The sequence below is a fragment of the Phyllobates terribilis genome, unplaced genomic scaffold, assembly GCF_046119375.1.
Source record: "Phyllobates terribilis strain yellow unplaced genomic scaffold, ASM4611937v1 Scaffold_2__4_contigs__length_985480577, whole genome shotgun sequence".
NCBI lineage: Eukaryota > Metazoa > Chordata > Amphibia > Anura > Dendrobatidae > Phyllobates > Phyllobates terribilis.
In genome coordinates, this window is record NW_027362762.1 from 982,721,422 (window position 1) to 982,792,642 (window position 71,221).

At 52.4% G+C, this 71,221-nt stretch overlaps 1 protein-coding gene across 4 annotated transcripts; it reads left to right on the forward strand.

Annotated features, from left to right (window-relative positions):
• Positions 1 to 5,121: 5,121 nt before the first annotated feature.
• AGPAT3 (1-acylglycerol-3-phosphate O-acyltransferase 3) lies at positions 5,122 to 41,209 on the forward strand. Of its 4 annotated transcripts, none has more exons than XM_073668808.1 (9): positions 5,122 to 5,286; positions 31,737 to 31,968; positions 32,042 to 32,211; positions 32,405 to 32,566; positions 32,874 to 33,027; positions 39,443 to 39,545; positions 39,626 to 39,701; positions 39,875 to 40,073; positions 40,142 to 41,209. In XM_073668808.1, exons 2-9 carry the CDS (start codon positions 31,791 to 31,793, stop codon positions 40,228 to 40,230), a joined length of 1,131 nt encoding a protein of 376 aa, XP_073524909.1. In that variant the 5' UTR covers positions 5,122 to 5,286; positions 31,737 to 31,790; the 3' UTR covers positions 40,231 to 41,209. The 4 variants fall into 4 exon arrangements, with proteins under 4 accessions (XP_073524909.1, XP_073524911.1, XP_073524910.1 ...); XM_073668810.1 differs by having other exon boundaries at positions 31,742 to 31,968; XM_073668809.1 differs by lacking the exon at positions 5,122 to 5,286 and adding an exon at positions 9,691 to 9,804.
• The last annotated feature ends 30,012 nt before the right edge of the window (positions 41,210 to 71,221 follow it).

Consider the following 71,221-nt stretch of genomic DNA (forward strand, 5'->3'; position numbering starts at 1 on the left):
CGGATGTATCAGGTATATACCGTATATACGGATCTATCAGGTATATACCGTATATACGGATGTATCGGGCGCCATATACCGTATATACGGATGTATCGGGCGCCATATACCGTATATACGGATGTATCAGGTGTATACCGTATATACGGATGTATCGGGTACCGTATATACGGATGTATCAGGTGTATACCGTATATACGGATGTATCAGGTCTATACCGTATATACGGATGTATCAGACGCTATATATCATATATACGGATGTATCAGACGCTATATACCGTATATACGGATGTATCAGGTGTATACCGTATATACGGATGTATCAGACGCCATATACCGTATATACGGATGTATCGGGCGCTATATACCGTATATACGGATGTATCGGGTATATACCGTATATACGGATGTATCAGACACTATATACAGTATATACAGATGTATCAGGCACTATATACAGTATATACGGATGTATCAGGCGCTATATACCGTATATACGGATGTATCGGGTATATACCGTATATACGGATGTATCAGACACTATATACCGTATATACGGATGTATCAGGCGCTATATACAGTATATACAGATGTATCAGGCAGTATATACCGTATATACGGATGTATCAGGCACTATATACAGTATATACGGATGTATCAGGCAGTATATACCGTATATACGGATGTATCAGGCACTATATACGGATGTATCAGGCGCTATATACAGTATATACGGATGTATCAGGCAGTATATACCGTATATACAGATGTATCAGGCACTATATACCGTATATACGGATGTATCAGGCGCTATATACAGTATATACGGATGTATCAGGCAGTATATACCGTATATACGGATGTATCAGGCAGTATATACCGTATATACGGATGTATCAGACGCTATATACCGTATATACGGATGTATCAGGCAGTATATACCGTATATACGGATGTATCAGGCACTATATACCGTATATACGGATGTATCAGGCACTATATACAGTATATACGGATGTATCAGACACTATATACAGTATATACGGATGTATCAGACGCTATATACAGTATATACGGATGTATCAGGCGCTATATACCGTATATACGGATGTATCAGGCGCTATATACCGTATATACGGATGTATTAGGCGCTATATACCGTATATACGGATGTATCAGGCACTATATACCGTATATACAGATGTATCAGGCACTATATACAGTATATACGGATGTATTATGCGCCATATACCGTATATACGGATGTATTATGCGCTATATACCGTATATACGGATGTATCAGGCAGTATATACCGTATATACGGATGTATCAGGCACTATATACAGTATATACGGATGTATCAGACGCTATATACCGTATATACGGATGTATCAGACGCTATATATCGTATATACGGATGTATCAGGCGCCATATACCGTATATACGGATGTATCAGGCACTATATACCGTATATACGGATGTATCAGGCGCTATATACCGTATATACGGATGTATCAGGCAGTATATACAGTATATACGAATGTATCAGACGCTATATACCATATATATGGATGTATCAGGCACTATATACAGTATATACGGATGTATCAGGCAGTATATACCGTATATACAGATGTATCAGGCGCTATATACCGTATATACGGATGTATCAGGCACTATATACAGTACATACGGATGTATCAGACGCTATATACCGTATATACGGATGTATCAGGCGCTATATACCGTATATACGGATGTATCAGGCACTATATACAGTATATACGGATGTATCAGACGCTATATACCATATATACGGATGTATCAGGCAGTATATACCGTATATACGGATGTATCAGGCGCTATATACAGTATATACGGATGTATCAGACGCTATATACCGTATATACGGATGTATCAGACGCTATATACTGTATATACGGATGTATCAGGCAGTATATACCGTATATACGGATGTATCAGGCACTATATACAGTATATACGGATGTATCCGACGCTATATACCGTATATACGGATGTATCAGGCGCTATATACCGTATATACGGATGTATCAGGCGCTATATACCGTATATACGGATGTATCAGGTGCCATATACCGTATATACGGATGTATCCGGCGCCATATACCGTATATACGGATGTATCCGGCACTATATACCGTATATACGGATGTATCAGGCGCTATATACCGTATATACGGATGTATCAGGCAGTATATACCGTATATTCGGATGTATCAGGCACTATATACCGTATATACGGATGTATCAGGCGCTATATACCGTATATACGGATGTATCAGGCGCTATATACCGTATATACGGATGTATCAGACGCTATATACCATATATACGAATGTATCAGGCACTATATACAGTATATACGGATGTATCAGGCACTATATACCGTATATACGGATGTATCAGGCACTATATACCGTATATACGGATGTATCAGGCACTATATACGGATGTATCAGGCGCTATATACCATATATACGGATGTATCAGGCACTATATACAGTATATACGGATGTATCAGGCGCTATATACCATATATACGCATGTATCAGGCACTATATACCGTATATACGGATGTATCAGGCAGTATATACGGATGTATCAGGCACTATATACAGTATATACGGATGTATCAGACGCTATATACCGTATATACGGATGTATCAGGTGCTATATATCGTATATACGGATGTATCAGACGCTATATACCGTATATACGGATGTATCAGGCACTATGTAACGTATATACGGATGTATCAGGCGCTATATACCGTATATACGGATGTATCGGGCGCTATATACCGTATATACGGATGTATCGGGCGCTATATACCGTATATACGGATGTATCAGACGCTATATACCGTATATACGGATGTATCAGACGCTATATACCGTATATACGGATGTATCGGGCGCCATATACCGTATATACGGATGTATCAGGTATATACCGTATATACGGATGTAACGGGCGCCATATACCGTATATACGGATGTATCAGGCGCTATATACCGTATATACGGATGTATCAGGCGCTATATACCGTATATACGGATGTATCAGGTCTATACCGTATATACGGATGTATCAGACGCCATATACCGTATATACGGATGTATCAGGTCTATACCGTATATACGGATGTATCAGACGCTATATACCGTATATACGGATGTATCAGACGCTATATATCGTATATACGGATGTATCAGACGCTATATACCGTATATACGGATGTATCAGACGCTATATACCGTATATACGGATGTATCAGGTCTATACCGTATATACGGATGTATCAGACGCCATATACCGTATATACGGATGTATCAGGCGCTATATACCGTATATACGGATGTATCAGGTCTATACCGTATATACGGATGTATCAGACGCTATATACCGTATATACGGATGTATCAGGCGCTATATACCGTATATACGGATGTATCAGGTCTATACCGTATATACGGATGTATCAGACGCTATATACCGTATATACGGATGTATCAGGTCTATACCGTATATACGGATGTATCAGACGCTATATACCGTATATACGGATGTATCAGGCGCTATATACCGTATATACGGATGTATCAGGTCTATACCGTATATACGGATGTATCAGACGCCATATACCGTATATACGGATGTATCAGGTCTATACCGTATATACGGATGTATCAGACGCTATATACCGTATATACGGATGTATCAGACGCTATATACCGTATATACGGATGTATCAGATGCTATATACCGTATATACGGATGTATCAGACGCTATATACCGTATATACGGATGTATCAGACGCCATATACCGTATATACGGATGTATCAGGTCTATACCGTATATACGGATGTATCAGACGCTATATACCGTATATACGGATGTATCAGACGCTATATACCGTATATACGGATGTATCAGGTCTATACCGTATATACGGATGTATCAGACGCCATATACCGTATATACGGATGTATCAGACGCTATATATCGTATATACGGATGTATCAGACGCTATATACTGTATATATGGATGTATCAGGTCTATACCGTATATACGGATGTATCAGACGCTATATACCGTATATACGGATGTATCAGGCGCTATATACCGTATATATGGATGTATCAGGTCTATACCGTATATACGGATGTATCAGACGCCATATACCGTATATACGGATGTATCAGACGCTATATACCGTATATACGGATGTATCAGGCGCTATATACCGTATATATGGATGTATCAGGTCTATACCGTATATACGGATGTATCAGACGCTATATATCGTATATACGGATGTATCAGGCGCTATATACCGTATATATGGATGTATCAGGTCTATACCGTATATACGGATGTATCAGACGCTATATACCATATATACGGATGTATCAGGCGCTATATACCGTATATACGGATGTATCAGGCGCTATATACCGTATATATGGATGTATCAGGTCTATACCGTATATACGGATGTATCAGACGCTATATACCGTATATACGAATGTATCAGGCGCTATATACCGTATATACGGATGTATCAGGTCTATACCGTATATACGGATGTATCAGACGCTATATACCGTATATACGGATGTATCAGACGCTATATAACGTATATACGGATGTATCAGGCGCTATATACCGTATATACGGATGTATCAGTTCTATACCGTATATACGGATGTATCAGACGCTATATAACGTATATACGGATGTATCAGGTCTATACCGTATATACGGATGTATCGGGTATATAGACAGCGCACACACATCGCCATCCGCCGCTCACACCACTCTGCTGCTCACAGTCCCGGTCACTCTGACCTCTATATGTTCCTGACTCTACAGTTCCCGGCAGGCATTGCGGCCAGCAGCCAATGAGCACCGGGACAGAGTGACAGCTGGAGATCCCTCCTCGCCGTCATCTGACTAAGGGGGCGTGGTCACTAAAGACGCTCTGCCGGGTGACTGGGCGTGTCCTTTCTACTTTGCACAGCTTGGGGGCGTGGTTGTGTGGAAGGCGGAGCTTATCCCTGGCTGTTGATTGGAGAGTTTTCCACGTGCTCGGTCGCTTCCGGTTCAGGCCGGCATCTGTGGGCGGGTGTTCCGGTGTCAGATGTAACATTTGGAACCGGGACTGGCAGGTGAAAGACGGGAGAACCGGGAGAGGAGGCCGAGGAGACCCGGAACACGCCTGGGGTCCGGCTGTGTGAGTGACCGGGGGGAGTGCGGGGGAAACCCTGTGGGAGGAGGAGACACCTGAGGAGGAGAGGAGAGACCTGAGGAGGAGAGGAGATACAGGAGGAGGAGAGGAGAGACCTGAGGAGGAGAGGAGACACCTGAGGAGGAGAGACCTGAGGAGGAGAGGAGAGACCTGAGGAGGAGAGGAGATACAGGAGGAGGAGAGGAGAGACCTGAAGAGGAGAGGAGATACAGGAGGAGGAGAGGAGACACCTGAGGAGGAGAGACCTGAGGAGGAGAGGAGATACAGGAGGAGGAGAGGAGAGACCTGAGGAGGAGAGGAGAGACCTGAGGAGGAGAGACCTGAGGAGGAGAGGAGAGACCTGAGGAGGAGAGGAGATACAGGAGGAGGAGAGGAGAGACCTGAGGAGGAGAGGAGACACCTGAGGAGGAGAGGAGATACAGGAGGAGGAGAGGAGATACAGGAGGAGGAGAGGAGAGACCTGAGGAGGAGAGGAGATACAGGAGGAGGAGAGGAGAGACCTGAGGAGGAGAGGAGAGACCTGAGGAGGAGAGGAGATACAGGAGGAGGAGAGGAGACACCTGAGGAGGAGAGGAGATACAGGAGGAGGAGAGGAGAGACCTGAGGAGGAGAGGAGAGACCTGAGGAGGAGAGGAGATACAGGAGGAGGAGAGGAGAGACCTGAGGAGGAGAGGAGATACAGGAGGAGGAGAGGAGACACAGGAGGAGGAGAGGAGACACCTGAGGAGGAGAGACCTGAGGAGGAGAGGAGATACAGGAGGAGGAGAGGAGAGACCTGAGGAGGAGAGGAGATACAGGAGGAGGAGAGGAGAGACCTGAGGAGGAGAGGAGATACAGGAGGAGGAGAGGAGACACCTGAGGAGGAGAGGAGATACAGGAGGAGGAGAGGAGAGACCTGAGGAGGAGAGGAGAGACCTGAGGAGGAGAGGAGATACAGGAGGAGGAGAGGAGAGACCTGAGGAGGAGAGGAGATACAGGAGGAGGAGAGGAGACACAGGAGGAGGAGAGGAGACACCTGAGGAGGAGAGACCTGAGGAGGAGAGGAGATACAGGAGGAGGAGAGGAGAGACCTGAGGAGGAGAGGAGAGACCTGAGGAGGAGAGGAGATACAGGAGGAGGAGAGGAGATACAGGAGGAGGAGAGGAGATACAGGAGGAGGAGAGGAGACACAGGAGGAGGAGAGGAGACACCTGAGGAGGAGAGACCTGAGGAGGAGAGGAGATACAGGAGGAGGAGAGGAGAGACCTGAGGAGGAGAGGAGATACAGGAGGAGGAGAGGAGACACAGGAGGAGGAGAGGAGACACCTGAGGAGGAGAGACCTGAGGAGGAGAGGAGATACAGGAGGAGGAGAGGAGAGACCTGAGGAGGAGGAGGAGAGACCTGAGGAGGAGGAGGAGAGACCTGAGGAGGAGAGACCTGAGGAGGAGAGACCTGAGGAGGAGAGACCTGAGGAGGAGAGACCTGAGGAGGAGAGGAGAGACCTGAGGAGGAGAGGAGAGACCTGAGGAGGAGAGGAGAGACCTGAGGAGGAGAGGAGACACAGGAGGAGGAGAGGAGAGACCTGAGGAGGAGAGGAGAGACCTGAGGAGGAGAGGAGAGACCTGAGGAGGAGAGGAGACACAGGAGGAGGAGAGGAGAGACATGAGGAGGAGAGGAGAGACCTGAGGAGGAGAGGAGATACAGGAGGAGAGGAGACACAGGAGGAGGAGAGGAGAGACCTGAGGAGGAGAGGAGAGACCTGAGGAGGAGAGGAGAGACCTGAGGAGGAGAAGAGACACAGGAGGAGGAGAGGAGACACAGGAGGAGGAGACACAGGAGGAGGAGAGGAGACACAGGAGGAGGAGAGGAGAGGAGACACAGGAGGAGGAGAGACCTGAGGAGGAGGAGGAGATACAGGAGGAGGAGGAGGAGAGACCTGAGGAGGAGGAGGAGAGACCTGAGGAGGAGAGGAGACACAGGAGGAGGAGAGGAGACACAGGAGGAGGAGAGGAGACACAGGAGGAGGAGAGGAGACACAAGAGGAGGAGAGACCTGAGGAGGAGAGGAGATACAGGAGGAGGAGGAGGAGAGACCTGAGGAGGAGGAGGAGAGACCTGAGGAGGAGGAGGAGAGACCTGAGGAGGAGAGACCTGAGGAGGAGAGACCTGAGGAGGAGAGACCTGAGGAGGAGAGACCTGAGGAGGAGAGACCTGAGGAGGAGAGACCTGAGGAGGAGAGACCTGAGGAGGAGAGACGATACAGGAGGAGGAGAGGAGAGACCTGAGGAGGAGAGGAGAGACCTGAGGAGGAGAGGAGAGACCTGAGGAGGAGAGGAGACACAGGAGGAGAGGAGAGACCTGAGGAGGAGAGGAGAGACCTGAGGAGGAGAGGAGAGACCTGAGGAGGAGAGGAGAGACCTGAGGAGGAGAGGAGAGACCTGAGGAGGAGAGGAGAGACCTGAGGAGGAGAGGAGAGACCTGAGGAGGAGAGGAGAGACCTGAGGAGGAGAGGAGAGACCTGAGGAGGAGAGGAGATACAGGAGGAGGAGAGGAGATACAGGAGGAGGAGAGGAGATACAGGAGGAGGAGAGGAGAGACCTGAGGAGGAGAGGAGAGACCTGAGGAGGAGGAGGAGAGACCTGAGGAGGAGGAGGAGAGACCTGAGGAGGAGGAGGAGAGACCTGAGGAGGAGGAGGAGGAGAGACCTGAGGAGGAGGAGGAGGAGAGACCTGAGGAGGAGGAGGAGGAGGAGGAGAGACCTGAGGAGGAGGAGGAGGAGAGACCTGAGGAGGAGGAGAGACCTGAGGAGGAGAGGAGAGACCTGAGGAGGAGAGGAGAGACCTGAGGAGGAGAGGAGAGACCTGAGGAGGAGAGGAGAGACCTGAGGAGGAGAGGAGAGACCTGAGGAGGAGAGGAGAGACCTGAGGAGGAGAGGAGAGACCTGAGGAGGAGGAGGAGGAGGAGAGACCTGAGGAGGAGGAGGAGGAGGAGAGACCTGAGGAGGAGGAGGAGGAGGAGAGACCTGAGGAGGAGGAGGAGGAGGAGAGACCTGAGGAGGAGGAGGAGGAGGAGAGACCTGAGGAGGAGGAGGAGGAGAGACCTGAGGAGGAGGAGAGACCTGAGGAGGAGGAGAGACCTGAGGAGGAGAGGAGAGACCTGAGGAGGAGAGGAGAGACCTGAGGAGGAGAGGAGAGACCTGAGGAGGAGAGGAGAGACCTGAGGAGGAGAGGAGAGACCTGAGGAGGAGAGGAGAGACCTGAGGAGGAGAGGAGAGACCTGAGGAGGAGAGGAGAGACCTGGGGAGGAGAGGAGAGACCTGGGGAGGAGAGGAGAGACCTGAGGAGGAGAGACCTGAGGAGGAGAGACCTGAGGAGGAGAGACCTGAGGAGGAGGAGAGACACAGGAGGAGGAGGAGGAGAGACACAGGAGGAGGAGAGGAGAGACACAGGAGGAGGAGAGGAGAGACACAGGAGGAGGAGAGGAGAGACAGGAGGAGGAGAGGAGAGACACAGGAGGAGGAGAGGAGAGACCTGAGGAGGAGGAGAAGGAGGAGAGACCTGAGGAGGAGGAGAAGGAGGAGAGACCTGAGGAGGAGGAGAAGGAGGAGAGACCTGAGGAGGAGGAGAGACCTGAGGAGGAGGAGAGACCTGAGGAGGAGGAGAGACCTGAGGAGGAGGAGAGACCTGAGGAGGAGGAGAGACCTGAGGAGGAGGAGAGACCTGAGGAGGAGGAGAGACCTGAGGAGGAGGAGAGACCTGAGGAGGAGGAGGAGGAGAGACCTGAGGAGGAGGAGGAGGAGAGACCTGAGGAGGAGGAGGAGGAGAGACCTGAGGAGGAGGAGGAGGAGAGACCTGAGAAGGAGGAGGAGGAGAGACCTGAGGAGGAGGAGAGACCTGAGAAGGAGGAGGAGGAGAGACCTGAGGAGGAGGAGAGACCGGAGGAGGAGGAGGAGGAGACACAGGAGGAGGAGAGGAGACACAGGAGGAGGAGAGACCTGAGGAGGAGAGGAGAGACACAGGAGGAGGAGACACAGGAGGAGGAGAGGAGACACAGGAGGAGGAGAGGAGATACAGGAGGAGGAGAGGAGGCCGAGGAGACCCGGAACACGCCTGGGGTCCGGCTGTGTGAGTGACTGGGGGGAGTGCGGGGGAAACCCTGTGGGAGGAGGAGAGGAGAGGAGACACTGGAGGAGGAGAGGAGAGACCTGAGGAGGAGAGGAGAGACCTGAGGAGGAGAGGAGACACAGGAGGAGGAGAGGAGACACAGGAGGAGGAGAGGAGGCCGAGGAGACCCGGAACACGCCTGGGGTCCGGCTGTGTGAGTGACTGGGGGGAGTGCGGAGGAGACACTGGAGGAGGAGACACTGGAGGAGGAGAGGAGAGACCTGAGGAGGAGAAGAGGAGAGACCTGAGGAGGAGGAGAGGAGAGACCTGAGGAGGAGGAGGAGAGGAGAGACCTGAGGAGGAGAGACCTGAGGAGGAGAGGAGGCCGAGGAGACCCGGAACACGCCTGGGGTCCGGCTGTGTGAGTGACCGGGGGGAGTGTGGGGGAAACCCTGTGGGAGGAGGAGAGGAGAGGAGACACTGGAGGAGGAGAGACCTGAGGAGGAGAGGAGAAACAGGAGGAGGAGAGGAGACACAGGAAGAGGAGAGGAGATACAGGAGGCGGAGGAGAGACCTGAGGAGGAGAGGAGACACAGGAGGAGGAGAGACCTGAGGAGGAGAGGAGACACAGGAGGAGGAGAGGGAGACCTGAGGAGGAGAGGAGACACAGGAGGCGGAGAGGAGACACAGGAGGAGGAGAGGAGACACAGGAGGAGGAGAGGAGACAGGAGGAGGAGAGGGAGACACAGGAGGAGGAGAGGGAGACACAGGAGGAGGAGGAGAGGGAGACACAGGAGGAGGAGGAGAGGGAGACACAGGAGGAGGAGAGGGAGACACAGGAGGAGGAGAGGGAGACACAGGAGGAGGAGAGGGAGACACAGGAGGAGGAGAGGGAGACACAGGAGGAGGAGAGGAGACACAGGAGGAGGAGGAGAGGGGAGACCTGAGGAGGAGGAGAGGGGAGACCTGAGGAGGAGAGGGGGGAGACCTGAGGAGGAGTGGGAGAGGGGGGAGACCTGAGGAGGAGTGGGAGAGGGGGGAGACCTGAGGAGGAGTGGGAGAGGGGGGAGACCTGAGGAGGAGTGGGAGAGGGGGGAGACCTGAGGAGGAGTGGGAGAGGGGGGAGACCTGAGGAGGAGTGGGAGAGGGGGGAGACCTGAGGAGGAGTGGGAGAGGGGGGAGACCTGAGGAGGAGTGGGAGAGGAGCGACACCTGAGGAGGAGTGGGAGAGGAGCGACACCTGAGGAGGAGTGGGAGAGGAGCGACACCTGAGGAGGAGTGGGAGAGGAGCGACACCTGAGGAGGAGTGGGAGAGGAGCGACACCTGAGGAGGAGTGGGAGAGGAGCGACACCTGAGGAGGAGTGGGAGAGGAGCGACACCTGAGGAGGAGTGGGAGAGGAGCGACACCTGAGGAGGAGTGGGAGAGGAGCGACACCTGAGGAGGAGTGGGAGAGGAGCGACACCTGAGGAGGAGTGGGAGAGGAGCGACACCTGAGGAGGAGTGGGAGAGGAGCGACACCTGAGGAGGAGTGGGAGAGGAGCGACACCTGAGGAGGAGTGGGAGAGGAGCGACACCTGAGGAGGAGTGGGAGAGGAGCGACACCTGAGGAGGAGTGGGAGAGGAGCGACACCTGAGGAGGAGTGGGAGAGGAGCGACACCTGAGGAGGAGTGGGAGAGGAGCGACACCTGAGGAGGAGGGGGAGAGGAGCGACACCTGAGGAGGAGGAGGAGGAGGAGCGACACCTGAGGAGGAGGAGGAGGAGGAGCGACACCTGAGGAGGAGGAGGAGCGACACCTGAGGAGGAGGAGGAGCGACACCTGAGGAGGAGGAGGAGCGACACCTGAGGAGGAGGAGGAGGAGGAGTGGGAGAGGAGAGACACCTGAGGAGGAGGAGGAGAGGAGAGACACCTGAGGAGGAGTAGGAGAGGAGAGACACCTGAGGAGGAGGAGGAGAGGAGAGACACCTGAGGAGGAGGAGGAGAGGAGAGACACCTGAGGAGGAGTGGGAGAGGAGAGACACCTGAGGAGGAGGAGGAGTGGGAGAGGAGAGACTCCTGAGGAGGAGGAGGAGTGGGAGAGGAGAGACACCTGAGGAGGAGGAGGAGGAGGAGGAGGAGTGGGAGAGGAGAGAGACCTGAGGAGGAGGAGGAGTGGGAGAGGAGAGACACCTGAGGAGGAGGAGGAGTGGGAGAGGAGAGACACCTGAGGAGGAGGAGGAGTGGGAGAGGAGAGACACCTGAGGAGGAGTGGGAGAGGAGAGACACCTGAGGAGGAGTGGGAGAGGAGAGACACCTGAGGAGGAGTGGGAGAGGAGAGACACCTGAGGAGGAGTGGGAGAGGAGAGACACCTGAGGAGGAGTGGGGGAGGAGAGACACCTGAGGAGGAGGAGGAGTGGGAGAGGAGAGACACCTGAGGAGGAGGAGGAGTGGGAGAGGAGAGACACCTGAGGAGGAGGAGGAGTGGGAGAGGAGAGACACCTGAGGAGGAGGAGTGGGAGAGGAGAGACACCTGAGGAGGAGGAGGAGTGGGAGAGGAGAGACACCTGAGGAGGAGGAGGAGTGGGAGAGGAGAGACACCTGAGTGTTATGCACACGCCCGGGCTAAGTGGCGTGTGCGTGTGATTGGTAGTGATTCCACTGGACCGTGCCGGAGAGTGAATGCCTGGAGGGGCGTGACTAAGTATTCACCCGATCCGACCAGGGTCGCACGACGGCATACGACGCCAGTGCACCAAGGAGGAACCGAGCAGAGGGACCAGGTGCTACTCCAGGACAGACCCCGGACACGGCTGTTGACCCACACAGGGGAATACAGGAACAGGCTGGTAGGCTGGCACACAGACTGGTGGGTATAGGCAGGCACGACTGGTATGCAGGCAGGCGGGTATGCAGGCAGGGGGGTAAAGGCAAGCACAGCTAGAGTGCAGACAGGGAGGCACTAGCAGGTAGGAACACAGGCGGGATAGGACCCAGTACACACCGGGACTCAGGAACAATACAGGCAGAGGGTTACAGGCAAGCACGGCTAGAGTGCAGACAAGGCTGAGCAGGGAGGACAGGGCTCTGTTCACACGGAACAGACAGGAAGGGAAAGACAGAGCCAGACACCCACAGGGTACTTGCAGTGAAGTAGCGAGTGGACCACAAACTCACAAACGGGAGTACAGAGACAACTGGCAGGAGTTAGGTACGAGTTCAGACTCTGCAGAAAAAGGAAGGGAACGGACATAGAGGCAAAACAGGTAAAGGATAGGAGAGAGTTCAGACTGGAACTGAGTGTACGGAGGAGACCGACACTGCAGCGGGATACAGGAGCGGGTCTGGGAATACGGCCCCCAGAGAGGCAGGACGAACAGGCAAGGAGCGTGTTCAGACAGGACAGACAAGATACAGGAGCGGGTCTAGGTAATCGGCCCCTAGAAGGCGGGAGGAACAGGCTAGGAGCGAGTTCAGACAGGTCAGACAAGATACAGGAACGGGTCTAGGTAATCGGCCCCTAGAAGGCAGGAGGCATACAGGACTCAGTTCAGACACGGGAGCTGATACCGCAAAGCAGGAGACATACAGGACTCAGTTCAGACACGGGAGCTGATACCGCAAAGCAGGAGACATACAGGACTAAGTTCAGACAGGCCTGGAAATACAGCCTCCAGGAAAGGCAGACAAGGAAACAAAGAACGGGACCTGGCACCTTCAGAGTGAAAGCACACACTGAAGGAAACACTATGCTCAGGCAGGGAAAGAAGGGAGCTGCTGAGCTATATACCAAGTGACAGACAGCAATAGGCTGAGGACGCACAAGGGGTGTGACCCACAGCAGGTACAAAAGGCAGGAAGGAAGTGATCGGGCGCCGCCCTTAAGCAGCAGAAACAGACACAAACAGACAGCATGGAGGGAAGCCAGAGAGACATTCTGGACAGGAGATCAAGTGCGCCCTCTTGCACAGTGGGAGATGGACCACCATGCAAGGACGCCGCCAGGTATGTTACAGTACCTCCCCCCTTACGCCCCCTCTTCTTCAGGCCTGCCAGAATCTTCCGCAGGGAATTCGAGGACCAGTCGTTCACTGGGTTGGAGGGGGACAGAGACTTGAGGGTAATCTCTGCTTCGAGGTACATCTTGTCAAGCTCACAGGAAAAAATAGACGGGTTATCAGGTACATAATGAGGAAAAGTCACTGTCTCTTTGATATCTGGTGGTATCCCGGAGGATTCAAGAAACAACTGGAGGTCCTCCGCCGGGTCAGAAGAGTGCAGAGGCTCAGAGAAAACAACTGCTTCAGAGTACACTAGGTCGGACTCACTGGAGGAAGCAGGCGAGGTATCGGGTACCGAGTATAGGAAAGTCTCTGTCCATTCACCACCAGGTGGCACCCCGAAGGGTTCTGAACACAACTGGAGGTCCTCCGCCTGGTCGGAGGGGTGTAGAGACTCGGGAGTAACCTCTGCTTCGGAGTACACTAGGTCGGACTCACTGGACGAAGCGAGCGAGGTATCAGGTACAGGATATAGGAAAGTCTCTGTCCATTCACCACCAGGTGGCACCCCGAAGGATTCTGAACACAACTGGAGGTCCTCCGCCTGGTCGGAGGGGTGTAGAGACTCACGGGTAACCTCTGCTTCAGAGTACACTAGATCGGACTCACTGGACGAAGCAAGCGAGGTATCAGATCCAGGATATAGGAAAGTCTCTGTCCATTCACCACCAGGTGGCACCCCGAAGGATTCTGAACACAACTGGAGGTCCTCCGCCTGGTCGGAGGGGTGTAGAGACTCAGGAGTAACCTCTGCTTCGGAGTACACTAGGTTGGACTCACTGGACGAAGCGAGCGAGGTATCAGGTACAGAGTATAGGAGAGTCTCTGTCCTTTCGCTACCAGGTAGCACCCCGAAGGGTTCAGGAGACAACTGGAGATCCTCCGCCTGGTCGGAGGGGTGTAGAGACTCGGAGGTAACTACCACTTTGGGGTACCCATTGTCAGGCTCACAGGACGAAGCGGACAAGGTATTGAGTACCGGGTGTAGAGAAGTCTCTCCATTTGTCATCGAGTGGTATCCCGGAGGGTTCAGGAGGCAACAGGGGATCCTCCGCCAGGTAGTAGAGGTGCACAGACTCTGAGGTAACCACAGCTTTGGAGCATCCTTGGACATGCACACCGGTTAAAGAGAGAGAAGCATCTGATGCCGGGTGCAGGAAGTTCTCCTGTGTGGAGTCTGGATGGGCAGAAGTCTCTTCGGCCAGGAGAACTGGTGCACTACCCACGCACATTACCCATTGGGGTTTCTCCGGGATACAGGGAGATGAAGCTTCAGTAGGGACTTCAAGGTTGGGGTCAGGAGGTCTCAGGGAGGACAGACCCTGGCGTGACGGCTTGCCTCTAAGTCTAGCACGTCTGGACTGCCTCTTGAGGTTGAGAGAAGTATTCCGGAAAGCGTAGTCACCCTGTGAGGATTCTGGATGGGCAGTAGTCTCATTGGGCTGGAGGACTATTGCGCTACCCACACACATTACCCGTCGGGGCTGCTCCGGGATATTGGGAAGTGAAGCTTCAGCAGGGGCTTCAGAGTTAGGGTCCTCGAAGACCATACGAAAGGCCACCAGGAAGGCCTGCAGGTCAAGGATGACAGGATCCCATGCTTCCCATAGGGGGGTGACCCATTTCAAGGCATCACCCGCTAGGTAGTCAATCATAAAGGCCACTTTAGCCCAATCGGAAGGAAAATAGAGAGGGTAGGCCTTAAAGTGTAGCATGCATTGCTCCACAAATGCACGACACTGTCTTGGATCCCCATAGTAACGTGGCGGATCCGCAGGAACGAGAGCTGATAGATCCATCTGGACGGGTGCGTAATTCGCCTGGAACTCAGCTAAAGGGGGGGAAAAAATTTATTTATTTATTTTAATGCATGTATTCGCTGGAAAAACTTCTCAAAGAGCGAAGGCCGTGGGGCTCAACGGGAACCATGGCCTGAGCATGCTGTTATGCACACGCCCGGGCTAAGCGGCGTGTGCGTGTGATTGGTAGTGATTCCACTGGACCGTGCCGGAGAGTGAATGCCTGGAGGGGCGTGACTAAGTATTCACCCGATCCGACCAGGGTCGCACGACGGCATACGACGCCAGTGCACCAAGGAGGAACCGAGCAGAGGGACCAGGTGCTACTCCAGGACAGACCCCGGACACGGCTGTTGACCCACACAGGGGAATACAGGAACAGGCTGGTAGGCTGGCACACAGACTGGTGGGTATAGGCAGGCACGACTGGTATGCAGGCAGGCGGGTATGCAGGCAGGGGGGTAAAGGCAAGCACAGCTAGAGTGCAGACAGGGAGGCACTAGCAGGTAGGAACACAGGCGGGATAGGACCCAGTACACACCGGGACTCAGGAACAATACAGGCAGAGGGTTACAGGCAAGCACGGCTAGAGTGCAGACAAGGCTGAGCAGGGAGGACAGGGCTCTGTTCACACGGAACAGACAGGAAGGGAAAGACAGAGCCAGACACCCACAGGGTACTTGCAGTGAAGTAGCAAGTGGACCACAAACTCACAAACGGGAGTACAGAGACAACTGGCAGGAGTTAGGTACGAGTTCAGACTCTGCAGAAAAAGGAAGGGAACGGACATAGAGGCAAAACAGGTAAAGGATAGGAGAGAGTTCAGACTGGAACTGAGTGTACGGAGGAGACCGACACTGCAGCGGGATACAGGAGCGGGTCTGGGAATACGGCCCCCAGAGAGGCAGGACGAACAGGCAAGGAGCGTGTTCAGACAGGACAGACAAGATACAGGAGCGGGTCTAGGTAATCGGCCCCTAGAAGGCGGGAGGAACAGGCTAGGAGCGAGTTCAGACAGGTCAGACAAGATACAGGAACGGGTCTAGGTAATCGGCCCCTAGAAGGCAGGAGGCATACAGGACTCAGTTCAGACACGGGAGCTGATACCGCAAAGCAGGAGACATACAGGACTCAGTTCAGACACGGGAGCTGATACCGCAAAGCAGGAGACATACAGGACTAAGTTCAGACAGGCCTGGAAATACAGCCTCCAGGAAAGGCAGACAAGGAAACAAAGAACGGGACCTGGCACCTTCAGAGTGAAAGCACACACTGAAGGAAACACTATGCTCAGGCAGGGAAAGAAGGGAGCTGCTGAGCTATATACCAAGTGACAGACAGCAATAGGCTGAGGACGCACAAGGGGTGTGACCCACAGCAGGTACAAAAGGCAGGAAGTGATCGGGCGCCGCCCTTAAGCAGCAGAAACAGACACAAACAGACAGCATGGAGGGAAGCCAGAGAGACATTCTGGACAGGAGATCAAGTGCGCCCTCTTGCACAGTGGGAGATGGACCACCATGCAAGGACGCCGCCAGGTATGTTACACTGAGGAGGAGGAGGAGGAGAGGAGAGACACCTGAGGAGGAGGAGGAGTGGGAGAGGAGAGACACCTGAGGAGGAGGAGGAGTGGGAGAGGAGAGACACCTGAGGAGGAGGAGGAGTGGGAGAGGAGAGACACCTGAGGAGGAGGAGGAGTGGGAGAGGAGAGACACCTGAGGAGGAGTGGGAGAGGAGAGACACCTGAGGAGGAGTGGGAGAGGAGAGACACCTGAGGAGGAGTGGGAGAGGAGAGACACCTGAGGAGGAGTGGGAGAGGAGAGACACCTGAGGAGGAGTGGGAGAGGAGAGACACCTGAGGAGGAGTGGGAGAGGAGAGACACCTGAGGAGGAGGAGGAGGAGTGGGAGAGGAGAGACACCTGAGGAGGAGGAGGAGTGGGAGAGGAGAGACACCTGAGGAGGAGTGGGAGAGGAGAGACACCTGAGGAGGAGGAGGAGTGGGAGAGGAGAGACACCTGAGGAGGAGGAGTGGGAGAGGAGAGACACCTGAGGAGTGGGAGAGGAGAGACACCTGAGGAGGAGGAGTGGGAGAGGAGAGACACTTGAGGAGGAGGAGGAGGAGTGGGAGAGGCGAGACACCTGAGGAGGAGGAGGAGGAGTGGGAGAGGCGAGACACCTGAGGAGGAGGAGGAGGAGTGGGAGAGGAGAGACACCTGAGGAGGAGGAGTGGGAGAGGAGAGACACCTGAGGAGGAGGAGGAGGAGTGGGAGAGGAGAGACACCTGAGGAGGAGGAGGAGGAGTGGGAGAGGAGAGACACCTGAGGAGGAGGAGGAGGAGTGGGAGAGGAGAGACACCTGAGGAGGAGGAGGAGGAGGAGTGGGAGAGGAGAGACACCTGAGGAGGAGGAGGAGTGGGAGAGGAGAGACACCTGAGGAGGAGGAGGAGTGGGAGAGGAGAGACACCTGAGGAGGAGGAGGAGTGGGAGAGGAGAGACACCTGAGGAGGAGGAGGAGTGGGAGAGGAGAGACACCTGAGGAGGAGGAGGAGGAATGGGAGAGGAGAGACACCTGAGGAGGAGGAGAGGAGAGACACCTGAGGAGGAGGAGGAGTGGGAGAGGAGAGACACCTGAGGAGGAGGAGGAGTGAGAGAGGAGAGACACCTGAGGAGGAGGAGTGGGAGAGGAGAGACACCTGAGGAGGAGGAGTGGGAGAGGAGAGACACCTGAGGAGGAGGAGTGGGAGAGGAGAGACACCTGAGGAGGAGGAGTGGGAGAGGAGAGACACCTGAGGAGGAGGAGGAGGAGTGGGAGAGGAGAGACACCTGAGGAGGAGGAGGAGGAGTGGGAGAGGAGAGACACCTGAGGAGGAGGAGGAGTGGGAGAGGAGAGACACCTGAGGAGGAGGAGGAGTGGGAGAGGAGAGACACCTGAGGAGGAGGAGGAGTGGGAGAGGAGAGACACCTGAGGAGGAGGAGGAGTGGGAGAGGAGAGACACCTGAGGAGGAGGAGGAGTGGGAGAGGAGAGACACCTGAGGAGGAGGAGGAGTGGGAGAGGAGAGACACCTGAGGAGGAGGAGGAGGAGTGGGAGAGGAGAGACACCTGAGGAGGAGGAGGAGGAGTGGGAGAGGAGAGACACCTGAGGAGGAGGAGGAGGAGTGGGAGAGGAGAGACACCTGAGGAGGAGGAGGAGTGGGAGAGGAGAGACACCTGAGGAGGAGTGGGAGAGGAGAGACACCTGAGGAGGAGTGGGAGAGGAGAGACACCTGAGGAGGAGTGGGAGAGGAGAGACACCTGAGGAGGAGTGGGAGAGGAGAGACACCTGAGGAGGAGTGGGAGAGGAGAGACACCTGAGGAGGAGGAGGAGTGGGAGAGGAGAGACACCAGAGGAGGAGGAGGAGTGGGAGAGGAGAGACACCAGAGGAGGAGGAGGAGTGGGAGAGGAGAGACACCTGAGGAGGAGGAGGAGTGGGAGAGGAGAGACACCTGAGGAGGAGTGGGAGAGGAGAGACACCTGAGGAGGAGTGGGAGAGGAGAGACACCTGAGGAGGAGTGGGAGAGGAGAGACACCTGAGGAGGAGTGGGAGAGGAGAGACACCTGAGGAGGAGTGGGAGAGGAGAGACACCTGAGGAGGAGTGGGAGAGGAGAGACACCTGAGGAGGAGTGGGAGAGGAGAGACACCTGAGGAGGAGTGGGAGAGGAGAGACACCTGAGGAGGAGTGGGAGAGGAGAGACACCTGAGGAGGAGTGGGAGAGGAGAGACACCTGAGGAGGAGTGGGAGAGGAGAGACACCTGAGGAGGAGTGGGAGAGGAGAGACACCTGAGGAGGAGTGGGAGAGGAGAGACACCTGAGGAGGAGTGGGAGAGGAGAGACACCTGAGGAGGAGTGGGAGAGGAGAGACACCTGAGGAGGAGTGGGAGAGGAGAGACACCTGAGGAGGAGGAGTGGGAGAGGAGAGACACCTGAGGAGGAGGAGTGGGAGAGGAGAGACACCTGAGGAGGAGGAGGAGGAGGAGTGGGAGAGGAGAGACACCTGAGGAGGAGGAGGAGGAGTGGGAGAGGAGAGACACCTAAGGAGGAGGAGGAGTGGGAGAGGAGAGACACCTGAGGAGGAGGAGGAGTGGGAGAGGAGAGACATCTGAGGAGGAGGAGGGGGAGAGGAGAGACACCTGAGGAGGAGGAGTGGGAGAGGAGAGACACCTGAGGAGGAGGTGGAGTGGGAGAGGAGAGACACCTGAGGAGGAGGAGGAGTGGGAGAGGAGAGACACCTGAGGAGGAGTGGGAGAGGAGAGACACCTGAGGAGGAGTGGGAGAGGAGAGACACCTGAGGAGGAGTGGGAGAGGAGAGACACCTGAGGAGGAGTGGGAGAGGAGAGACACCTGAGGAGGAGTGGGAGAGGAGAGACACCTGAGGAGGAGTGGGAGAGGAGAGACACCTGAGGAGGAGTGGGAGAGGAGAGACACCTGAGGAGGAGTGGGAGAGGAGAGACACCTGAGGAGGAGTGGGGGAGGAGAGACACCTGAGGAGGAGTGGGGGAGGAGAGACACCTGAGGAGGAGTGGGAGAGGAGAGACACCTGAGGAGGAGTGGGGGAGGAGAGACACCTGAGGAGGAGGAGGAGTGGGAGAGGAGAGACACCTGAGGAGGAGTGGGAGAGGAGAGACACCTGAGGAGGAGTGGGAGAGGAGAGACACCTGAGGAGGAGGAGGAGGAGTGGGAGAGGAGAGACACCTGAGGAGGAGGAGGAGGAGTGGGAGAGGAGAGACACCTGAGGAGGAGGAGGAGGAGTGGGAGAGGAGAGACACCTGAGGAGGAGGAGTGGGAGAGGAGAGACACCTGAGGAGGAGGAGGAGTGGGAGAGGAGAGACACCTGAGGAGGAGGAGGAGGAGTGGGAGAGGAGAGACACCTGAGGAGGAGGAGGAGGAGTGGGAGAGGAGAGACACCTGAGGAGAGACACCTGAGGAGGAGTGGGAGAGGAGAGACACCTGAGGAGGAGGAGGAGTGGGAGAGGAGAGACACCTGAGGAGGAGGAGGAGTGGGAGAGGAGAGACACCTGAGGAGGAGTGGGAGAGGAGAGACACCTGAGGAGGAGGAGGAGTGGGAGAGGAGAGACACCTGAGGAGGAGGAGTGGGAGAGGAGAGACACCTGAGGAGGAGGAGGAGTGGGAGAGGAGAGACACCTGAGGAGGAGGAGGAGTGGGAGAGGAGAGACACCTGAGGAGGAGGAGGAGTGGGAGAGGAGGGACACCTGAGGAGGAGGAGGAGTGGGAGAGGAGGGACACCTGAGGAGGAGGAGGAGTGGGAGAGGAGGGACACCTGAGGAGGAGGAGGAGTGGGAGAGGAGGGACACCTGAGGAGGAGGAGGAGTGGGAGAGGAGGGACACCTGAGGAGGAGGAGGAGTGGGAGAGGAGGGACACCTGAGGAGGAGGAGTGGGAGAGGAGGGACACCTGAGGAGGAGGAGTGGGAGAGGAGGGACACCTGAGGAGGAGGAGTGGGAGAGGAGGGACACCTGAGGAGGAGGAGGAGGAGTGGGAGAGTATGGACACCTGAGGAGGAGGAGGGACACCTGAGGAGGAGGAGTGGGAGAGGAGGGACACCTGAGGAGGAGGGGGAGGAGTGGGAGAGGAGGGACACCTGAGGAGGAGGAGGAAGAGGAGTGGGGGAGGAGAGACACCTGAGGAGGAGGAGGAAGAGGAGTGGGGGAGGAGAGACACCTGAGGAGGAGGAGGAAGAGGAGTGGGGGAGGAGAGACACCTGAGGAGGAGGAGGAAGAGGAGTGGGGGAGGAGAGACACCTGAGGAGGAGGAGGAGGAGGAGTGGGGGAGGAGAGACACCTGAGGAGGAGGAGGAGGAGGAGTGGGGGAGGAGAGACACCTGAGGAGGAGGAGGAGTGGGGGAGGAGAGACACCTGAGGAGGAGGAGGAGTGGGGGAGGAGAGACACCTGAGGAGGAGGAGGAGGAGTGGGAGAGGAGAGACACCTGAGGAGGAGTGGGAGAGGAGAGACACCTGAGGAGGAGGAGGAGTGGGAGAGGAGAGACACCTGAGGAGGAGGAGTGGGAGAGGAGAGACACCTGAGGAGGAGTGGGAGAGGAGAGACACCTGAGGAGGAGGAGGAGTGGGGGAGGAGAGACACCTGAGGAGGAGGAGGAGGAGTGGGGGAGGAGAGACACCTGAGGAGGAGGAGGAGGAGTGGGGGAGGAGAGACACCTGAGGAGGAGGAGGAGGAGTGGGGGAGGAGAGACACCTGAGGAGGAGGAGGAGGAGTGGGGGAGGAGAGACACCTGAGGAGGAGGAGGAGGAGTGGGGGAGGAGAGACACTTGAGGAGGAGGAGGAGGAGTGGGGGAGGAGAGACACCTGAGGAGGAGGAGGAGGAGTGGGGGAGGAGAGACACCTGAGGAGGAGGAGGAGGAGTGGGGGAGGAGAGACACCTGAGGAGGAGGAGTGGGGGAGGAGAGACACCTGAGGAGGAGGAGGAGGAGGAGGAGTGGGGGAGGAGAGACACCTGAGGAGGAGGAGGAGGAGGAGGAGTGGGGGAGGAGAGACACTGGAGGAGGAGGAGGAGGAGTGGGGGAGGAGAGACACTGGAGGAGTGGGGGAGGAGAGACACTGGAGGAGGAGGAGGAGGAGGAGTGGGGGAGGAGAGACACCTGAGGAGGAGGAGGAGGAGTGGGGGAGGAGAGACACCTGAGGAGGAGGAGGAGTGGGGGAGGAGAGACACCTGAGGAGGAGGAGGAGGAGTGGGGGAGGAGAGACACCTGAGGAGGAGGAGGAGTGGGGGAGGAGAGACACCTGAGGAGGAGGAGTGGGGGAGGAGAGACACCTGAGGAGGAGGAGGAGGAGTGCGGGAGGAGAGACACCTGAGGAGGAGGAGGAGTGGGGGAGGAGAGACACCTGAGGAGGAGGAGTGCGGGAGGAGAGACACCTGAGGAGGAGGAGGAGGAGTGGGGGAGGAGAGACACCTGAGGAGGAGGAGTGGGGGAGGAGAGACACCTGAGGAGGAGGAGAGACACCTGAGGAGGAGGAGAGACACCTGAGGAGGAGGAGGAGGAGTGGGGGAGGAGAGACTCCTGAGGAGGAGGTGGAGGAGTGGGAGAGGGGAGACACCTGAGGAGGAGAGGGAGAGGAGACACCTGAGGAGGAGGAGTGGGAGAGCAGAGACACCTGAGGAGGAGGAGGAGAGACGCCTTAGGAGGAGGAGTGCGGGAGGAGAGACACCTGAGGAGGAGGAGGAGGAGTGCGTGAGGAGAGACACCTGGGGAGGAGAGACACCTGAGGAGGGGGAGGAGAGACACCTGAGGAGGAGGAGGGGGAGGAGAGACACCTGAGGAGGAGGAGGAGTGGGGGAGGAGAGACTCCTGAGGAGGAGGAGGAGAGGGGAGACACCTGAGGAGGAGAGGGAGAGGAGACACCTGAGGAGGAGGAGTGGGAGAGCAGACACACCTGAGGTAGAGGAGGAGAGATACACCTGACGGAGATGAGGAGGGGGAGGTTGTGGAGGAGGAGACGCTTGAGGAGAGAGACACATGGGGAAGAAGAGAAGATGGAGAAACACTTGAAGAGCGAAGGGGAGTGGAGCACGTGACACTAGAGGAGGAAACACCTGAGGGAGAAGGTGGTGGTGGTACATCCATGAAGGAGGGCAGCAAGTAATGGGGAAGGTGGTGAGGGGGGCACACCTGTGGAGGGGAATACATCTGATGAGGCTGACTGTGGATGAGGAGGGAAATGGTGACTGTCACATGGTGTGTGATGTGACATGTGTTTGGTTTCTTCCCATTGGTCTTTTAGTGCGCCTGTGGAGGAGGGGGATGGTGCGCCTGTGGAGGAGGGGGATGGTGCGCCTGTGGAGGAGGGGGATGGTGCGCCTGTGGAGGAGGGGGATGGTGCGCCTGTGGAGGCCTCGAATTCTGAGCTGAACCAGCTAGAAGTAGCCAATGCTTGAGTCATATCAGAAGGGGATGAATCTGCTCAGATTAATAATCCTCAGTTTATTATTTCATTATCCTGTGATCAAAATATAGTAGAGACGCGCCATTGGTGGTGATAATCCAGAAAGTTGTGTATAGGAAGAGGAAGAGCTTTGTTGCCTATTGTTTCTTCACTTCTGTCATTCCTGCCTCTCCAGCGTTACCTCGCATGCAACAAACTCAGGCTGAGTTAATTTAGTAATGCTTCTAGTCCCTGCTGATGGCGCTGTACCCTCACCCGGAGGACAGTGCACATGAGCAGTATACTGAGACATGCAGCGGAGGCACTAGGGGGTATGTTGGAGGAGCTGCTGAGGCTGCAATGTACAGGATGCTGAAATGGGTGCAGCAGAAGTGCAGATATGGGGTCTGCACCAAGCAGCATGTGTGAGAAGGTGCGGACCTAGCGTCATGGAGCATAATGAAGCAGGTGTGGAGTCTGCACCAAGGAGCATGTCTGAGCAGGTGCGGAGCTAGCGTCATGGAGCATAATGAAGCAGGTGTGGAGTCTGCACCAAGGAGCGTGTCTGAGCAGGTATGGAGCATAATGAAGCAGGTGTGGAGTCTGCACCAAGGAGCGTGTCTGAGAAGGTGCGGAGCCAGCGTCATGGAGCATAATGAAGCAGGTGGGGAGTCTGCAGCAAGTAGCATGTCTGAGCAGGTGCGGAGCCAGCGTCATGGAGCATAATGAAGCAGGTGTGGAGTCTGCACCAAGGAGCGTGTCTGAGCAGGTGCTGAGCTAGCGTCATGGAGCATAATGAAGCAGGTGTGGAGTCTGCACCAAGGAGCATGTCTGAGAAGGTGCAGAGCTAGCGTCATGGAGCATAATGAAGCAGGTGGGGAGTCTGTACCAAGAAGCATGTCTGAGCAGGTGCGAAGCTAGCGTTATGGAGCTTAATGAAGCCGGTGTGGAGTCTGCACCAAGGAGCGTGTCTGAGAAGGTGTGGAGCTAGCGTCATGGAGCATAATGCAGCAGGTGTGGAGTCTGCAGCAAGTAGCATGTCTGAGCAGGTGCGGAGCCAGCGTCATGGAGCATAATGAAGCAGGTGGGGAGTCTGTACCAAGAAGCATGTCTGAGCAGATCCGGAGCTAGCATCATGGTGCATAATGAAGCAGGTGTGGAGTCTGCACCAAGGAGCATGTCTGAAAAGGTGCGGAGCTAGCGTCATGGAGCATAAAGAAGCAGGTGTGGAGTCTGCACCAAGGAGCGTGTCTGAGAAGGTGTGGAGCTAGCGTCATGGAGCATAATGAAGCAGGTGGGGAGTCTGTACCAAGAAGCGTGTCTGAGAAGGTGCGGAGCTAGCGTCATGGAGCATAATGAAGCAGGTGTGGAGTCTGCTCCAAGAAGCATGTCTGAGCAGGTGCGGAGCTAGCGTCATGAAGCATAATGAAGCAGGTGTGGAGTCTGTACCAAGGAGCGTGTCTGAGCAGGTCCGGAGCTAGCATCATGGTGCATAATGAAGCAGGTGTGGAGTCTCCACCAAGGAGCATGTCTGAGCAGATTCAAAGCTAGCGTTATGGAGCTTAATGAAGCCGGTGTGGAGTCTGCACCAAGGAGCGTGTCTGAGCAGGTGCGGAGCCAGCGTCATGGAGCATAATGAAGCAGGTGTGGAGTCTGCACCAAGGAGCGTGTCTGAGCAGGTGCGGAGCCAGCGTCATGGAGCATAATGAAGCAGGTGTGGAGTCTGCACCAAGGAGCGTGTCTGAGCAGGTGCGGAGCCAGCGTCATGGAGCATAATGAAGCAGGTGTGGAGTCTGCACCAAGGAGCGTGTCTGAGCAGGTGCGGAGCCAGCGTCATGGAGCATAATGAAGCAGGTGTGGAGTCTGCACCAAGGAGCGTGTCTGAGCAGCTGCGGAGCCAGCGTCATGGAGCATAATGCAGCAGGTGTGGAGTCTGTACCAATGAGCGTGTCTGAGCAGGTGCGGAGCCAGCGTCATGGAGCATAATGAAGCAGGTGTGGAGTCTGCACCAAGGAGCGTGTATGAGCAGGTGCGGAGCCAGCGTCATGGAGCATAATGCAGCAGGTGTGGAGTCTGTACCAAGGAGCGTGTCTGAGAAGGTGCGGAGCTAGCGTCATGGAGCATAATGAAGCAGGTGTGGAGTCTGCACCAAGGAGCATGTCTGAGAAGGTGCGGAGCTAGCGTCATGGAGCATAATGAAGCAGGTGTGGAGTCTGTACCAAGGAGCGTGTCTGAGAAGGTGTGGAGCTATCGTCATGGAGCATAATGAAGCAGGTGTGGAGTCTGCACCAATGAGCGTGTCTGAGCAGGTGCGGAGCCAGCGTCATGGAGCATAATGCAGCAGGTGTGGAGTCTGTACCAAGGAGCGTGTCTGAGCAGGTGCGGAGCCAGCGTCATGGAGCATAATGCAGCAGGTGTGGAGTCTGTACCAAGGAGCGTGTCTGAGAAGGTGTGGAGCTAGCGTCATGGAGCATAATGAAGCAGGTGTGGAGTCTGTACCAAGGAGCGTGTCTGAGAAGGTGTGGAGCTAGCGTCATGGAGCATAATGGAGCAGGTGTGGAGTCTGTACCAAGCAGCGTGTCTGAGCAGGTGCGGAGCTAGCGTCATAGAGCATAATGAAGCAGGTGTGGAGTCTGCACCAAGGAGCATGTCTGAGAAGGTGCGGAGCTAGCGTCATGGAGCATAATGAAGCAGGTGTGGAGTCTGTACCAAGGAGCATGTCTGAGAAGGTGCGGAGCTAGCGTCATGGAGCATAATGAAGCAGGTGTGGAGTCTGCACCAAGGAGCATGTCTGAGAAGGTGTGGAGCTAGCGTCATGGAGCATAATGCAGCAGGTGTGGAGTCTGCACCAAGGAGCATGTCTGAGAAGGTGCGGAGCTAGCGTCATGGAGCATAATGAAGCAGGTGTGGAGTCTGCACCAAGGAGCATGTCTGAGAAGGTGTGGAGCTAGCGTCATGGAGCATAATGAAGCAGGTGTGGAGTCTGCACCAAGGAGCGTGTCTGAGCGGGTGCGGAGCCAGCGTCATGGAGCATAATGCAGCAGGTGTGGAGTCTGTACCAAGGAGCGTGTCTGAGAAGGTGTGGAGCTAGCGTCATGGAGCATAATGAAGCAGGTGTGGAGTCTGTACCAAGGAGCGTGTCTGAGAAGGTGCGGAGCTAGCGTCATGGAGCATAATGAAGCAGGTGTGGAGTCTGTACCAAGCAGCGTGTCTGAGCAGGTGCGGAGCTAGCGTCATGGAGCATAATGAAGCAGGTGTGGAGTCTGCAGCAAGGAGCGTGTTGAAGTAGGCGCGTCAGAAGAGCTGATGTGGAGGTGGCACAATAGAGCTTGTCGAAATGGAAACGAAGATGGCAGAGCCTTGAAGCAGGTGTAATGGTGGTGGCATCGTCAAGCAGTGGTGCAGGATGATACAATATCCTGATGTCCCCACTCACTTTGTGACGTCACCATTTTCATCAGGGACAAATACTTCTCTTTCCCAGTATGGTGAAATTGTTTGGGATGAAGTTATGACTGTGCAAGGTTTTCAGTATTTTCCCTTTATCTTGTCTGGTCAATATTTGGAAAACCCCGTCCGACTGAAAATAAACCGCAATGGGATAGGACAGCTGTGGATTGGATTTCAGTGTTCTAAAGTTGTCATTTTCTGTTTTTCCCATAAACTCATGGACGGTTTGTTTCTGGGTCTTCAGATCACTGACCTCAATCTCAGACTCCTGTGATAATTGCCAGGTGCTCAATTACAGGAAAACTACATAAAATGGACGTTCCACATTATTAAGCTGCCTCAGGTTTCAGGAATATGGGAAAGAAAAAGGATCGATGCTGAAAAGCGTCACATAGGGCAATGCCTCGGACAAGGTGTGAGAACATTAGATATTTCACAAAAACCTAAGCATGATTATCATATTGTGAAGAGATTTGTGGCTGATACGGAGCACAGATGGGTTCCTGCAGATAAAGGCATAATGAGAAAGGTTCATGCAGATAAAGGCATAATGAGCGTGTGTACATATGTGCGTGTGTGTAAACTTATATAATCTCAAAAAAAATAAAGAGAGCACTAAAATCCCATATCCTAGATATTACTGAATGAAATATTCCAGTTGCAAATCTTTATTCATTACATAGTGGAGCGTTGAGAACAATAAAACATTAAAAATGATCAATGCAGATCAAAATTAAAGGGAATCTGTCCCGGTCTCTTCTCGCTAGTCTGTCTTATGTTGTGGTGACGTGTGCTCTGTCTCTTCTCGCTGGTCTCTCATGTTGTGTGCTCTGTCTCTTCTCGCTAGTCTCTCATGTTGTGGTGACGTGTGCTCGGTCTCTTCTCGCTAGTCTCTCATGTTGTGGTGACGTGTGCTCGATCTCTTCTCACTGGTCTCTCATGTTGTGGTGACGTGTGCTCGGTCTCTTCTCGCTAGTCTCTCATGTTGTGGGCTCGGTCTCTTCTCGCTGGCCTGTCTCATTGTTTGTGTTTTGTTTTATGTTGTGACGTGGGTTCAGTCGCTTCTCACTAGTCTCATGTGTTGTGGTGACGTGTGCTCTGTCTCTTCTCGCTAGTCTCTCATGTTGTGGTGACGTGTGCTTGGTCGCTTGTCACCACAACATGAGAGACTAGTGTGAGAGACTAGTGAGATGTGCTCGGTCGCTTCTCACTAGTCTCTCGTGTTGTGGTGACATGTGCTCTGTCTCTTCTCGCTAGTCTCTCATGTTGTGGTGACGTGTGCTCGGTCTCTTCTTGCTGGTCTCTTTCTTGGTGTGTACTCGGTCTCTTCTCTCTGTCCTGTCTCATTGTATGTGTTTTGTTTTATGTTGTGACCTGTGCTCGGTCGCTTCTCATTAGTCTCTCATGTTGTGGTGACGTGTGCTCGGTCTCTTCTCGCTAGTCTCTAATGTTGTGGTGACGTGTGCTCAATCTCTTCTCGCTAGTCTCTCATGTTGTGGTGACGTGTGCTCGGTCTCTTCTCGCTAGTCTATCTTATGTTGTGGTGACGTGTGCTCGGTCTCTTCTCGCTAGTCTCTAATGTTGTGGTGACGTGTGCTCAATCTCTTCTCGCTAGTCTCTCATGTTGTGGTAACGTGTGCTCTGTCCCTTCTCGCTAGTCTGTCTTATGTTGTGGTGACGTGTGCTCGGTCTCTTCTCGCTGGTCTCTCATGTTGTGGTGACGTGTGCTCGGTCTCTTCTCTCTGGTCTCTCATGTGGTGACTTGTGCTCGGTCTCTTCTCGCTAGTCTCTCATGTTGTGGTGATGTGTGCTTGGTCTCTTCTCACTAGTCTCTCATGTTGTGGTGATGTGTGCTTGGTCGCTTGTCACCACAACATGAGAGACTAGTGTGAGAGACTAGTGAGGTGTGCTCGGTCGCTTCTCGCTAGTCTCTCATATTGTGGTGACGTGTGCTCGGTCTCTTCTCTCTAGTCTCTCATGTTGTAGTGACGTGTGCTCGGTCTCTTCTCACTAGTCTCATGTTGTGGTGACGTGTGCTCGGTCTCTTCTCGCTAGTCTCTCATATTGTGGTGACTTGTGCTCAATCGCTTCTCATTAGTCTCTCACGTTGTGGTGACGTGTGCTCTGTCTCTTCTCGCTAGTCTCTAATGTTGTGGTGACGTGTGCTCGATCTCTTTTTTTTTTTTTTCTAGTCTCTCATGTTGTGGTGACGTGCTCGGTCTCTTCTCGCTAGTCTCTCATGTTGTGGTGACGTGTGCTCGGTCTCTTCTCGCTAGTCTCTCATGTTGTGGTGACGTGTGCTCGGTCGCTTCTCGCTAGTCTGTCTTATGTTGTGGTGACGTGTGCTCGGCCTCTTGTCACTAGTCTCATGTTGTGGGTTCTGTCTCTTCTCGCTAATCTCTCATGTTGTGGGCTCGGTCTCTTCTCGCTGGCCTGTCTCATTGTTTGTGTTTTGTTTTATGTTGTGACGTGGGTTCAGTCGCTTCTCACTAGTCTCTCGTGTTGTGGTGACCTGTGCTCTGTCTCTTCTCACTAGTCTCATATTGTGGTGACGTGTGCTCGGTCTCTTCTCGCTAGTCTCTCATATTGTGGTGACGTGTGCTCGGTCTCTTCTCGCTAGTCTCTCATATTGTGGTGACGTGTGCTCGATCGCTTCTCATGTTGTGGTGACGTGTTCTCGATCGCTTCTCATGTTGTGGTGACGTGTGCTCGGTCTCTTCTCGCTGGTCTCTCATGTTGTGGTGACGTGTGCTCGGTCTCTTCTCGCTAGTCTCTCATGTTGTGGTGACGTGTGCTCGGTCTCTTCTCACTAGTCTTTCATGTTGTGGGCTCTGTCTCTTCTCGCTAGTCTCTCATGTTGTGGACTCGGTCTCTTCTCGCTGGCCTGTCTCATTGTCTGTGTTTTGTTTTATGTTGTGACGTGGGTTCAGTCGCTTCTCACTAGTCTCTGTTGTGGTGACGTGTGCTCGGTCCCTTCTCGCTAGTCTGTCTAATGTTGTGGTGACATGTGCTCGGTCTCTTCTCGCTAGTCTCTCATGTTGTGGTGATGTGTGCTTGGTCCTTTCTCGCTATTCTGTCTCTTGTTGTGGTGACATGTGCTCGGTCTCTTCTCGCTAGTCTCTCATATTGTGGTGACGTGTGCTCGATCGCTTCTCATTAGTCTTTCATGTTGTGGTGACGTGTGCTCGGTCCCTTCTCGCTAGTCTCTCATCTTGTGGGCTCGGTCTCTTCTCGCTAGTCTCTCATGTTGTGGGTTTGGTCTCTTCTCGCTGGCCTGTCTCATTGTTTGTGTTTTGTTTTATGTTGTGGGTTCAGTCGCTTCTCACTAGTCTCTCATGTGTTGTGGTGACGTGTGCTCGGTCTCTTCTCGCTAGTCTCTCATGTTGTGACGTGTGCTTGGTCTCTTCTCGCTAGTCTCTCATGTTGTGGGCTCGGTCTCTCTCGCTAGCCTCTCATGTTGTGTTCTCGGTCTCTTCTCGCTAGTCTCTCATGTTGTGGGTTTGGTCTCTTCTCGCTGGCCTGTCTCATTGTTTGTGTTTTGTTTTATGTTGTGGGTTCAGTCGCTTCTCACTAGTCTCTCATGTGTTGTGGTGACGTGTGCTCGGTCTCTTCTCGCTAGTCTCTCATGTTGTGGTGACGTGTGCTTGGTCTCTTCTCGCTAGCCTCTCATGTTGTGTTCTCGGTCTCTTCTCGCTAGTCTCTCATGTTGTGGTGATGTGTGCTTGGTCTCTTCTCACTAGTCTCTCATGTTGTGGGCTTGGTCTCTTCTCGCTGGCCTGTCTCATTGTTTGTGTTTTGTTTTATGTTGTGGGTTCAGTCGCTTCTCACTAGTCTCTCATGTGTTGTGGTGACGTGTGCTCGGTCTCTTCTGCTGTCTATTTGTTCATTAATCAGATTATCAGCTTTACTCTGCTCAGTCTATAAGTGCTTTGTTTTTGCTTCTCTTTCTGCTCTGGGGTTGATTTTCTGGGTTTTTGGATGTCACATCTTTGTTTCAGTCCCGCTGTTTGTTGGGAGTTGGGGTGTAGCGAATGAGGGGGCTTCCGGCCCCGTCCAGGCTTCTGCTGACCCTGCAGATCTGTCCCTCACAGGCTTAATCCTCAGGGATTGTCCGGCTTTAGTTAGACTCTCACCTGTCACTTCTGTGCTGGAGAAGAATCGACATGAGACTCTTCCCCTGATATAGTTCCCCCTTTTATAAGCCATGTGAAGAAGACTCCTCCGGAAGTTTATGGGGCCGTGAATTGCAGTGGATCGGTGGCTCCAGAGACCTTGGATGATCCCTGTGAAGATTATGGACGTCCTGTAAATGGGGTGTCGCAGTTGCTTTCTCAGGGTTCCTAGTGAGCAGAGTTCCTGATATCCGACTATTTCATTACCGTTCTGCTGTATCTCTTCATTGGGTCTGCACCGGACTTTCTCTCAAGAACATATTGATCTTTGGCCACAATGTTGGCTAATCAGTCTGCCGTCTGCCTGTTCTCCGGGGTGTGTGCCACCTTGTTTGCTCTGGCCATGGTGTACTATCTGTACTGGTGAGTGCCTGTGCGTGGTGTACTATCTGTACTGGTGAGTGCCTGTGCGTGCAGTAACCCCGTTTCACCTCAGCAATGGGGTACTAGTTTTCTCTATTGTCTCGCTTGTGTCCGCTGTCACGACTGGGGTCGTTCTGGGCTTTTTGCCTCATGTTGTGGTTGTGTGAGGAGTGTTTTTTCCATATTGGGGGGCCAGAGTTATTCAGGGTGTGGGTCTACGGGATCAGGATAGACACGACACAGAGCAGTCTATGAAGGATACAGTATCATATGCATCTGATGTATAATGTTAGGCACGTTGACGCTGATGCATTTTTCGTTTTATTGGTGCCCCCAAATAATGAGACCCTCTGCTGAGTTTGGCATTAATGCAGGGAAGTAAGTTCAGACAAGCCCTAGGAGAGATGAATGCTGTGTGCACAGCCGGCCCACCGGCACTGACTTGGCTGTGTGTATGATGGGTGGGCACCCCTCCTGTGTAGACGGACAGGTTGAGGGCTCCTCTACCATCTTCTTCTTCATGTTAGATTACTCTCCATTCTCATCCCCCAGCTTCACTCCTCAGCTCATTCTCATTCTGTTTTTCTTCCCAGGACAGTGGCTTTGAGTGAGGGTCCGTGTAAGCGGCACTGAATGCTGGCTCCAGAATGGGGGCTTGGGGGTTCCTGAAGACTCAGTTTGTGGTCCACCTGCTAATCGGCTTTGTATTTGTTGTAAGTGGCCTGATAATCAATTTCCTGCAGCTGTGCACCCTCCCGCTATGGAGCTACAACAAGCAGCTGTACCGCAGGGTGAACTGCCGCCTGTCCTACTCGCTGTGGAGCCGTAAGTAGCGTTCAGCGGTGTTCAGGGGGTACGGTAAGGTGGTCCCGTGTGCTCACTATAAACTGTCTCGCAGAGCTGGTGATGCTGCTGGAGTGGTGGTCCGGCACACAGTGCACCCTTTTCACTGACCAGGAGACGGTGTCGCACTTTGGGAAGGAGCATGTCATTATCATCCTCAATCACAACTTTGAGATCGACTTCCTGTGTGGTTGGACCATGTGTGAACGTTTTGGGGTGTTAGGGGTGAGTACCGTGATGTCCCGCAGGAACCGTGTGCTTCATGTAATCTCTGTATCACTACATGTGATGGAGGCGAGGCTGAGGACATCTTCTTCCCCGGCCGTACCGTGACGGCAGCCTCTCCACAGCTCGCAGAGTCCGAGGCCTCCATCTGCTCTAATCCAATATTTCTTGCCTCTGTTCTTCTTGTCACAAGAGCTCAAAAGTTCTGGCCAAGAAAGAGTTGCTGATGGTGCCGCTGATTGGCTGGACGTGGTACTTCCTGGAAATCGTCTTCTGTAAGCGCAAGTGGGAGGAAGATCGTGATACGGTCATCAATGGTCTGCACAGCCTGCGCGACTACCCGGAGTACATGTGGGTGAGTGCCGTCCTCTGTGGATCATGTCATGGAGGCTTCTTCCCGCCTGGAGGTGATTGCCTTGGCTTCTCAGCATGGTGAAGGTCTTCTTACGGCTCTGATTGTAGAAGCATTATTTTTATGATGATTTTCTGGTGGCTGTGGTTGAAGGACGCCGCGGTTATCTAAAGTCGAGCCTTATCACTTCAGACCATTTTCCCAATCCTTTGCCTCTTTCCTCAGTGATGATATCTCTTGTGACTCTTCCCCTGATCCTCCTCGATGCCTCCTGGTGACTTCACTCATCTTTATATATTTTCTCTCCTAGTTCTTGCTGTATTGTGAAGGGACAAGATTCACTGAGACGAAGCATAAGATCAGCATGGAAGTGGCGGATAAAAAGGGACTGGCGCAGCTGAAACATCATCTGCTGCCCCGAACCAAAGGCTTTACCACTGCGGTCCAGTGTCTCCGTGGAACAGGTGATGGAAACCTCTGTGCCACAAATGCAATGCTTTAGTTTTCAGTATCTTCAAAGCTGGGGCCATATCCGCGGCCGTATAAGATAAATGCTGTGTACAGGACAACCCAAAAAGTCTTTGTCAGGCATAAATGGCTAATGCAGATGTAGGCAGTCAGGAGCCTGTGGCCATCTGACGTGTATGGTCTGGGCAGGGAGGAGCCTGCGGCCGTCTGACATGAATGGTCTGGGCTGTGAGGAGCTTGCGGCCGTCTCGCATGCATGGTCTGGGCAGTGAGGAGTCTGCGGTCGTCTCGCGTGCATGGTCTGGGCTGTGAGGAGCCTGCGGCCATCTGACGTGCATGGTCTGGGCTGTGAGGAGCTTGCGGCCGTCTCGCATGCATGGTCTGGGCAGGGAGGAGCCTGCGGCCGTTTCACGTGCATGGTCTGGGCAGGGAGGCGCATGCGGCCGTTTCACGTGCATGGTCTGGGCAGGGAGGAGCCTGCGGCCGTCTCGCGTGCATGGTCTGGGCAGTCAGGAGTCTGCGGCCGTCTCACGTGCATGGTCTGGGCTGCGAGGAGCCTGCGTCCGTCTCACGTGCATGGTCTGGGCAGGGAGCAGCCTGCGGCCATCTCACGTGCATGGTCTGGGCAGGGGGGAGCCTGCGGCCGTCTCACTTGCATGGTCTGGGCAGGGAGGAGCCTGCGGCCGTCTCACGTGCATGGTCTGGGCAGGGAGGAGCCTGCGGCCGTCTCACTTGCATGGTCTGGGCAGGGAGTAGCCTGCGGCCGTCTCACGTGCATGGTCTGGGCAGTCAGGAGTCTGCGGCCGTCTCACGTGCATGGTCTGGGCTGCGAGGAGCCTGCGTCCGTCTCACGTGCATGGTCTAGGCAGGTAGGAGCCTGCGGCCGTCTCACGTGCATGGTCTGGGCAGGGAGGAGCCTGCGTCCGTCTCACTTGCATGGTCTGGGCAGGGAGGAGCCTGCTTCCATCTCGCGTGCATGGTCTGGGCAGGGAGGAGCCTGCGGCCGTCTCACGTGCATGGTCTGGGCAGTCAGGAGTCTGCGGCCGTCTCACGTGCATGGTCTGGGCAGTCAGGAGTCTGCGGCCGTCTCGCGTGCATGGTCTGGGCTGCGAGGAGCCTGCGTCCGTCTCACGTGCATGGTCTGGGCAGGGAGGAGCCTGCGGCCGTCTCACGTGCATGGTCTGGGCAGTCAGGAGTCTGCGGCCGTCTCACGTGCATGGTCTGGGCAGTCAGGAGTCTGCGGCCGTCTCACGTGCATGGTCTGGGCTATGAGGAGCCTGCGGCCGTCTCACGTGCATGGTCTGGGCTATGAGGAGCCTGCGGCCGTCTCGCTTGCATGGTCTGGGCAGGGAGGAGCCTGCGGCCGTCTCACGTGCATGGTCTGGGCAGGGAGGAGCCTGCGGGCGTCTCACGTGCATGGTCTGGGCTATGAGGAGCCTGCGGCCGTCTCGCTTGCATGGTCTGGGCAGGGAGCAGCCTGCGGCCGTCTCACGTGCATGGTCTGGGCAGGGAGGAGCCTGCGGCTGTCTCACGTGCATGGTCTGGGCAGTCAGGAGTCTGCGGCCGTCTCACGTGCATGGTCTGGGCAGTCAGGAGTCTGCGGCCGTCTCACGTGCATGGTCTGGGCTGCGAGGAGCCTGCGTCCGTCTCACGTGCATGGTCTGGGCAGGGAGCAGCCTGCGGCCGTCTCACGTGCATGGTCTGGGCAGGGAGGAGCCTGCGGCCGTCTCACGTGCATGGTCTGGGCAGGGAGGAGCCTGCGGCCGTCTCACGTGCATGGTCTGGGCAGTCAGGAGTCTGCGACCGTCTCACGTGCATGGTCTGGGCTGCGAGGAGCCTGCGTCCGTCTCACGTGCATGGTCTGGGCAGGGAGAAGCCTGCGGCCGTCTCACTTGCATGGTCTGGGCAGGGAGGAGCCTGCGGCCGTCTCACGTGCATGGTCTGGGCAGGGAGGAGCCTGCGGCCGTCTCACGTGCATGGTCTGGGCAGGGGGGAGCCTGCGGCCGTCTCACGTGCATGGTCTGGGCAGGGAGGAGCCTGCGGCCGTCTCACTTGCATGGTCTGGGCAGGGAGGAGCCTGCGGCCATCTCACGTGCATGGTCTGGGCAGGGAGGAGCCTGCGGCCGTCTGACGTGCATGGTCTGGGCAGGGAGGAGCCTGCGGCCGTCTCACTTGCATGGTCTGGGCAGGGAGGAGCCTGCGGCCGTCTCACGTGCATGGTCTGGGCAGGGAGGAGCCTGCGTCCGTCTCACTTGCATGGTCTGGGCAGGGAGGAGCCTGCTTCCATCTCGCGTGCATGGTCTGGGCAGGGAGGAGCCTGCGGCCGTCTCACGTGCATGGTCTGGGCAGTCAGGAGTCTGCGGCCGTCTCACGTGCATGGTCTGGGCAGTCAGGAGTCTGCGTCCGTCTCACGTGCATGGTCTGGGCTGCGAGGAGCCTGCGTCCGTCTCACGTGCATGGTCTGGGCAGGGAGGAGCCTGCGTCCGTCTCACTTGCATGGTCTGGGCAGGGAGGAGCCTGCTTCCATCTCGCGTACATGGTCTGGGCAGGGAGGAGCCTGCGGCCGTCTCACGTGCATGGTCTGGGCAGTCAGGAGTCTGCGGCCGTCTCACGTGCATGGTCTGGGCAGTCAGGAGTCTGCGGCCGTCTCGCGTGCATGGTCTGGGCAGGGAGGAGCCTGCGTCCGTCTCACTTGCATGGTCTGGGCTATGAGGAGCCTGCGTCCGTCTCACGTGCATGGTCTGGGCTATGAGGAGCCTGCGGCCGTCTCACGTGCATGGTCTGGGCTATGAGGAGCCTGCGGCCGTCTCACGTGCATGGTCTGGGCAGGGAGGAGCCTGCGGCCGTCTCGCTTGCATGGTCTGGGCAGGGAGGAGCCTGCGGCCGTCTCACGTGCATGGTCTGGGCTATGAGGAGCCTGCGTCCGTCTCACGTGCATGGTCTGGGCTATGAGGAGCCTGCGGCCGTCTCACGTGCATGGTCTGGGCTATGAGGAGCCTGCGGCCGTCTCACGTGCATGGTCTGGGCAGGGAGGAGCCTGCGGCCGTCTCGCTTGCATGGTCTGGGCAGGGAGGAGCCTGCGGCCGTCTCACGTGCATGGTCTGGGCAGGGAGGAGCCTGCGGCCGTCTCACGTGCATGGTCTGGGCAGGGAGGAGCCTGCGGCCGTCTCACGTGCATGGTCTGGGCAGGGAGGAGCCTGCGGCCGTCTTACGTGCATGGTCTGGGCAGGGAGGAGCCTGCGGCCGTCTCACGTGCATGGTCTGGGCTATGAGGAGTCTGCGGCCGTCTCACGTGCATGGTCTGGGCTATGAGGAGCCTGCGGCCGTCTGACGTGCATGGTCTGGGCAGGGAGGAGCCTGCGGCCGTCTGACGTGCATGGTCTGGGCTATGAGGAGCCTGCGGCCGTCTCACGTGCATGGTCTGGGCTATGAGGAGCCTGCGGCCGTCTCACGTGCATGGTCTGGGCAGGGAGGAGCCTGCGGCCGTCTCGCTTGCATGGTCTGGGCAGGGAGGAGCCTGCGTCCGTCTCACTTGCATGGTCTGGGCAGGGAGGAGCCTGCTTCCATCTCGCGTGCATGGTCTGGGCAGGGAGGAGCCTGCGGCTGTCTCACGTGCATGGTCTGGGCTGCGAGGAGCCTGCGGCCGTCTCACGTGCATGGTCTGGGCAGGGAGGAGCCTGCGGCCGTCTCACGTGCATGGTCTGGGCAGGGAGGAGCCTGCGTCCGTCTCACGTGCATGGTCTGGGCAGGGAGGAGCCTGCGGCCGTCTCACGTGCATGGTCTGGGCAGGGAGGAGCCTGCGGCCGTCTCGCTTGCATGGTCTGGGCAGGGAGGAGCCTGCGGCCGTCTCACTTGCATGGTCTGGGCAGGGAGGAGCCTGCGTCCGTCTCACTTGCATGGTCTGGGCAGGGAGGAGCCTGCGTCCGTCTCACTTGCATGGTCTGGGCAGGGAGGAGCCTGCTTCCATCTCGCGTGCATGGTCTGGGCAGGGAGGAGCCTGCGTCCGTCTCACTTGCATGGTCTGGGCAGGGAGGAGCCTGCGGCCGTCTCACGTGCATGGTCTGGGCTGCGAGGAGCCTGCGTCCGTCTCACGTGCATGGTCTAGGCAGGTAGGAGCCTGCGGCCGTCTCACGTGCATGGTCTGGGCAGGGAGGAGCCTGCGTCCGTCTCACTTGCATGGTCTGGGCAGGGAGGAGCCTGCTTCCATCTCGCGTGCATGGTCTGGGCAGGGAGGAGCCTGCGGCTGTCTCACGTGCATGGTCTGGGCTGCGAGGAGCCTGCGTCCGTCTCACGTGCATGGTCTGGGCAGGGAGGAGCCTGCGTCCGTCTCACTTGCATGGTCTGGGCAGGGAGGAGCCTGCTTCCATCTCGCGTACATGGTCTGGGCAGGGAGGAGCCTGCGGCCGTCTCACGTGCATGGTCTGGGCAGTCAGGAGTCTGCGGCCGTCTCACGTGCATGGTCTGGGCAGTCAGGAGTCTGCGGCCGTCTCGCGTGCATGGTCTGGGCAGGGAGGAGCCTGCGTCCGTCTCACGTGCATGGTCTGGGCTATGAGGAGCCTGCGTCCGTCTCACGTGCATGGTCTGGGCTATGAGGAGCCTGCGGCCGTCTCACGTGCATGGTCTGGGCTATGAGGAGCCTGCGGCCGTCTCATGTGCATGGTCTGGGCAGGGAGGAGCCTGCGGCCGTCTCACGTGCATGGTCTGGGCAGGGAGGAGCCTGCGGCCGTCTCACGTGCATGGTCTGGGCAGGGAGGAGCCTGCGGCCGTCTCACGTGCATGGTCTGGGCAGGGAGGAGCCTGCGGCCGTCTCACGTGCATGGTCTGGGCTATGAGGAGCCTGCGGCCGTCTTACGTGCATGGTCTGGGCAGGGAGGAGCCTGCGGCCGTCTCACGTGCATGGTCTGGGCTATGAGGAGTCTGCGGCCGTCTCACGTGCATGGTCTGGGCTATGAGGAGCCTGCGGCCGTCTGACGTGCATGGTCTGGGCAGGGAGGAGCCTGCGGCCGTCTGACGTGCATGGTCTGGGCTATGAGGAGCCTGCGGCCGTCTCACGTGCATGGTCTGGGCTATGAGGAGCCTGCGGCCGTCTCACGTGCATGGTCTGGGCAGGGAGGAGCCTGCGGCCGTCTCGCTTGCATGGTCTGGGCAGGGAGGAGCCTGCGGCCGTCTCACGTGCATGGTCTGGGCAGGGAGGAGCCTGCGGCCGTCTTACGTGCATGGTCTGGGCAGGGAGGAGCCTGCGGCCGTCTCACGTGCATGGTCTGGGCAGGGAGGAGCCTGCGGCCGTCTCACGTGCATGGTCTGGGCAGGGAGGAGCCTGCGGCCGTCTCACGTGCATGGTCTGGGCTATGAGGAGCCTGCGGCCGTCTTACGTGCATGGTCTGGGCTATGAGGAGCCTGCGGCCGTCTCACGTGCATGGTCTGGGCAGGGAGGAGCCTGCGGCCGTCTCACGTGCATGGTCTGGGCTATGAGGAGTCTGCGGCCGTCTCACGTGCATGGTCTGGGCTATGAGGAGCCTGCGGCCGTCTGACGTGCATGGTCTGGGCAGGGAGGAGCCTGCGGCCGTCTCACGTGCATGGTCTGGGCAGGGAGGAGCCTGCGGCCGTCTTACGTGCATGGTCTGGGCAGGGAGGAGCCTGCGGCCGTCTCACGTGCATGGTCTGGGCAGGGAGGAGCCTGCGGCCGTCTCACGTGCATGGTCTGGGCAGGGAGGAGCCTGCGGCCGTCTCACGTGCATGGTCTGGGCTATGAGGAGCCTGCGGCCGTCTTACGTGCATGGTCTGGGCTATGAGGAGCCTGCGGCCGTCTCACGTGCATGGTCTGGGCAGGGAGGAGCCTGCGGCCGTCTCACGTGCATGGTCTGGGCTATGAGGAGTCTGCGGCCGTCTCACGTGCATGGTCTGGGCTATGAGGAGCCTGCGGCCGTCTGACGTGCATGGTCTGGGCAGGGAGGAGCCTGCGGCCGTCTCACGTGCATGGTCTGGGCAGGGAGGAGCCTGCGGCCGTCTCACGTGCATGGTCTGGGCTATGAGGAGCCTGCGGCCGTCTTACGTGCATGGTCTGGGCAGGGAGGAGCCTGCGGCCGTCTCACGTGCATGGTCTGGGCTATGAGGAGCCTGCGGCCGTCTGACGTGCATGGTCTGGGCTATGAGGAGCCTGCGGCCGTCTGACGTGCATGGTCTGGGCAGGGAGGAGCCTGCGGCCGTCTGACGTGCATGGTCTGGGCAGGGAGGAGCCTGCGGCCGTCTGACGTGCATGGTCTGGGCTATGAGGAGCCTGCGGCCGTCTCACGTGCATGGTTTGTGATTATTCGTGAAGACGCATGCCTCCAGCTGCGGTGGTCACACATCGGCATGGTCATCGTGAGCCTCCACATTTACAGCTTGGACATCTTTCATGTCTTCTCACAGTGTCTGCTGTGTATGACGTCACCCTGAATTTCCGTGAAAACAAGAATCCATCTTTACTGGGGATTTTGTATGGGAAGAAGTATGAAGCGGACATGTGTGTGAGGTGAGCTGCGGATCAGGAGGGCCCGATAACCTTCTGTCCTCTGACTATTGTGGACGCCTCTCATTTCACTATCGTCTCAGGCGGTTTCCCCTTGAAGAGATCCCAGAAGACGAGCAGGAGGCGGCAGCTTGGCTCCACAGGCTCTATCAAGAGAAGGTAAGCGCGGTGCACCCAACCGGCGGCAGAACATTGGGGTGGAGACCTGCAGAAGATGTGGTCGGGGCGGTGGGGCTACTGCCTCATGGTCTGTCTGGGCCGTAATGCCTATTGTCATGGGTGTCAGTGGTGGACTGTCAGCTGGTTTTTGACGTTTGAGGCTTTTTTTTCAGGATGCTCTACAGGAGCAGTACATCCAGGAGGGCACCTTTCCTGGTCCTCAGATTGTGCCCACTCGCCGCCCATGGACCCTGCTGAACTTTCTGTTTTGGGCCACGCTTCTCCTCTCTCCACTCATCTCATTTGCGATCGGCATCTTTGCCAGCGGTTCGCCCCTACTAATCTTGGCATTTATGGGCTTCATGTGGACAGGTAAGAGCTGTTCTTCCTTCTCCGGGTGGGCTCTCTTCTGGTGACCTCATGTTATCTTCTCTCCTCAGCCTCTTTTGCTGTACGGCGTCTGATCGGTGTGACAGAGATTGAGCGAGGCTCCAGTTATGGTAACATTGCAGTGAAGAAGACCAATTAGCTGCAGGCGGTATGATTCGGAGGCGGTCTGGACTTTATCTTGCTTTCTCTTTCGTACTAACATGAACTGAGAGGGAGGTTTCGACTCTCGGGACTGGTGCCGAGAGCCAGTAGGAATCTGCCTTCTCATAGGTGCAAGAACTAGCTGCGCACCACTTGTCCTATGACAGCAGAGGCTCTGCCCTCCTCTGAACACTGGGGTCCACATTCTGCCCCCTGCTCCTCCCTTCTCTCCACCTCCTTTTATTTTGGCTCCTCTCAACCCGCATTCTCATGCTACCACTAGCATTTTGTGCTTTTTCACAGTCCTATCTCTGGTGTCACAGTAGAGAGTCCTCGTCCCTGAGCAGGTCACAATGCGAGGCGTTTTCTGTGACTTCTCATCAGCTTCTTCTGCTCAGCCGCTGCGGGGGGCTCCGCTCTTCAGCACCACCACTACACACCACATGTTCTTCATCAGGAGCGGCTCTGCACACAGCAGTACTGTGAATGGACCTTCTCTACCTGCACAAATCACTCCTCAATTTTTGGACTCGGGTTAAGCTCCTGAAGACAAGGATCCTGCACCACCCGGTTTTCTGACCACTCTACTCTTCCTTCACTCCCGGGCCCCAGATTCCATGAGGGGCCCGTGTCGTATCACATGACTGCCTCCGGCTGGGAATAGAGGCTTAGAACTTAACAAGTCAGTAGCATGTAACGGAGCGGACAGAGGCAGCGTCATATCATGTACGTCAGACATCTCCTCATCCCATAGGGAGGAGGGAATTAACGTAGGGCTAATCCTGTGTGCACAGGCGTCTGACCATGGAGGAGGCAGCGGTGGTCCACGTCTCCTGCTGCCTGTTCTTCAGTGTCCCATCACGGACGTGTGTCCTTCATGTGACCACTGTGGTGATGCTTCCATGTCGCTGCCTGTCTGATCACCTCCACCCTCCCTGTAAAGAAAAGCTAGGAGTAAAATAAAGAGATGAAACCTGCGCAGAGCTTGGGCGACCCTTCTTTTCCCGTATGTGGGGTGATTGTGGTGGGTGTCGGAGCTGAATGTGGGGGTGATAGACTCAGTGAGATGTGTGGAGCACTGCATTATGCAATGATCTGCAAGGGATGTGACCGGGTGGATGCTGTCAGTATGGACGCGGTGTGACCCCCTCCAGTGGTTGGTGTGCCCTCCTGTAGGGGGAGCTGTTGACTTCCCATGAAATCATCCAACCAGAGATCTGGCTTCTCAACTTGCTAATAACTATTACCAATATTACCAATTCCAGCTGGGCGGCAAAGCAGCAGGGGCCGGCTCTCCCGTCTACATAACTATTCACTTAAAGGGGTTTTCCATCCCCATGGAATAGATTACAAACTGCTTAAAATAAGTGGAGTAATGCCAATCTGCTGCTGATCGCATGTTGATGCACCCCCACCGGTCTCACCTCCAGCGATATATTGACGTGCCGTGTGACGATCATGACAAGAACCGATGCCAACATGTCGCTGCTAAAACCCGTCATCTGCCCCATCACTAGTGCCTGGTGACAGAGAGCAGCCGGAGGTCGGGAAAGCTGCCCGCCAGCCGGCCGCCCAGGAGAATATTACTGCTTTTCTTATTCTAAGTAGTGATGAGCGAGTATGTTCTGTTAACCCTTTCGGCGAGTATGCTCGGCCGAGCTCCGAGTATTTACAGCTGCTCGGTGATATGGTGAATCGCTCCCGTGTGGATGATTTGTGACTGTTTGACAGTTTTATTACATGTGATGTCTATTTCTTACACATTCCTCACATGTAATAAAGCTGTCAAACAGTCGCAAATCATGGGGAGCGATCAACCATATCACCGAGCAGCTATAAATACTCGGAGCTCGGCCGAGCATACTCGCCGAAAGGGTTAACAGAACATACTCGCTCAACACTAATTCTAAGCATTTGTAAGGCAAATTTCATGGCATTGTAAATTCTCTATAAAGGAGCCTTGAGGACCGTGTACAGATTTTATATACAGCACTGGCAAAAATGAAGAGACCACTGAACAGTTTTCTATTGGAAAGCAGCCAAGACGCATGAAAGCTCGGATTAACAATCATGGTTATTCCACCAAATATTCATTTCTGAACTCTTCCCGAGTTAAAACATGAGTAATTTGAGGTCTGGAAGCACTGGCCCTCTCCTCCCTCTCCTCCCTCTCCCCCCCCCTCTCTCACCCTCTCCCCCCTCTCCCCCCCTCTCTCCCCCCTCTCCCCCCCTCCCCCCCCCTCTCTCACCCTCTCCCCCCTCTCCCCCCTCTCCCCCCTCTCCCTTCCTCCCTCTCCCCCCCCCTCTCCCTTCCCCCCCTCTAAAAGCTGCAGGGACATGATGAGACAACTCGACCTAGGAGAGGTCAAGGACGGACTCCAGGGGGACGTCGGCTCACGGACAAAGGTATCAGATGGGGCTGATCTTCAGGCTCATCGATGTCAGACTCGTCATCACCCCATGCCTTTATGGTGCTGGCGGTACACATGGTCAGGTATGCTCCAGCAGGATGGGCCCCCGACCAGTTACCACATGGATGGAGGTAACGTGTGCTATAATATTAACCTCTCACTGGAAACCACTACTTCACCATCTCATCACCTATGGTGACAGGTACATGGAGATAAGCCCCCGCTCTAGAGTAATCCCCCAACTAATGTTCTCCCAGGATCTGCTAGGGTGGAGATTGACAGAGGCTGAGTCCAGACTCGGGACCAGGGTCCTGTAACCTGTTCTGTGAGTCTTGGAGAAAAGTCCATCAGCCTCATTCCCTTGAAAGAAATCTTTCCAGCCCGCAGTCACATTAAGAATGTGGGGGTCCCATACGGCCTTGTATTCAGCCAACACTGAGGTGGTCTTCATTTCAGAGCATTCCTGCAACACTACTGTGATCTCTCATTGTCTGCGGACAATTATCAGGGGGTGACATTGTCTAAAGGATCTAAATCAACTCTTTGCCTCTAGATAAAGAAGACTTGGACCTAATGCATCTCCAGATCAGTAAACCTTACTGAACATGAAGTCCTTCACAAGCCCCTTCAACAACTCACTGATTTCCCTAATCATTACTGACCCCCAACAATCAACACTGACTCATACAGTCATAACTGGCCTAGAGCAAGTAGAAAAGAGGCTGCGTGGCACTCCCATAGAGGGTGCACAAATAGGGCTGCGTGGCACTCCCATAGAGGGTGCACAAATAGGGCTGCGGGGCACTCCCATAGAGGGTGCACAAATAGGGCTGCGGGGCACTCCCATAGAGGGTGCACAAATAGGGCTGCGGGGCACTCCCATAGAGGGTGCACAAATAGGGCTGCGTGGCACTCCCATAGAGGGTGCACAAATAGGGCTGCGTGGCACTCCCATAGAGGGTGCACAAATAGGGCTGCGTGGCACTCCCATAGAGGGTGCACAAATAGGGCTGCGTGGCACTCCCATAGAGGGTGCACAAATAGGGCTGCGTGGCACTCCCATAGAGGGTGCACAAATAGGGCTGCGGGGCACTCCCATAGAGGGTGCACAAATAGGGCTGCGGGGCACTCCCATAGAGGGTGCACAAATAGGGCTGCGGGGCACTCCCATAGAGGGTGCACAAATAGGGCTGCGTGGCACTCCCATAGAGGGTGCACAAATAGGGCTGCGTGGCACTCCCATAGAGGGTGCACAAATAGTACGGAAAATAGATTTGGCACTCCCAAAATTTCATTCAGAAAAAATAGTTTTATTGTGCAAAACAATCCAGTTTGTTGCCCATATATGTTAACGTTTCGGCCTGGTTATTGGTCTTCTTCAGAACTATAAACAAAGTATAATATCAATACGTTGAAACAAAGTAAAAAAAAAAAAGTTACAATATGGTAATATAGCCAAACATATGAAAAAAATGGTTAGGGCATGACATCTCAGAAAACATTTACAATGCCATGTCTCCTATCAACTGACCGATAAAATAAAAACATGACGACAATGTTTCCCACCGGAGACCCTCGGGGAGCGGAGAGGTCGTAAAAGTTCATAATCTCATAATTTCTTAAGACTAAGACCCATCCTCTAGTTCTCTGAAGTCAGCGGAGGCGAGGTGTGTGCCTGTAACTTGTGCCAATGGCAATTCTGATCCTTGTTCAATACCAGGAAGATATATTTCTGTGTAGGAGTGCCCCCCACTTCTGCTGGGGTTCCTCCCTCTATAAAGCTGCTCCACTTTAGTAACCAGTTTCTTTTTGCTATCCCTTTTATTTTATGTAATTGTATACATTGTATTTTTTTCCCCCATTTTGTATCCTCTTTGTATATATATATATTTTTATAAACCCTGCCTATACGCTACCTGTAACGGGCGTCCAATCGGCCTGTATAAACGATCGGTGGAGGCAGCTAGTTCCTTTTGGTTATTATGGAGTTGGCAGTGACCGTACCGGAATATATATATATATATATGATATATTAGCAATGTAAGTGAGGGGAGATAAGGATCATGAAGATTGCTATCTTCCATGATGTGAAAACACAGACGTTTCTCTCCAGCATGTTATGTGCTGAGAGGGTTTTTTTCGACCATGACAAGGTTGGTTTTTTTGTGAGAGATGGGTGGGACGACTACTCGCCATATCTGCACCCCAAGGGTGGGCTTCAGCAGGTTAAACCTGCAGCCACTGAGTTTTGGTTTTTTCTTGCTGTGTATCTGGAGGCCGGAAGCTCCGGAGAAGTGTTTATGTGCAACGGTGCTGGACTCTATTGATTGTACCTTGAGCGAGCGGATTCCCGCAGACACATGGACGGTGTCCTGCATTGTTTTATGCCGAGATTTAAATAAACCAGCCGACAAAATGTTCGTGTGTCTAGATCACTCAGCTGCTCACAGAGGTAATCTATCACAGTTGGTGCAAAAAGTGCGGGCAAGATCCCCAGGAAGCAAGTGTGACGGCTGTGGACAAACTGCATGTCCTGGGTAAAGGCGTCTATAGGGATGGAAGAGCCGTCAGACAAAATGGAGGAGCTGATCAAGCTCCTGATCTTAAGCCACAGCAGCTACAGGAGCACCAAGAGCAGCAGCAGCAGGAGACTAATATATTCCTGATGCAGCAGATCCAACAGCAGCAACAACAGATGCAGCTCCTGGCAGGGGAGGTCCGCAACAGAGAAACCGCCCTTCCCCAAGTCCAGGTGATATATTATACGTCCGGAAGGCGGTAAGGCAAACTATGCAAAAGATGACCCCAGGTGATGATGTTGAGGCATTTTTGACTGTGTTCTTAACGGTAGCAGAGCGGGAGAAGCTGCCGCCGGAGCAGTGGGCGAAGGTGCTGGCCTCCTATTTGACCGATGAACCCCAAAAGACTTATTATGACTTGGCCCTACAGGATGCACAGTAGTATGCCAAATTAAAAATAGATATTGGCATGTTCATGAGTTACTATGTTGGTTAGAGCTCAACGAGTCCACCACTGGGCATATGCAGGCAACAAACCCCCTCGGTGGCAGATGTTTGACTTGCTGCATCTAGTCCAGAAGTGGTTTCTGCCAGAGTCTTCCACTCCTGCCCAGATGATTGAGCGTGTGGTGATGGGACAGATTTATCCATTCCCTTCCCAGGCCAGTGCAGACCTGGGTTGCCCAGCGCGACCCTCGAAACGTGGATGACCTGTTTGGCCTAGTGGAGAGGTAACAGGTTGCTGAGAAATCCTTAGGGAAACAGGACACCGTCACTTCCCAGTACTGGAATACCCAAAAGGGGGCTGTCTCACCACGGAGGGGGACTAGAGCCACAAATGGGGGGGTGTCCAAGTTCCGCTAAGGGTCCACCAAAGGCTGCTGTTTAGGACGTGATCTCTTGGCGGTCACAAACTTGGCCGCCCGGTGCCATATGTCCCATGAACCAATGGACTGCAGCCTAGGATGACGTTGCTCCTATTATGCCTATCTGGCCTGTAGTGTTGACTGTCAACCCGGCGAGGGACTGCAGGCATGCGCCGTGTCAATTAATGAGGTAATGGTACTTCAGCGGTTGGACTCGGGAAGTCTGGTGATCCTGATCAGTGCTACACTTCTCCACCAGTTGATTCCTGCCAAATTCGTGTGTGTTAGCTGTATACACGAAGACGCCAAGGACTACCTTGTGGCCAGAGTACCCGTGGGAACAGACTGTGGTGCCCAGTCACATGAGGCCGGGGTAGTCAAGGATTTGACACATCTGGTCATGTTGGGGTGGGATTTTTCCTTGTTTGGGGACTTGTGGCAAAAGGCGGCTGTACCTAGTGTCTCGAACAAAAGCCAGATCCCTCAGGAACAAACCCCGTCAAAATCAAAGGTGAATGAGTTCCCCCTGTGTGTTCTTTCCAGACAGAGAGGAGGAAGAGACGGTGACCGAGGAGGCCAACCTCCCGAAGTTATATGTGTCCTGAGAGAACTTTTGGACTGCTCAAATTAGGGACCTTATCTTAAAGGGGGCGTTTGACAATGTTACCGTCTATAACGGGTTGCTCAAGAGCGAGGGGCAGACACCAGGTTCCGTCACTTTGCCGTCAATGGGGAGTTATTGTATCTGGTGACCAAACTGAGGGGCGGTGAGATAGTGGAGCAGTTGTTAGTTCCAGGACCCTACCGACTGAGAGTTTTAGATATGGCTAATTTGCATGTTTTGGGGGGACATTTGTGTAGAAAAAAATCAGGAGAGGATAATGGGAAGGTTCCATTGGCCAAGATCTTACCGGGAGATCCTAAATTATTGTAGGTCCTGCCCCACCTGCCAGATAACCGCTCCCTCTTCTCACTTTCAAAGTTCCCTAGTCCCGTTACCTGTTCAAGATTTCCCATTTGAGACACTTGCCATGGACTTAGTAGGTCCTGTAATTAAGTCTGCACGGGGACATCAATACATCCTGGTGGTCATGGACTATGCGACCTGTTACCCCGAGGCTGTACCACTAAGGCACTCATCTGCCAAGAGTATAGCTTGTCCATATTTTTTCTAGGATGGGCCTGCCAAAGGAGATCTTGACAGACCAAGGGACACCCTTCATGAGCAAGATAATGAAGGAGCTGTGTAAGTTGCTCCAGATTGCCCAGCTGCGAACATCCGTCTACCATCCACAGACAGGCGGCCCAGTGGAGCGCTTCAATAAAACCTTAAAGGCGATTCTCAAGAAGGTCATGGAGAAGGATGGTCTTGACTGGGACTATCTGATTCTGTTTCTGCTCTTCGCCGTCACGGAAGATCCTCAAGCCTCCACTGGCTCGCTCCATTCGAGCTTGTGTATAGTCGACATCCACTAGGGATCCTGGATATCGCCAAGGAAACCTGGGAAACCGAGGTCACGCCCCCTGGAGCATCATGAGGCCAAGCACTTAGGCTACATCGTCGGGAGAGGCGAAATCAAGACGTGGCCGCAACCGCTTTCCAAGAAGCAGGTGGGGGGCGTTTCTTGGAATTGTGGGATATTACCGGCGGTTTATCACAAATTTCGCCATGATTGCCGGACCACTGACGGACCTCCTTAAAGGCACCAAATTAACGATGGCCAAATGGACTGCTGAAACAGAGATGGCATTTCAAGAGCAGAAGCTGGCGCTATGTAAACAGCCGGTCCTGGTCGCACCAGACTTTAATAAAGAATTAGAGGTCCAGACGGATGCTTCAGAAGTCGGATTGGGAGCCATACTGTCTCAAGAGATGAAGAACATCCCATCCTATATCTGAACCAGAAGCTCTCTTCCTGCGAGAAAAACTATGCCATTATCGAGAGAGTGTTTAGCCATTAAATGGGCCGTTGATACGCTGAAGTATTACCTACTAGGCCGTAATGTCAGACCATGCACCTCTGAGATGCATAAGGAAAAAGAAGGGTAAGAGTGCCCGGTTAACTAGGTGGCTCTTAGGCCTCCAGGACATTAGTTTCCACGTAAACCATAGACCTGGGAAATTTCACGGTAACACCGATGCCCTCTCCAGAATTCCCTGTTTGGTGTGTGAAGGTGCCAAAACCCCCGGCTTTGGCCAGAGGGGGGGATATGTGACAGAGTCATTGGCAATGTACCGTATATTCCGGCGTATAAGACGACCTGGTGTATAAGACGACCCCCCTACTTTCCTGTTAAAATATAGAGTTTAGGATATATTCACCGTATAAGACTACCCCTTTTCCAACGCATACCAAACACCGGTAAAAATTTAAAAAAAACAGATTTGAATTTAACATGGTCCTTTTTTAATTTAAATTCTTATGACATGCAGGTATATAGCAGGAAAACTGTCACTCATAAACATAAGGCATACAACAACAACATTACTATCATCCATTTTCATCAGCGGCATACACCGGTACCCGACAATTTACAACAGAAAGAATAGAGCATCACACATAGATTAGATAGATAGAAATATGTCAGTCACATATATATGAAGTACAGTGACAGTGTTGGTTACTGTACTTGTCATTTAGTGTAAAGGATTTATTTTAAAAAATATTAGTGTTTTCATGCACCGTCTCTTTAAAAAAGCCAGCCGGCAATTCAGCATCTGTACCCGACAATTTAGAATAGAAAGAATAGAGAATCACACATAGATTAGATAGATAGAAACATGTCAGTCACATATATATGAAGTACAGTGACAGTGTTGGTTACTGTACTTGTCATTTAGTGTTAAAGGATTTATTTAAAAAATTAATAGTGTTTTCATGCGCCGTCTCTTTAAAAAAGCCGGCCGGCAATTCAGCAGCGGTACCCGACAATTTATAACAGACAGAATAGAGCTTCACACATAGATTAGATAGATAGAAACATGTCAGTCACATATATATGAAGTACAGTGACAGTGTTGATTACTGTACTTGTCATTTAGTGTTAAAATAAAGAATTTATTAAAAAAAAATTGGCGTGGGGTTCCCCGTAATTTTAGTCTCTAGCGGAGGTTAAGCAGACGGCTGGGGCAGATGTTTGAAGCCTGGGAAGGGGGTAATACCCACGGAGCTTCCCAGGCTACTAATATCAGCCCCCAGCTGAATACCTAGCTTTTACTAGCTATTAAAATGGGGGACCCCCCAAAAAAATGACGTAGGGTCCCCCCTATTTTAATAGCTAGCAAAGGCTAGTCAGACAGCTGGGGGCTGATATTGATAGCCCAGGAAGGGTGCCATGAATATTGGCCCCCTCCCAGGCTAGAAACACCAGCCGTCAGCCGCCCCAGAAATGGCGCATCTATAGGATGCGCCAACTCTGGCACCTAGCCTCGCTCTTCCACGCTGCCCTGGTGCGGTGGCAGGGGGTAATAGTGGTGGGGTTCATGTCAGCGCCAGCTGCCATGAAGCCCAGGTTAGTAATGATGGGCGTCTATAAGACACCCCCATTACTAACCTACAAAGTGTTAAAAAGAAAAAACACACACTACACCCAGAAAAAAATAATTTATTTGAAATAAAACACACAATTTTATTTAATTCTTAGTTTACTAAAAAAAAAAATAGTTCCCTGTCCACGTTCCTGCGCTGATCTCCCATGCACAGCTGTCACATCTGGAGATGGTGACAGCTGTCATGGCTGCTGTAAGCTCACGCTGCCGGGAACACGTCCGCTCTCGGCAGCGGGAGCCCCTGACTGAGGTCACCGGAGTGCATTCAGTCAGCGCAGCTCCGGTGACCTCCTTTATGGCACTGCTGTACCGTGGGAATTTCTCACGATACAGCAGGGCCGTAAAGGAGCTAACCGGAGCAGCGCTGCCTGAACTCCGGCGAACCCGCTTATGCAATGACGGGGCTGCTTTACGGCCCCGTCATTCTAGCGGCGGCAGCGGTTCAGAGCGGTCACATTCTATGTGGCTGCTCTAAACTGGAGATCATCGTGGGACACTCGTGGACTACTATGGAGGAGTAAGGATAAGGTTGTGGTTTATTATTTTATATTTTATTACAGGAGATCGATGGCTTCGGGGAATTAGGTGTCTAGGTGAGTATAGGTGTAGTTTTTTATTTTTTACTTTATTTTAGGTGGCGATCGGCAGGGACAGGTAATGTATGAACTAATTTATTGTAGGTAACCACTGGCCACCAATGACATGTATTTAACATTTATTGGGGACACAGTAGGGCAATTTATATAGCAGGATCAGGCTGATGGGAACTACTGCTCCCATCGAGCTGATCCTGCTGGCACGAGTGGACGGGGGACAGACATAGGCCGATGGGAGTAGTAGTGTCACATCGGCCTATGTCTGCCTGCACGCACACACCCGCACACATCGCACAGACACAGCGCACACCCGCAGACATCGCACAGACACCGCACACACCCCCAGACATCGCACAGACACCGCGCACACCCGCACACACTCGCAGACATCTCACAGACACCGCACACACCCGCAGACATCGCACAGACACCGCGCACACCCGCAGACATCGCACAGACACAGCACACACCCACAGACACACGCACAGACACCGCACACACCCCCAGACATTGCACAGACACCGCGCACACTCGCAGACATCTCACAGACACCACACACACCCGCAGACATCGCACAGACACCCCACACACACTCGCAGACACACGCACAGACACCCGCACACACCAATCATGACGGGCTGATGGTCTGGGAGGTGAGGCTGACCTGTGAGACCGTGGGAAAGTTCATGTGAGTTCATGCAATGCAGTGAAGCATGAACTCACATGAACCCTCTGAGGGCACCGCAGCGACTTCAAATGAACAGCTGATCGGCAGCACCTGATACCTCAGCTGTTCATTTGAAATAACCGGCGGGAAAGCGCAGCACAGAACGGGAAAGCCGGCGGTGAAGTCTTTTCACTGCCGGCTTCCCCGCCCGGGTCCTTCGCTCCCCGCTCCTTGGTGCTGCGCTCCCCACCCGGTCCTAACTTACGATCGGGATGTGAGGTGGCGAGGGGAGCGGAGGATCGGGGTGGGAGGCTGCGGGGAAGCAGTATGGGGCTGTGTGATTGTTTAAAACTTCCCAGCTCCGGACACAGCGCAGCGCTTCTGTGACAAGTGAAAGCTGTCGGCACAGAAGCCCTGCGCTGTGTCCGGAGCTGGGAATACGCAGCGATGTGTCAGTTTCAGCACAGAAGCGCTGACTGTCTGGACCTACCGCCGCCGTATTTTAACTCCCTCCACCTTATATTAACTCCCACATGGCAGGGATACGGCCACGGCAGCTTATTAACACCCCCAGAGTATCCCCGCATGTCAATTTCTGAAAGTTCAAAAACATTACCGGCGTATAAGATGACCCCAGACTAGACAGAAGATTTTTCAGTCTTCAAAAGTCGTCTTATACGCCGGAATATACGGTAAGTTAGGGAAGATATGTATCACAAAGATTACTATCTTCCGTGATGTGAATGCCCAGAAGTTTTTCTCCAGTATATTATGTGCTGAGAGGGGTTAATCGGCCATGAGAGGGTTGGATTTTTTGTGAGTAGTTGTAAGAGATGGGTGGGATGACTACTCGCCATATCTCCACCACAAGGGTGTGGTTCGACAGATTAAATGTGCAGCCACTGAGTTTTTGTTTTTTTGCTGTCTGTGTATCAAGAGGCAGGAAGCTCCAGAGAAGTGTTTGTGTGCAACTGTGCTGGACTCTTCTGATAGTACCCTGAGCGAGCAGATTCCCGCAGACATATGGACTGTGCTATACGATATCTATGTTTATTTTTGTTGGACCCTGCATTGGTTTATGCCGTGATTTAAATAAACCAACAGACGAAACATTCCTGTGTCTACCTCTCTGAGCAGCTGAGTGAGGCAATCAATAACAATACACAGTAGTGTTCAAAATAATAGCCGTGTGTTTCAAAAACATGAGTTATCACAGAATCTTTCTACTAGTTGTTATTTCCAGCATTGGGGACATCGCTCGCTGTTTTCTAAATCAAAACATGAAAAGAAATGTAAATAGTTTTTAACTACTTTACAGAAAATAGCAAAAAATGAACATTGTTCTGTTCTACAATATAGCAGTGTCTGCATTTGTGTTTACAAACTCACAATACGTCTTTTTTTTTTTGAGGATTTAGCATTCCTGTGAATCACTAACCTAATATTTAGTTGTAGACCCACCGTTTTTTAGAACTGCTTCACATCTATGTTGCATAGAGTCAACCAACTTCTGGCCCCTGTCAGCTGTTATTCCAGCCCAGGATGCTTTCACTACATCCCACAGTTTTTTGGCATTTGTTGGCTTTGCTTCAGAAGCTGTATTTTTTATGTCACCCTACAAGTGTTCTATCGGATTAAGGTGCGGGGATTGGGCTGGCCACTCCATAACCTCAATTTAGTTGGACTGGAACCAAGATTTTGCTCGTTTACTGGTGTGTTTAGGGTCGTTGTCTTATTGAAACACCCATTTTAATGGCCTATCCTCTTCAGCGTAAGCAACATGACCTCTTCAAGTACTTTAATATATGCAAACTGGTCCATGATCCCTGGTGTGGGGTAAATAGGTCCGGCACCATAGTAAGAGAAACCTGCCAATATCCTGATGCTGGCACCACCATGCTTCACTGTCTGCAGGGTGTACTGTGGCTGAATGCAGAGTTTGGGGGGTCGTCTGATGAACTGTCTTTGGCCCTTGGACCCAAAAAGAACAATTTTACTTTCATCAGTCCACAAAATGTTTCTCCATTTCTCTTTAAGCCTTTAGAGATGTGCTCTTTAGCAAATTGTATCCGCTTCAGTACATATCTTTTTTTATTAACAGTCGGACTTTGCGGGGATGTCTTGCTAAGAGATTAGCTTCACACAGGCGTCTTCTAACTGTCACAGTACTCACAGGTAACTTTAGACTGCAAAAAAGAAGTGAAAAATTCCAGCTCCAAAAAGTTGTAATAAAAACTTGGAATTTTTTAATATATCATTTTAAAATCTGATGAGGTCACAAGGTACATGGACATTCACATAGCAACGCGTTTCCAATGCCAACTAGCGTTCTTTGTCAAGCTCAAACTGGAGACTGTCTTAGATCATCCTGGAGCTAATCATTGGCTGAGCCTTCGCCATTCTGGCTATTCTTCCATCCATTGAATGGTAGTCTTCCGTTTTCTTCCACGTCTCTCTGGTTTTGCTTTCCATTGTAAAGCATTGAGGATCATTTTAGCTGAACAGCCGATCATTGTCTGCACTTCTTTATAAGTTTTACCCTCTCCAATCAACTTTTTAATCAAAGTAATCTGTTCTTCTGAACAATGTCTCGAACAACCCAAATTTCTCAGGCTTTCAAGGAGAAATGCATGTACAACATGTGCTGGCTTCACCCTTAGATAAGGGCCACCTGATTCACACCTGTTTCCTCACAGAATGATTGACCGCACTGATTGACCTCCACACTGCTATTATATTGAACACTCCCCGTACAATTAATTATTCAAAAGCACAGACTCAAAAACCTGCAGATCATGAATGTAAGAAAACCACGAGACTCCGCAATCTACTGCACCAACTGGTAAATTGTCTGACATCTGGTGATAGAATTTATACCAAAAACAGGGATTAATCTGGTCAGGCACATTGGACGGCTGGTATTCTGAAGACTACTGTATTTAGAAACCTACCCATTCACTACCCAATGAAGTGCTTCTAGGAACTTCACTCCATCATACTCAAGTATTTGTGGGAATAAAAAAGCCGGAGTCCAAGCAAAGATCCAGTGTCGCACGTCCAAGGGTTGTAAGCCGTCCTTCCAACGTACATCACCATAGAGCGTGTGTGGTGGAGCAATTACAACATCTGTAGATGGCAGACCTGGCCAAAACTTTCTGGGGAGATACACCCCTGCCTGAGGTAGGGGACGTAAATAATAAAGAAAAGCTAGAATCTCATCAAAGAAGGGAGAAATACACTGCTCAAAAAAGTAAAGGGACCCCTGAAATCCCCCCTCCTAGATGTGAATGGATGAAATCTTCTCATTGAATACTTTGTTCTGTAGAAAGCTGAATGTGCTGACAACAAAATCACCCAAAAATCATCAATGGAAATTTATTACCCAATGGAGGCCTGAATGTGGAGTCACCCCCAAAATTACAGTGGAAAAACCCACTACAGGCCGATCCAACTGTGATGTAATGTCCTTAAAACAAGTCACAATGAGGCTGAGTATTGTGTGTGGCCTCCACGTGCCTGTATGACCTCCCTACAATGCCTGGACATGCTCCTGATGAGGTTGAGTATTGTGTGTGGCCTCCACGTACCTGTATGACCTCCCTACAATGCCTGGTCATGCTCCTGATGAGGCTGAGTATTGTGTGTGGCCTCCACGCGCCTGTATGACCTCCCTACAACGCCTGGGCATGCTCCTGATGAGGCTGAGTATTGTGTGTGGCCTCCACGTGCCTGTATGACCTCCCTACAATGCCTGGGCATGCTCCTGATGAGGCTGAGTATTGTGTGTGGCCTCCACGCGCCTGTATGACCTCCCTACAACGCCTGGGCATGCTCCTGATGAGGCTGAGTATTGTGTGTGGCCTCCACGTGCCTGTATGACCTCCCTACAACGCCTGGGCATGCTCCTGATGAGGCTGAGTATTGTGTGTGGCCTCCACGTGCCTGTATGACCTCCCTACAATGCCTGGGCATGCTCCTGATGAGGCTCAGTATTGTGTGTGGCCTCCACGTGCCTGTATGACCTCCCTACAATGCCTGGGCATGCTCCTGATGAGGTTGAGTATTGTGTGTGGCCTCCACGTGCCTGTATGACCTCCCTACAACGTCTGGGCATGCTCCTGATGAGGCTGAGTATTGTGTGTGGCCTCCACGTGCCTGTATGACCTCCCTACAACGCCTGGGCATGCTCCTGATGAGGCTGAGTATTGTGTGTGGCCTCCACGTGCCTGTATGACCTCTCTACAACGCCTGGGCATGCTCCTGATGAGGCTGAGTATTGTGTCTGGCCTCCACGTGCCTGTATGACCTCCCTACAATGCCTGGGCATGCTCCTGATGAGGTTGCGGATGGTTTCCTGTGGGATCTCCTCCCAGACCTGGACTAAAGCATCCGCCAACTCCTGGACAGTCTGTGGTGCAACGTGACGTTGGTGGACGGAGCGAGACATGATGTCCCAGATGTGCTCAATCGGATTCAGGTCTGGGGAACGGGCGGCCAGTCCATAGCTTCAATGCCTTCATCTTGCAGGAACTGCTGACACACTCCAGCCACATGAGGTCTGGCATTGTCCTGCATTAGGAGGAACCCAGGGCCAACCGCACCAGCATATGGTCTCACAAGGGGTCTGAGGATCTCATCTCGGTACCTAATGGCAGTCAGGCTACCTCTGGAGAGCACATGGAGGGCTCCTGTTTTCAGTCTTTTCTCCTCTTGTTCAAAGGTGACCTCTAGTGGCCGAACTAAGTTATTGCGGCATCATATCATAACAGAAAACATTAACATACTACAGGTGGGAAATAGGCAGAGAGAAGGAGAGCTGGAAGTGCCGAGCCCTCCCACTGGAGTGCCGAGCCCGCCCACTGGAGTGCCGAGCCCGCCCAATGGAGTGCCGAGTCCTCCCACTGGAGTGCCGAGCCCGCCCACTGGAGTGCCGAGCCCGCCCACTGAAGTGCCGAACCCGCCCACTGGAGTGCCGAGCCCGCCCACTAAAGTGCTGAGCCAGCCCACTGAAGAGCAAAGCCCGCCCACTGGAGTGCCGAGCCCGCCCACTGGAGTGGCGAGTCCTCCCACTAGAGTGCCGAGCCCGCCCACTGGAGTGCCGAGCCCGCCCACTGGAGTGCCGAGCCCTCCCAATGGAGTGCCGAGCCCTCCCACTGGAGTGCCGAGTCCTCGCACTGGAGTGCCGAGCCCGCCCACTGGAGTGCCCAGCCCGCCCACTGGAGTGCCGAGCCCGCCCACTGGAGTGCCGAGCCCACCCTCTGGAGTGCCGGGCCCGCCCACTTGAGTGCCAAGACCTCCCACTGAAGTGCCGAGCCCGCCCACTGAAGTTCTGAGCCCACCCACTGAAGTTCTGAGCCCGCCCACTGGAGTGCCAAGCCCTCCCACTGAAGTGCTGAGCCCGCCCACTGAAGTGCTGAGCCCGCCCACTGAAGTGCTGAGCCCACCCACTGGAGTGCCGAGCCCACCCACTGGAGTGCCGAGCCCACCCACTGGAGTGCAGAGTCCTCCCGCTGGAGTGCCGAGCCCGCCCACTGAAGTGCTGAGCCCGCCCACTGGAGTGCTGAGCCCGCCCACTAAAGTGCTGAGCCCGCCCACTAAAGTGCTGACCCGGCCTACTGGAGTACCGAGCACGCCCACTGAAATGCTGAGCCAGCCCACTGAAGTGTCGAGCCAGCCCACTGAAGTGCCGAGCCCGCCCTCTGGAGTGCCGGGCCCGCCCACTGGAGTGCCGAGCCCTCCCACTGAAGTGCTGAGCCCGCCCACTGAAGTTCTGAGCCCACCCACTGAAGTGCCGAGCCCGCCCACTGGAGTGCCAAGCCCGCCCACTGAAGTGCTGAGCACACCCACTGGAGTGCTGAGCCCGCCCACTAAAGTGCTGAGCCAGCCCACTAAAGTGCTGAGCCCGCCCACTGGAGTGCCGAGCCCTCCCGCTGGAGTGCCGAGCCCGCCCACTAAAGTGCTGAGCCCGCCCACTAAACTGCTGAGCCCGCCCACTGAAGTGCTGACCCGGCCTACTGGAGTACTGAGCACGCCCACTGAAGTGCTGAACCAGCCCACTGAAGTGTCGAGCCAGCCCACTGAAGTGCCGAGCCCGCCCTCTGGAGTGCCGAGCCCACCCACTGCACATGCAACTCATTACATGTTATGCTAATCTACGGATTGCTGTAAAACCGCAACATGGATGTTTACAAGAAAGGTGAGGATTTACTCCTTCCCATAGACGTCAATAGTGTGGGATATAAAATCCTCAGGACTGTCTCTTTTTAAGCTAGAAAACTCTCATTCAGTCCCATGACAATTTTGTGTTCCTTCACCTATGGAAATGATTGGCAGACTTAAATCTCCAATGCTCAGGTAACCAATGCCGGAGTCTCGCTATAATTTCCAAAACTTGTCAACCACCAAGAAAATTCAAGGAAAGAACTACACAAATGACAATATACCCGAGACAGACGGGGTAGGATGTACAAGGATTGCTCCGCAGTCTGCTGGTGATGCTCTGCCTCTAATGCGGCTATGAATCCGATCTGCTGGGTTGTGGAGTCATCTCTTCTCTGTGGGAGATCAGTAATGTTTCATCCTGATGCAGGTATGAATCCGATCTGCTGGGTTGTGGAGTCATCTCTTCTGTAGGAGATCAGTAATGTTTGATCCTGGTGCAGGTATGAATCCGATCTGCTGGGTTGTGGAGTCATCTCTTCTGTAGGAGATCAGTAATGTTTGATCTTGATGCAGGTATGAATCCGATCTGCTGGTTGTGGAGTCATCTCTTCTGTAGGAGATCAGTAATGTTTGATCCTGATGCAGGTATGAATCCGATCTGCTGGGTTGTGGAGTCATCTCTTCTGTAGGAGATCAGTAATGTTTGATCCTGGTGCAGGTATGAATCCGATCTGCTGGGTTGTGGAGTCATCTCTTCTGTAGGAGATCAGTAATGTTTGATCTTGATGCAGGTATGAATCCGATCTGCTGGTTGTGGAGTCATCTCTTCTGTAGGAGATCAGTAATGTGTGATCCTGATACAGGTATGAATCTGATCTGCTGGGTTGTGGAGTCATCTCTTCTGTGGGAGATCAGTAATGTTTGATCCTGATGCAGGTATGAATCCGATCTGCTGGGTTGTGGAGTCATCTCTTCTGTAGGAGATCAGTGATGTTTGATCCTGATGCAGGTATGAATCCGATCTGCTGGCTTGTGGAGTCATCTCTTCTGTGAGAGATCAGTAATGTTTGATCCTGATGCAGGTATGAATCCGATCTGCTGGGTTGTGGAGTCATCTCTTCTGTGGGAGATCAGTAATGTTTGATCCTGATGCAGGTATGAATCCGATCTGCTGGGTTGTGGAGTCATCTCTTCTGTGGGAGATCAGTAATGTTTGATCCTGATGCAGGTATGAATCCGATCTGCTGGGTTGTGGAGTCATCTCTTCTCTGTGGGAGATCAGTAATGTTTGATCCTGATGCAGGTATGAATCCGATCTGCTGGGTTGTGGAGTCATCTCTTCTCTGTGGGAGATCAGTAATGTTTGATCCTGATGCAGGTATGAATCCGATCTGCTGGGTTGTGGAGTCATCTCTTCTGTAGGAGATCAGTAATGTTTGATCCTGATGCAGATATGAATCTGATCTGCTGGGTTGTGGAGTCATCTCTTCTGTGGGAGATCAGTAATGTTTGATCCTGATGCAGGTATGAATCCGATCTGCTGGGTTGTGGAGTCATCTCTTCTCTGTGGGAGATCAGTAATGTTTGATCCTGATGCAGGTATGAATCCGATCTGCTGGGTTGTGGAGTCATCTCTTCTGTAGGAGATCAGTAATGTTTGATCCTGATGCAGGTATGAATCTGATCTGCTGGGTTGTGGAGTCATCTCTTCTGTGGGAGATCAGTAATGTTTGATCCTGATGCAGGTATGAATCTGATCTGCTGGGTTGTGGGGTCATCTCTTCTCTGTGGGAGATCAGTAATGTTTGATCCTGATGCAGGTATGAATCAGATCTGCTGGGTTGTGGAGTCATCTCTTCTGTGGGAGATTTAGTAATGTTTGATCCTGATGCAGGTATGAATCCGATCTGCTGGGTTGTGGAGTCATCTATTCTGTGGGAGATTTAGTAATGTTTGATCCTGATGCAGGTATGAATCCGATCTGCTGGGTTGTGGAGTCATCTCTTCTCTGTGGGAGATCAGTAATGTTTGATCCTGATGCAGGTATGAATCCGATCTGCTGGGTTGTGGAGTCATCTCTTCTGTGGGAGATCAGTAATGTTTGATCCTGATGCAGGTATGAATCAGATCTGCTGGGTTGTGGAGTCATCTCTTCTGTGGGAGATCAGTAATGTTTGATCCTGATGCAGGTATGAATCCGATCTGCTGGGCTGTGGAGTCATCTCTTCTGTGGGAGATCAGTAATGTTTGATCCTGATGCAGGTATGAATCCGATCTGCTGGGTTGTGGAGTCATCTCTTCTGTGAGAGATCAGTAATGTTTGATCCTGATGCAGGTATGAATCTGATCTGCTGGGTTGTGGAGTCATCTCTTCTCTGTGGGAGATCAGTAATGTTTGATCCTGACGCAGGTATGAATCTGATCTGCTGGATTGTGGAGTCATCTCTTCTGTGAGAGATCAGTAATGTTTGATCCTGATGCAGATATGAATCCTATCTGCTGGGTTGTGGAGTCATCTCTTCTGTGAGAGATCAGTAATGTTTGATCCTGATGCAGGTATGAATCTGATCTGCTGGGTTGTGGAGTCATCTCTTCTGTGGGAGATCAGTAATGTTTGATCCTGATGCAGGTATGAATCTGATCTGCTGGGTTGTGGAGTCATCTCTTCTCTGTGGGAGATCAGTAATGTTTGATCCTGATGCAGGTATGAATCCGATCTGCTGGGTTGTGGAGTCATCTCTTCTGTAGGAGATCAGTAATGTTTGATCCTGATGCAGGTATGAATCTGATCTGCTGGGTTGTGGAGTCATCTCTTCTGTGGGAGAACAGTAATGTTTGATCCTGATGCAGGTATGAATCTGATCTGCTGGGTTGTGGGGTCATCTCTTCTCTGTGGGAGATCAGTAATGTTTGATCCTGATGCAGGTATGAATCAGATCTGCTGGGTTGTGGAGTCATCTCTTCTGTGGGAGATTTAGTAATGTTTGATCCTGATGCAGGTATGAATCCGATCTGCTGGGTTGTGGAGTCATCTCTTCTGTGGGAGATCAGTAATGTTTGATCCTGATGCAGGTATGAATCTGATCTGCTGGGTTGTGGAGTCATCTCTTCTCTGTGGGAGATCAGTAATGTTTGATCCTGATGCAGGTATGAATCCGATCTGCTGGGTTGTGGAGTCATCTCTTCTCTGTGGGAGATCAGTAATGTTTGATCCTGATGCAGGTATGAATCCGATCTGCTGGGTTGTGGAGTCATCTCTTCTGTGGGAGATTTAGTAATGTTTGATCCTGATGCAGGTATGAATCCGATCTGCTGGGTTGTGGAGTCATCTCTTCTCTGTGGGAGATCAGTGATGTTTGATCCTGATGCAGGTATGAATCCGATCTGCTGGGTTGTGGAGTCATCTCTTCTGTGAGAGATCAGTAATGTTTGATCCTGACGCAGGTATGAATCTGATCTGCTGGATTGTGGAGTCATCTCTTCTGTGGGAGATCAGTGATGTTTGATCCTGATGCAGGAATGAATCCGATCTGCTGGGTTGTGGAGTCATCTCTTCTGTGGGAGATCAGTAATGTTTGATCCTGATGCAGGTATGAATCCGATCTGCTGGGTTGTGGAGTCATCTCTTCTGTAGGAGATCAGTAATGTTTGATCCTGATGCAGGTATGAATCTGATCTGCTGGGTTGTGGAGCCATCTCTTCTGTGGGAGATCAGTAATGTTTGATCCTGATGCAGGTATGAATCTGATCTGCTGGGTTGTGGAGTTATCTCTTCTCTGTGGGAGATCAGTAATGTTTGATCCTGATGCAGGTATGAATCTGATCTGCTGGGTTGTGGAGTCATCTCTTCTGTGGGAGATCAGTAATGTTTGATCCTGATGCAGGTATGAATCTGATCTGCTGGGTTGTGGAGTCATCTCTTCTCTGTGGGAGATCAGTAATGTTTGATCCTGATACAGATATGAATCCGATCTGCTGGGTTGCGGAGTCATCTCTTCTGTAGGAGATCAGTAATGTTTGATCCTGATGCAGGTATGAATCTGATCTGCTGGGTTGTGGGGTCATCTCTTCTCTGTGGGAGATCAGTAATGTTTGATCCTGATGCAGGTATGAATCAGATCTGCTGGGTTGTGGAGTCATCTCTTCTGTGGGAGATCAGTAATGTTTGATCCTGATGCAGGTATGAATCTGATCTGCTGGGTTGTCGAGTCATCTCTTCTGTGGGAGATCAGTAATGATTGATCCTGATGTAGGTATGAATCTGATCTGCTGGGTTGTGGAGTCATCTCTTCTGTGGGAGATCAGTAATGTTTGATCCTGATGCAGGTATGAATCTGATCTTCTGGGTTGTGGAGTCATCTCTTCTCTGTGGGAGATCAGTAATGTTTGATCCTGATGCAGGTATGAATCCGATCTGCTGGGTTGTGGAGTCATCTCTTCTGTGGGAGATCAGTAATGTTTGATCCTGATGCAGGTATGAATCTGATCTGCTGGGTTGTCGAGTCATCTCTTCTGTGGGAGATCAGTAATGATTGATCCTGATGTAGGTATGAATCTGATCTGCTGGGTTGTGGAGTCATCTCTTCTGTGGGAGATCAGTAATGTTTGATCCTGATGCAGGTATGAATCCGATCTGCTGGGTTGTGGAGTCATCTCTTCTGTGGGAGATCAGTAATGTTTGATCCTGATGCAGGTATGAATCTGATCTTCTGGGTTGTGGAGTCATCTCTTCTCTGTGGGAGATCAGTAATGTTTGATCCTGATGCAGGTATGAATCCGATCTGCTGGGTTGTGGAGTCATCTCTTCTGTGGGAGATCAGTAATGTTTGATCCTGATGCAGGTATGAATCTGATCTGCTGGGTTGTGGAGTCATCTCTTCTGTGGGAGATCAGTAATGTTTGATCCTGATGCAGGTATGAATCCGATCTGCTGGGTTGTGGAGTCATCTCTTCTGTGGGAGATCAGTAATGTTTGATCCTGATGCAGGTATGAATCCGATCTGCTGGGTTGTGGAGTCATCTCTTCTGTGGGAGATCAGTAATGTTTGATCCTGATGCAGGTATGAATCCGATCTGCTGGGTTGTGGAGTCATCTCTTCTGTGGGAGATCAGTAATGTTTGATCCTGATGCAGGTATGAATCTGATCTGCTGGGTTGTGGAGTCATCTCTTCTGTGGGAGATCAGTAATGTTTGATCCTGATGCAGGTATGAATCCGATCTGCTGGATTGTGGAGTCATCTCTTCTATGGGAGATTAGTAATGTTTGATCCTGATGCAGGTATGAATCCGATCTGCTGGGTTGTGGAGTCATCTCTTCTGTGGGAGATCAGTAATGTTTGATCCTGATGCAGGTATGAATCCGATCTGCTGGGTTGTGGAGTCATCTCTTCTGTGAGAGATCAGTAATGTTTGATTCTGATGCAGGTATGAATCTGATCTGCTGGGTTGTGGAGTCATCTCTTCTGTGGGAGATCAGTAATGTTTGATCCTGATGCAGGTATGAATCTGATCTGCTGGGTTGTGGAGTTATCTCTTCTCTGTGGGAGATCAGTAATGTTTGATCCTGATGCAGGTATGAATCCGATCTGCTGGGTTGTGGAGTCATCTCTTCTGTGGGAGATCAGTAATGTTTGATCCTGATGCAGGTATGAATCTGATCTGCTGGGTTGTGGAGTCATCTCTTCTGTGGGAGATCAGTAATGTTTGATCCTGATGCAGGTATGAATCCGATCTGCTGGGTTGTGGAGTCATCTCTTCTGTGGGAGATCAGTAATGTTTGATCCTGATGCAGGTATGAATCCGATCTGCTGGGTTGTGGAGTCATCTCTTCTGTGGGAGATCAGTAATGTTTGATCCTGATGCAGGTATGAATCCGATCTGCTGGGTTGTGGAGTCATCTCTTCTGTGGGAGATCAGTAATGTTTGATCCTGATGCAGGTATGAATCTGATCTGCTGGGTTGTGGAGTCATCTCTTCTGTGGGAGATCAGTAATGTTTGATCCTGATGCAGGTATGAATCCGATCTGCTGGATTGTGGAGTCATCTCTTCTATGGGAGATTAGTAATGTTTGATCCTGATGCAGGTATGAATCCGATCTGCTGGGTTGTGGAGTCATCTCTTCTGTGGGAGATCAGTAATGTTTGATCCTGATGCAGGTATGAATCTGATCTGCTGGGTTGTGGAGTCATCTCTTCTGTGGGAGATCAGTAATGTTTGATCCTGATGCAGGTATGAATCTGATCTGCTGGGTTGTGGAGTCATCTCTTCTGTGGGAGATCAGTAATGTTTGATCCTGATGCAGGTATGAATCTGATCTGCTGGGTTGTGGAGTTATCTCTTCTCTGTGGGAGATCAGTAATGTTTGATCCTGATGCAGGTATGAATCTGATCTGCTGGGTTGTGGAGTCATCTCTTCTGTGGGAGATCAGTAATGTTTGATCCTGATGCAGGTATGAATCTGATCTGCTGGGTTGTGGAGTCATCTCTTCTCTGTGGGAGATCAGTAATGTTTGATCCTGATACAGATATGAATCCGATCTGCTGGGTTGTGGGGTCATCTCTTCTCTGTGGGAGATCAGTAATGTTTGATCCTGATGCAGGTATGAATCAGATCTGCTGGGTTGTGGAGTCATCTCTTCTGTGGGAGATCAGTAATGTTTGATCCTGATGCAGGTATGAATCTGATCTGCTGGGTTGTCGAGTCATCTCTTCTGTGGGAGATCAGTAATGATTGATCCTGATGTAGGTATGAATCTGATCTGCTGGGTTGTGGAGTCATCTCTTCTGTGGGAGATCAGTAATGTTTGATCCTGATGCAGGTATGAATCTGATCTTCTGGGTTGTGGAGTCATCTCTTCTCTGTGGGAGATCAGTAATGTTTGATCCTGATGCAGGTATGAATCCGATCTGCTGGGTTGTGGAGTCATCTCTTCTGTGGGAGATCAGTAATGTTTGATCCTGATGCAGGTATGAATCTGATCTGCTGGGTTGTCGAGTCATCTCTTCTGTGGGAGATCAGTAATGATTGATCCTGATGTAGGTATGAATCTGATCTGCTGGGTTGTGGAGTCATCTCTTCTGTGGGAGATCAGTAATGTTTGATCCTGATGCAGGTATGAATCCGATCTGCTGGGTTGTGGAGTCATCTCTTCTGTGGGAGATCAGTAATGTTTGATCCTGATGCAGGTATGAATCTGATCTTCTGGGTTGTGGAGTCATCTCTTCTCTGTGGGAGATCAGTAATGTTTGATCCTGATGCAGGTATGAATCCGATCTGCTGGGTTGTGGAGTCATCTCTTCTGTGGGAGATCAGTAATGTTTGATCCTGATGCAGGTATGAATCTGATCTGCTGGGTTGTGGAGTCATCTCTTCTGTGGGAGATCAGTAATGTTTGATCCTGATGCAGGTATGAATCCGATCTGCTGGGTTGTGGAGTCATCTCTTCTGTGGGAGATCAGTAATGTTTGATCCTGATGCAGGTATGAATCCGATCTGCTGGGTTGTGGAGTCATCTCTTCTGTGGGAGATCAGTAATGTTTGATCCTGATGCAGGTATGAATCCGATCTGCTGGGTTGTGGAGTCATCTCTTCTGTGGGAGATCAGTAATGTTTGATCCTGATGCAGGTATGAATCTGATCTGCTGGGTTGTGGAGTCATCTCTTCTGTGGGAGATCAGTAATGTTTGATCCTGATGCAGGTATGAATCTGATCTGCTGGGTTGTGGAGTCATCTCTTCTGTGGGAGATCAGTAATGTTTGATCCTGATGCAGGTATGAATCTGATCTGCTGGGTTGTGGAGTCATCTCTTCTATGGGAGATTAGTAATGTTTGATCCTGATGCAGGTATGAATCCGATCTGCTGGGTTGTGGAGTCATCTCTTCTGTGGGAGATCAGTAATGTTTGATCCTGATGCAGGTATGAATCTGATCTGCTGGGTTGTGGAGTCATCTCTTCTATGGGAGATTAGTAATGTTTGATCCTGATGCAGGTATGAATCCGATCTGCTGGGTTGTGGAGTCATCTCTTCTGTGGGAGATCAGTAATGTTTGATCCTGATGCAGGTATGAATCCGATCTGCTGGGTTGTGGAGTCATCTCTTCTGTGAGAGATCAGTAATGTTTGATCCTGATGCAGGTATGAATCTGATCTGCTGGGTTGTGGAGTCATCTCTTCTGTGGGAGATCAGTAATGTTTGATCCTGATGCAGGTATGAATCTGATCTGCTGGGTTGTGGAGTCATCTCTTCTCTGTGGAAGATCAGTAATGTTTGATCCTGATGCAGGTATGAATCCGATCTGATGGGTTGTGGAGTCATCTCTTCTCTGTGGGTGATCAGTAATGTTTGATCCTGATGCAGGTATGAATCCGATCTGCTGGGTTGTGGAGACATCTCTTCTCTGTGGGAGATCAGTAATGTTTGATCCTGATGCAGGTATGAATCCGATCTGCTGGGTTGTGGAGTCATCTCTTCTCTGTGGGAGATCAGTAATGTTTGATCCTGATGCAGGTATGAATCTGATCTGCTGGGTTGTGGAGTCATTTCTTCTCTGTGGGAGATCAGTAATGTTTGATCCTGATGCAGGTATGAATCCGATCTGCTGGGTTGTGGAGTCATCTCTTCTCTGTGGGAGATCAGTAATGTTTGATCCTGATGCAGGTATGAATCCGATCTGCTGGGTTGTGGAGTCATCTCTTCTGTGGGAGATCAGTAATGTTTGATCCTGATGCAGGTATGAATCCGATCTGCTGGGTTGTGGAGTCAACTCTTCTGTGGGAGATCAGTAATGTTTGATCCTGATGCAGGTATGAATCCGATCTGCTGGGTTGTGGAGTCATCTCTTCTGTGGGAGATCAGTAATGATTGATCCTGATGCAGGTATGAATCCGATCTGCTGGGTTGTGGAGTCATCTCTTCTCTGTGGGAGATCAGTAATGTTTGATCCTGATGCAGGTATGAATCCGATCTGCTGGGTTGTGGAGTCATCTCTTCTGTGGGAGGTCAGTAATGTTTGATCCTGATGCAGGTATGAATCCGATCTGCTGGGTTGTGGAGTCATCTCTTCTGTGGGAGATCAGTAATGTTTGATCCTGATGCAGGTATGAATCCGATCTGCTGGGTTGTGGAGTCATCTCTTCTGTGGGAGGTCAGTAATGTTTGATCCTGATGCAGGTATGAATCCGATCTGCTGGGTTGTGGAGTCATCTCTTCTGTGGGAGATCAGTAATGTGTGATCCTGATGCAGGTATGAATCTGATCTGCTGGGTTGTGGAGTCATCTCTTCTCTGTGGGAGATCAGTGATGTTTGATCCTGATGCAGGTATGAATCTGATCTGCTGGGTTGTGGAGTCATCTCTTCAGTGGGAGATCAGTAATGTTTGATCCTGATGCAGGTATGAATCCGATCTGCTGGGTTGTGGAGTCATCTCTTCTGTGAGAGATCAGTAATGTTTGATCCTGACGCAGGTATGAATCTGATCTGCTGGATTGTGGAGTCATCTCTTCTCTGTGGGAGATCAGTAATGTTTGATCCTGATGCAGGTATGAATCTGATCTGCTGGGTTGTGGAGTCATCTCTTCTCTGTGGGAGATTTAGTAAAGTTTGATCCTGATGCAGGTATGAATCCGATCTGCTGGGTTGTGGAGTCATCTCTTCTGTGGGAGATCAGTAATGTTTGATCCTGATGCAGGTATGAATCCGATCTGCTGGGTTGTGGAGTCATCTCTTCTGTGGGAGGTCAGTAATGTTTGATCCTGATGCAGGTATGAATCCGATCTGCTGGGTTGTGGAGTCATCTCTTCTGTGGGAGATCAGTAATGTGTGATCCTGATGCAGGTATGAATCTGATCTGCTGGGTTGTGGAGTCATCTCTTCTCTGTGGGAGATCAGTGATGTTTGATCCTGATGCAGGTATGAATCCGATCTGCTGGGTTGTGGAGTCATCTCTTCTGTGAGAGATCAGTAATGTTTGATCCTGATACAGGTATGAATCTGATCTGCTGGGTTGTGGAGTCATCTCTTCTCTGTGGGAGATCAGTGATGTTTGATCCTGATGCAGGTATGAATCCGATCTGCTGGGTTGTGGAGTCATCTCTTCTGTGGGAGATCAGTAATGTTTGATCCTGATGCAGGTATGAATCTGATCTGCTGGGTGGTGGAGTCATCTCTTCTGTGGGAGATCAGTGATGTTTGATCCTGATGTAGGTATGAATCCGATCTGTTGGGTTGTGGAGTCATCTCTTCTGTGGGAGATCAGTGATGTTTGATCCTGATGCAGGTATGAATCCGATCTGCTGGGTTGTGGAGTCATCTCTTCTGTGAGAGATCAGTAATGTTTGATCCTGATACAGGTATGAATCTGATCTGCTGGGTTGTGGAGTCATCTCTTCTCTGTGGGAGATCAGTGATGTTTGATCCTGATGCAGGTATGAATCCGATCTGCTGGGTTGTGGAGTCATCTCTTCTGTGGGAGATCAGTAATGTTTGATCCTGATGCAGGTATGAATCTGATCTGCTGGGTGGTGGAGTCATCTCTTCTGTGGGAGATCAGTGATGTTTGATCCTGATGTAGGTATGAATCCGATCTGTTGGGTTGTGGAGTCATCTCTTCTGTGGGAGATCAGTGATGTTTGATCCTGATGCAGGTATGAATCTGATCTGCTGGGTTGTGGAGTCATCTCTTCTGTGGGAGATCAGTAATGTTTGATCCTGATGCAGGTATGAATCTGATCTGCTGGGTTGTGGAGTCATCTCTTCTGTGGGAGATCAGTGATGTTTGATCCTGATGCAGGTATGAATCCGATCTGCTAGGTTGTGGAGTCATCTCTTCTGTGGGAGATCAGTAATGTTTGATCCTGATGCAGGTATGAATCTGATCTGCTGGGTTGTGGAGTCATCTCTTCTCTGTGGGAGATCAGTGATGTTTGATCCTGATGCAGGTATGAATCCGATCTGCTGGGTTGTGGAGTCATCTCTTCTGTGGGAGATCAGTAATGTTTGATCCTCATGCAGGTATGAATCCGATCTGCTGGGTTGTGGAGTCATCTCTTCTGTGGGAGATCAGTAATGTTTGATCCTCATGCAGGTATGAATCTGATCTGCTGGGTTGTGGAGTCATCTCTTCTGTGGGAGATCAGTAATGTTTGATCCTGATGCAGGTATGAATCTGATCTGCTGGGTTGTGGCGTCATCTCTTCTGTGGGAGATCAGTGATGTTTGATCCTGATGCAGGTATGAATCTGATCTGTTGGGTTGTGGCGTCATCTCTTCTGTGGGAGATCAGTGATGTTTGATCCTGATGCAGGTATGAATCTGATCTGCTGGGTTGTGGAGTCATCTCTTCTGTGGGAGATCAGTAATGTGTGATCCTGATGCAGGTATGAATCTGATCTGCTGGGTTGTGGAGTCATCTCTTCTGTGGGAGATCAGTGATGTTTTATCCTGATGCAGGTATGAATCCGATCTGCTGGGTTGTGGAGTCATCTCTTCTGTGGGAGATCAGTAATGTTTGATCCTGATACAGGTATGAATCCGATCTGCTGGGTTATGGAGTCATCTCTTCTGTAGGAGATAAGTAATGATTGATCCTGATGCAGGTATGAATCCGATCTGCTGGGTTGTGGAGTCATCTCTTCTGTGGGAGATCAGTAATGTTTGATCCTGATGCAGGTATGAATCTGATCTGCTGGGTTATGGAGTCATCTCTTCTGTAGGAGATAAGTAATGATTGATCCTGATGCAGGTATGAATCCGATCTGCTGGGTTGTGGAGTCATCTCTTCTGTGGGAGATCAGTAATGTGTGATCCTGATGCAGGTATGAATCTGATCTGCTGGGTTGTGGAGTCATCTCTTCTGTGGGAGATCAGTGATGTTTTATCCTGATGCAGGTATGAATCCGATCTGCTGGGTTGTGGAGTCATCTCTTCTGTGGGAGATCAGTAATGTTTGATCCTGATACAGGTATGAATCCGATCTGCTGGGTTGTGGAGTCATCTCTTCTGTAGGAGATAAGTAATGATTGATCCTGATGCAGGTATGAATCCGATCTGCTGGGTTGTGGAGTCATCTCTTCTCTGTGGGAGATCAGTAATGTTTGATCCTGATGCAGGTATGAATCTGATCTGCTGGATTGTGGAGTCATCTCTTCTGAGGGAGATCAGTAATGTTTGATCCTGATGCAGGTATGAATCCGATCTGCTGGGTTGTGGAGTCATCTCTTCTGTGGGAGATCAGTGATGTTTGATCCTGATGCAGGTATGAATCTGATCTGCTGGGTTGTGGAGTCATCTCTTCTGTGGGAGATCAGTAATGTTTGATCCTGATGCAGGTATGAATCCGATCTGCTGGGTTGTGGAGTCATCTCTTCTGAGGGAGATCAGTAATGTTTGATCCTGATGCAGGTATGAATCTGATCTGCTGGGTTGTGGAGTCATCTCTTCTGTGGGAGATCAGTGATGTTTTATCCTGATGCAGGTATGAATCCGATCTGCTGGGTTGTGGAATCATCTCTTCTCTGTGGGAGATCAGTATTGTTTGATCCTGATGCAGGTATGAATCTGATCTGCTGGGTTGTGGAGTCATCTCTTCTGTGGGAGATCAGTAATGTTTGATCCTGATACAGGTATGAATCCGATCTGCTGGGTTGTGGAGTCATCTCTTCTGTAGGAGATAAGTAATGATTGATCCTGATGCAGGTATGAATCCGATCTGCTGGGTTGTGGAGTTATCTCTTCTCTGTGGGAGATCAGTAATGTTTGATCCTGATGCAGGTATGAATCCGATCTGCTGGGTTGTGGAGTCATCTCTTCTGTGGGAGATAAGTAATGATTGATACTGATGCAGGTATGAATCCGATCTGCTGGGTTGTGGAGTCATCTCTTCTGTGGGAGATCAGTAATGTTTGATCCTGATGCAAGTATGAATCTGATCTGCTGGGTTGTGGAGTCATCTCTTCTCTGTGAGAGATCAGTAATGTTTGATCCTGATGCAGGTATGAATCTGATCTGCTGGGTTGTGGAGTCATCTCTTCTGAGGGAGATCAGTAATGTTTGATCCTGATGCAGGTATGAATCCGATCTGCTGGGTTGTGGAGTCATCTCTTCTGAGGGAGATCAGTAATGTTTGATCCTGATGCAGGTATGAATCTGATCTGCTGGGTTGTGGAGTCATCTCTTCTCTGTGGGAGATCAGTAATGTTTGATCCTGATGCAGGTATGAATCTGATCTGCTGGGTTGTGGAGTCATCTCTTCTCTGTGGGAGATCAGTAATGTTTGATCCTGATGCAGGTATGAATCCGATCTGCTGGGTTGTGGAGTCATCTCTTCTGTGTGGGAGATCAGTAATGTTTGATCCTGATGCAGGTATGAATCCGATCTGCTGGGTTGTGGAGTCATCTCTTCTGTGTGGGAGATCAGTAATGATTGATCCTGATGCAGGTATGAATCTGATCTGCTGGGTTGTGGAGTCATCTCTTCTGTGGGAGATCAGTAATGTTTGATCCTGATGCAGGTATGAATCCGATCTGCTGGGTTGTGGAGTCATCTCTTCTCTGTGGGAGATCAGTAATGATTGATCCTGATGCAGGTATGAATCTGATCTGCTGGGTTGTGGAGTCATCTCTTCTGTGGGAGATCAGTAATGTTTGATCCTGATGCAGGTATGAATCTGATCTGCTGGGTTGTGGAGTCATCTCTTCTGTGGGAGATCAGTAATGTTTGATCCTGATGCAGGTATGAATCCGATCTGCTGGGTTGTGGAGTCATCTCTTCTGTGGGAGATCAGTAATGTTTGATCCTGATGCAGGTATGAATCCGATCTGCTGGGTTGTGGAGTCATCTCTTCTCTGTGGGAGATCAGTAATGTTTGATCCTGATGCAGGGATGAATCTGATCTGCTGGGTTGTGGAGTCATCTCTTCTCTGTGGGAGATCAGTAATGTTTGATCCTGATGCAGGGATGAATCTGATCTGCTGGGTTGTGGAATCATCTCTTCTCTGTGGGAGATCAGTAATGTTTGATCCTGATACAGATATGAATCCGATCTGCTGGGTTGTGGAGTCATCTCTTCTGTGGGAGATCAGTAATGTTTGATACTGATGCAGGTATGAATCTGATCTGCTGGGTTGTGGAGTCATCTCTTCTGTGGGAGATCAGTGATGTTTGATCCTGATGCAGGTATGAATCCGATCTGTTGGGTTGTGGAGTCATCTCTTCTG

What these genes read in the sequence shown, in the direction of transcription:
- AGPAT3 (XM_073668808.1), top strand. Translation starts at nt 31,791, where the DNA reads ATGGGGGCTTGGGGGTTCCTGAAGACTCAGTTTGTGGTCCACCTGCTA. An exon ending in AACGTTTTGGGGTGTTAGGG is followed by an intron (nt 32,212 to 32,404) that starts GTGAGTACCGTG and finishes TCTTGTCACAAG; the next exon opens with AGCTCAAAAGTTCTGGCCAA. An exon ending in ACTACCCGGAGTACATGTGG is followed by an intron (nt 32,567 to 32,873) that starts GTGAGTGCCGTC and finishes TTTCTCTCCTAG; the next exon opens with TTCTTGCTGTATTGTGAAGG.